This window comes from Diadema antillarum, unplaced genomic scaffold (assembly GCF_040938485.1).
Source record: "Diadema antillarum isolate AM-2024a unplaced genomic scaffold, OU_Dant_1.0 seq00000803_RagTag, whole genome shotgun sequence".
Taxonomy (NCBI): domain Eukaryota; kingdom Metazoa; phylum Echinodermata; class Echinoidea; order Diadematoida; family Diadematidae; genus Diadema; species Diadema antillarum.
In genome coordinates, this window is record NW_027271685.1 from 1 (window position 1) to 51792 (window position 51792).

Sequence of the window (51792 nt, forward strand, 5' to 3'; positions counted from 1 at the left end):
AAATTGATTAACAAAAAAAAATCAAGTAGTTATGAAGGATATCGGAATGAAGTGTGATCAGGAGTAAAATTATTTTCATACGTAGTCCACAATCACATGCTTGAAGAGATTTGCTGAATCTGAATCAATTTTGAGAGAAATTATTACATTCATATTTTTATTGTAGATGATGGGAATGTCCATATTTATTAATCTTATTAATTAATTTTTTTTTAAAGTACAGCATTCGAAAGAATCTCCCCCCCAAAAACAAAACAAAACAAACAAACAAACTTGTGATAGCTATTCAGTCTAAAGTTTTTGACAGCTGTCAAGATGAACATTGGTGTGTTGGACTTGTATTTAATGTATAGGGACTAATTAGTGCACAATCTGTAACCTCAGCTTCACCACAGGTATTATATGATATCTCCTTTGATATGATTAGGAAATACAGAGAAAGCTTACAACAGCTACAACATGTAGACTAATCACAAATGATGTGTATCATGTAGGCCCTGAATATCATATAGTAAAATCTATATGCCTACTGTATATCACACATACTGTAAAACCAGAAATTTTAGCATGCATGAAGCTTTTGCAAATTTTGCAAGGAGCCAAGATTTGCTAAAGTAAAGTGTGTTTTTTCAACACAAAGCATCGATTGCTATTGACAATTTGCGAAAGTTCCATGCCACAAATGTTTCTGGTTTTGCAGTATTAGTATATTGTCTATTTTGCATAAAGTAAACAATTGTTGTATCTATCAAATGTTTACAAACATGCATCTTTGGAGTATTACTTGGAAGAAGATGTATGCTGTGTAAGGAGTATCAAACAAAATGGGAGGAAAAATGTGAGAAAGGTTGGTCAAGAAGGTCTTCACACCGTGATGTGGTCTCTCAAGGAAGGCGGAATGTGTTGCAGGTGGCTGTAATTGGTGGTAAATCCTGAGCACTCAATCCTCGCCCTTCATCTCAGCCAGTCATCTGCCATTGGACCTGGCATCCATGCACACTGGAAATGCCCTCTGGCAGCAACCACATTCCTATTTCTGCATCGTCCCCATGATTTATGCTCGATTTTATGTCACGTATTAAATGCCAGTGGTGCATCGCCTCTGAATTATGGCGCTGCCCCCTAATTCTGCCTCTAGTCATCTTTAAGATGGGGTAAGGGACCCGTAACAATTTGGAGGCAAGGTGATCAATTAGGAGCGCGCTCTCAAGAGTATAAAACTTGCCTGTGAAATGATATGGATTTCATGCCACATAGTTACAATCTATGTTTATTGACCTAAAAAAAAAAAAAAAAAAAACAGAAAAACTCCGCCAAAACAAGCGAAGCATAAGATTAGAGCAGTTTACATGTTTTGAACAGCTCATCCATGGAGAAATCATGTTGTCAGGTGCAGATCTCACAACTTCCATCACACCATGTAGGTTGTGTTGACATCATGCTTTATTGCAATGCTCCATTAATGACAAGCCTGTCTGAAAAAAACAAACAAACAACGACAACAACAACGCACACACACAAACACACATACAAGTCTGCCGGTGTGTGTGAAATTTCAAAACCTTCTACTGGCATGTACTGTTCCGGGATGATTTAATTTTTATGAATTTTTGCCAGCCAACTAATAATGGCCAAAGGAGAAACACATAAGATTATTGCCACCTTCTGTAACACATCGCACTGTCCATTGTTTCCTAAGTGGGAAAATTGCAAAGTTTTCTCTTGAAAAGAGATATTACCTATTTCTTATGCCAATGGTGTATTTCTCGATTGTGTAGGGCCTACTCAAAACTTAATAGTATAAATCCATATTCACGAAATATTGCACTTGCAAAAGTATGTAGATACGTGTACATGTGTACATCACTTTCTGAACAGAAACTGGTACATGGAAGATAAGAGAAGCAGGATTTCAGTTTACAATAGTGTTTGTTTTCTAACCCTCTCCCAGCCTTCAATTGATGTTTCTAAACACATTTCAGATAGAATTCAGCAGTTGACAAAATATTCCCCCCCCCCCCCATTCGAGAATGTTTTCAGGAAAAGGATAAGAAATATTTACATGAAGGCCTCTGCTTCCAGGCCCCCCTTCTTCTGAATGTTTGGTTTTGAAATGTTCATAAATCTGCATGGTGTCCTGTTTCAAAGAAGTACCGAAGATGCTGATATGTGCACGTACGTTCTATATGATCTAGCCCAAAACCCTTCCATAGCCAAAGGCCAAACTCGCATTGTGTGCGTGAACAAGTAAATCTTAGAGCAGAACGTCATACTGGAAATGGATACTGTTCATTAGATTTAGTGTATCCGCTGCCATCATAATGGAGCATTTCCACAAATGTTGGTCCAGGCAATTGCCCAGAAAAATTCTGTTATTTGTCCAAAATTATATTGATTATAGAATAGATTTTTTTTTTCCAATAAGAAATTTCCTTATCACAGTTCCTCATAAGGTGAAAGCCATGTGTCTGCATGATGATTTCATCTAATTTGCTGAAGATGGCACAGGATATTGAAATGGTATGCTCCAGAGTTTCTCTCAGATTACCTACAAATTTAGCGGCAAGATGCAGAGGCATTGTGTAAATATCTGTTCATGTTATAATGAATAACAGCATGTCTCCCACAATGCCGTTGCCCCAAATTGAAGAGAAATGCAGTTTGATTTGTCAAGGAATGCCATGCATTTGGTAACATTACATCACTTGAACTACGAAGCCTTTATCAATCATCTGTAGCTTTGTAGGAGACTCTTGCCAAGTCATCTTCGTCTTCTCATTTCATAAAGACCGATGATAACTGCATGGGGACAAGAATCATCAAGTTCATAAAATACGAATGTCACCAGCAACATGTTTGTACATGTTGGAAGGTACTCCAAAATGGAAGTTTGATGTGATTCTACCCGACAAGTTTATAAACATAGCCATTGACATACATATTTTTTTTTTTTTACCAACTTGTCCTTTCCTCCACACACATGCAAGCATCTTTGGTAATGAAAGAATGTTGGTTGCCTCACTCCGTTCCTCACCTTGGCACCAAAGTGGTTGACCCTATCATAAATCTGTCTGTGTGCCCTGCCAGGAGAGAGAGGCAAATACTTGACCCTCTACTATCTCTAGATTTTCTCCCACATTCCTGCCAAACCCCTGCAGGGAAGAGGAAGAGAGAGGGACGGAGAGATCTATAGTATGGGGAAAGAAAGAGAGATTATAAAGGTATATATTTCATATGTTTCAGGTTGAGGAGTATTGGTTTTGTAGTTCTGCCTGGGAGTGCGTAGTAACCTTGAAATTGCAAGAGGGAATTCTTCCTCTAGAAGAAAATGGAAGTGGCCTTACTCTGTACTTGCAAAGATTGTAATGGAAGAGGAGGGGGGTAGCAGGGGGTAGTAAGGGTAGGGAAAAGAATGGGAATGATGGGGGAATGAATGAAACAACATACACAAAAAGCCTATCATGATTCCATGTTTGCTTGGTGGGTGATACGTTTGATCAAATTACAGATGTCATACACGTTTAGACTCATTTACTTTTGACAGGGGGGACAGATCTCCAGCAGAAGGATATTTTATTTAGACAGAGGCAGTGAAATAGAATCTATATAGATCTGTGAAAATATGAGATATTGTCAGGTCTGAAATATTTGGGGTTTATTTGATTTAACATGCTATGTATATATGATGGGCTATAATCAGGCATTGCCATCCAGCCCAGAATAGTGACTACACAACTGGTGTATGTACAGGAGCCAAGAGAAATGCCTGAACATCCGGGTTTCCAGGAATCGTTTTCAGTGTGCCAAAGTTACTATGGCCCATCAGTGTAGGATATAGGGCTTATACATTTACTTCTACTTATCGGTTTGTCATTTTATGTAGCAATCCTGTGTATTTATCTAGGCCTCTTTATGTTTAAAGGGATGGTACAGTATTGGTGGAGATGAGAATTGGACTTTTAATTTTTGCGAGATAGGAAGAAATCACTTATGATATACATAGTACAGAACATACCATTTTAAGAGGAATTCAAAGTTTATTTGAAGAAAATCGGGTTTGGAATGACTGAAACATCCAAAAACAAAGTAAAACAAAGCAATCGTAATAAAGTGTAGGTCCCACATTTTATTAGAATCGTCTTTTTTGGATATCTCCGCCATTTCAAAACCAATTTTCATCAAATAAATGTTGAATTCCTCATAGAATTACATGCTCTTTCATATTTCGTAAGAGGTTTCTCATTATCTCACAAAAAAAAAATGTTAGAAACTCGAAATTAGGTCTCAACCGAAACTATAGGATCCCTTTAAGTTTGCATTTTACATATTTTTCATGATATCTAAGTAGAAATGAAGGAAAGAGACAAGATTCTGAATGAATTGATGTGATTCCTGCAATATACAGTTTTGTTCATTAATTTCGATATGCCACCATGGGTCTTCCTTTTCTGGTATCTTTATATCACATCTTCAGATACACTTCTTGTTCTAATGTTATTAAAATTTATAATAGATTGGGTGATCAGGTACAGTGTAGGCCTACATGATGTGAGTCTGACATGTGTGTTTGATATTGCCATTCCTTTAGTTTAATTTAATTTTACTGAAGACTGTGTAGATTATGACAAGAAAATGAAAGTTTTAGATTTGAGCTCTTAAGTTTACATATTTTAGCCTTTTTTTCTCAGCATGTTACATCTTGTGTGTATTCCAGCAAAAAAAAAAAAAAAAAAAAGGAAAGAAAGAAAGAAAGAAAGAAAGAAATTGTCTGAAGCCTTAAACCTAGTGAAAGCATATGTTTTGGATATTAGGGCTATGCAGTACATATAGGCCTATAGTATGTATGTAGGGCCTACAGTTGTATATGTATGCAAATTGTATGCAAAATGTCCAAATTAGATTATGTGTTTGAACACCTTCACAGTCATTTACAGAATATGTTCAAATGCACCCATACAGAAAGCAGAGGAATACTGTAGGCCCTATATGTGTACCCATGAGAACTGATACCTTTCCACAGCATTGAATGTATAGCCTTAAAGGGATCGTATAGTTTTGGTTGAGACCTACAGTATATACCAAAAGAAACTTTGCGTTAATCAACATTAACGTTTCATTAACGCAAGCGGTTTCACCTGAATCGTTAGTAACGCAAAGTAACGATCGGGAAAATTAACGTTTGTAGTAACGATGAGTAACGATGAGTAACGATGAGTAACGATCCCTCACGCAAATTAACGATGTTTCGTTAAAATTAACGATAGGTAACGCAAGAACTCACACGAGATTTTGGTTTTGCAACGAGACCTGGTGAAAGGACGACGTAGCCCCTGCCGAGTGTAGCGATTTAGCGGAGTCTTTTCGCGAATCGAATCACGATTTCGCGAATGGTTTATTTGCGACCGGCGTCACCAAAAACGCACGCCGGGCCACCAAAAAAAGCCGGATGTTTGCCTTCAGTTTTGAAAATGAACAGCGGTAACTATAATCGGCTTCGTAAGCTCAGGCCTCGAATTAACCGACGGCCACCGACGGCCATGGCCGTCGGTGCCCCTCTCGTTGGCCGCAATGCCTTTTGTTTTTTGATCAAAGTTACGGCCAAAAAAAAAAATGTGCCCTTTTTCTTGGGGCCGTGGTGCCCTTTTAGAATGAAAGTTATTATTTATGACGTATGATATGCCCTTTCTCAAAGTCTCATTAATAAGCTTGAACAACTTTCCTGATCTCAAATATCATACCTTCAGTTCACTCGCGTCCCGATGTATCTGATTCAAACTCAAAGTATCTTTCCGAGATACGAGACGACGTGTACGTACATGTACGCCCGACCGGCTTTTACCGTCCTGACTGCCTCCGCAGCGCAGCGGCCGCGAGTATGTACTAGCTATATAGGCAGCGCATATTCAGATAGAGTAGAGTGAACTCCAAGTTCACCAAGAAAAAAGAAAAATCCCACGATGCCAAGGGGTGCCAGACTGGGGAATGGGGAGGGCCAGGGGTGGAGAGAGAGAGAGAGAGACCAATCAACAGAAGAAACCGCGCGTACTGGCGCATTCTTGGAGGTCATGAACTGTCTGTAACAGGCTAAATCATAGCAATCTACACGCGCACGCAAATTCCTTTGCATTGTGGTTTTGCCAGCCAGCTGTCGGAATGTGCTTTGAAGTTTCATGGCAGCCTGGCCTGGCTGGCCTGAAAGAGTGTCGAGTTTCAATCAATACCTACTGTTGTTTTATTCCTGTTTTAAAAAATGTTGTTTCACCTGATAGAAACGCGGAGATCGGGAATGTGTTACAGCTGTAGGGAAGAGGTTTTTGTTGTGTGTTGCACTTTGTGTGTGTGTGTGTGTGTGTGTTTGTTTTTCTCGGTTTGTTTTTCTTCTTTCTTTTTTCATAAACACCAAACATGCCCTTTCCAATGTGGCCTTGGTGCCCCTGGCCTCTTGGAAAAAGTGCCCTTTTCTAAATGGCCTTGCCCCTCCAAAATCCTATTTCGAGGCCTGTAAAAGCTGCTAGATTAAATGTCAGATGTTTGCTCTTAATTTTGGAAATGAATAACGGTAATATTCGACTCCGTATTATACAAAAATAAATGTCGGATGTTTGCTCATACTTTTGGAAATGAATAATGGTAAGATTCAGCTCCGTACGGTGCTGAAATTAATGTCAGATATTTGATTTTGCGTTCGGAAATGAATAGGGATAAAATACGGCTCCGGAAGATGCTGAAATAAATGTCGAATGTTTGCTTTGACGGTCGGATATAAATGATAATGAATTTCAACTCCGTATACGATGATAAAATAAATGCCGGAAGTTTACTTTTACGTTCGAAAGTACATAATAATAATATTTAGCTCTGGAATATGCTAAAGTAAATGTCGAATTATCCCTTTGGCGTTCGGAAATGAATAACAATAATAATAAACTTCGTACAACGATGAGATAAATGTTGGATGTTTGCTTTTACTTTCGAAAGTGAATAGCAATAACATTCGGCTCCAGAAGATGCTGAAATAAATGTCAGATGATTGTTTTTACGTTCGGAAGTGAATAACAGTAATATTTTGCTCCATACGATGCTAAATAAATGTCGGATGTTTGCTTTTAAGTTTCGAAATGAATAACAGTAACATTTAAATGTGTTTGATGGTGAAGTTAATGTTTGCTTTGACGTTCGGAAATGAATAACAATAGTATTCAACTCCGTCCGATGATAAATAAATGTCTGATGTTTACTTTTATGTTCGAAAGTAAATAGCAATAACAATCAGCTCCGGAAGATGCTAAAATAAATGTTGACTGTTTGCTTTGGCGTTCGGAAATGAATAACAATAGTATTCAACTCAGTACGATGATGAAATAATTGCTGGATCTTCGCTTTTACGTTCAAAAGTAAATGGCAATAACATTCAGCTCCGGAAGATACTAAAATATATGTCGAATGATCCCTTTGACGTTCGGAAATGAATAACAGTGATATTCAGCTCCGTACGACGATGAAATGCCGAATGTTCGCTTTTACGTTCGAAAGTAAATAGTGCTCAATAACATTCGGCTTCGGAAGATGCCAAAATAAATGTCAGATGATTGCTTGAACGTTCGGAAGTGACAAGCAGTAACATTCTGCTCCATAATTAAGATGCTAAAATAAATATCAGACATTTGCTATAAATTTAACATTTCGAAATGAATAACAATAACATTCAGTTGCGTTTGATGGTAAATGTAATGTCGGATGACGTTTGAATGTGAAAAACAGTATAACATTCGGCTCCGTACGATGCTGAAATATGTCAGATGATTCATTTCACTTTCGGAAGTGGACAGCAGTAACATTCGGCTCCTTCGATCATAAAGTAAATGTCGGGTGTTTGCTTTTGAATTTGGAAATGAATAACGGTAATATTCTGCTCCGTACTATGCTAAAATAAGTAACAGATTGTTGCTTGTATACATTTGGAAATTATAAACGGTATCAATCGGCTCAGTTAGATGATAAAATAAAGAGCGGATGTTTGCTTTCACGTTCGGAAATGAATAAGGATGATATTCAGGTCAGTAAGATGATAGAATGAATGTCGGTTGCTTGGTTTTACATTCCGGAAGGTGTTAAAATACTTGTAAATGTTGAATGATTGCTTGCATTTCCACCAGAAATAAATAACGGTAATTTTTTGGCTCTTTACGATGCTAAAACAAATGTCAGATGTTTAAAATGTCTGCAAATGCTCCCACTTTCTCATTTCACACGTAAATTTTGACCAATTTAATAGGCATCAACTTTTATAATAATCTATAAGCCTATTTGCGAAATCTTAGAACTCAGAATAACGGTATAAGATGATTAAATTTTCTCCTTATTTTAGACGTGGGTACCTGTATCACTTCAGTAATACTTGATATTTATTTTTCTCTGTTTAGTAGGACCGATAGTTTTGCTTGTTTTTCTTTTCGGGCCACCAAAAAATAAAAATAAATCATTTTGGTGGCCCGATCGGGCCACCGAAATAAAAGTTAGTGTGGAGCCCTGGCCTTTTGTGGATAAAGTGTCTTGCTTAAAAGGCAAATATCGGGCTTCGAGGGGATTGAAACCGCAAACCCGTACCATGGCTAATTGATTCAGATTTTACTTAAGTACATGTACTTGAAGGTCAACTTTAGATAGACTTTTTTTTTTTTTTTTTTTTTTTTTTGCGATACAGCTGGGGCTCCATGCGCATTTATTTACAACAACAGTATACTAGTAATCGGAAGACGAGCAGAAAGAATGTCAGCACCAGGAGTAATCGCACCGGGCCGAAAGGGGAAAAGGAAAAGTATATCCTGAATCTATACCCCCCACATCGACAAGAAGACAAATGAAAAAAAGAAAGAAAAGAAAATGAATGGACCCACATGACGCATAATTTTGGTAAATCTGCGGGATATTCGTTATTTCATTTTGCTGTGTTCAAACTATACACCAGTATAGCTTTTCGAGTGTGATCTTAATGCGTATGAATGTTCTATGGACTTTAAGTTTATAATGCGAAAGAGGGTAACTATATAACAATTAACGACATTGATAACGCCAAACAATAGGAAATTTCAGAGTGCAAGAAAAATAAGACGTCCCGGAAGTACGCCAGACATCATAATTGCTTTTTTTGTTCCTTTCTAGCTCCACAGCATCACCTAGGAAATCGATTTGCCCAAGAACAAAAGCGCGTCCCTCTTTTCTTCCTGGGCAATTACCCCGGACCCTTCCCCTGGCCCTAATCCTAACCATAACCCAAACTCCTCACCCTAAACCTAACCCTAATCTTTACTCTAACCTTACCATTAACCAGTATTTAGCGGGGGAGGGGGGGGGGGATTGCCCTCTGGGGTTAATTGCCCGGATTAGGTTGCAACACACAACAAAAACCTCTTCCCTGGCCCTACACCTTCCCGATCTCCGTGTGTTGTCAGGTGAAACGACATGTTCAAATACAAGAATAAAACAACAGTAGGTATTGATTGAAACTCGACACCCATTCATGCCAGCCAGGCCAGGCTGAAATGTAACTTCAAAGCACATTCCGACAGCTGGCTGGCAAAACCACATGGGAAAGGAATTTGCGCGCGCGTGTGGATTGCTCAATAAAATTGGAGGGCCTGGGAGCGGGAAAACAAGGGTGATTACTGAGTAGTCTGTGAGTTACCAAAAGCAGACCTTTCGAACAATTGCAAACGTCATGATACTATTTTGTCTTCCTTTTGGACTGAAGAAAAAAATCACAAAGACGAGTTGAGTACACGTTGTATCACAATTTTTTACATAGCCATGCAAAACGATTACTACACTCATGTTATGACAAGAAGAATCAATATTTCAAGACAAATACAAAGCAGCCTCGGGTACTGACGGTGACAAGAAACGCCACGCATTCACAATGCACGTTGGGGAGCAACAGGGAGGTGGGAAGAGACTCATTCCCGCCTCCCTGGGAGCAACATGGAGTTGGCAGGGAGGGGTGATCCTGGAGTTTGTGAGAACTTCCCGATACTCCGTGACAACAGGGAGGTGGAAGAGAGACACTCCACCTCCCTGGTGACAACACGATTGTGACGATCTCAACGCATGGACCCTACCACGCCCAGCAAATCTGCGTGCTACTTCTCAAAAATTTGAAGGAACTTTGTCTCTGATCTGTTGAGTTGTTTTTGCTGAATATCAGGAGCTTTTCATGCCTGACGTTCAAACGGATGGTTGCCAAAAATTTCATAATCTATAAATCTCTCAGTAATTTTTTAGGCTGTTGATGCTGCCGTAAAAACATTAGAAATTTCATAGGAACTAGTCAGGATAAAGACAAAAAAAAAATCTCCGCACAAAACAAATACAAGTATCTTTTATTGTCATTGGTAGTCAAATTTGTGTTATACAGATACATTGTATGATTAAAGCAATAGGTATAGTATTAACTATTGTATTACACGTAGTAACACTTTCATGGTAAGTTTGACGTTTTAAAAATCGCAGGAGAGTTTTTTTTTTTTTTTTTTTTTTTTTAAGGAGTGCAACCATTTCTAAACGTGAAGGCATGATAAATGAAAGGAGAAAAAAACAGAATCAACGTTTGTAATCCTGGGTCTTCGACTTGAGCTATCTTTAATTAAACATTCCTTCTCTGTTCATCTCCAAGACCCCAGACTGTTCATGACCTCCGAGAATGCGCCAGTACGCGCGGTTTCTTCTGTTGATTGGTATCTCTCTCTCTCCACCCCTCCCCATTCCCCACTCTGGCACCTTGGCATCGTGGGATTTTTCATGTTTCTGGGTAAACTTTCATGTGAAGCGTGCCTATCAAGTCACCACTTGACTCACCTGCTGGCAGTGTAATTATGCGAGCAGAAAGTGGTAGACATTTTCTTCTGCTGCAGCTACTTTTACTGCCGAAATACTCGGCTTTGTCACCACACACTACCACCAGTTATTCGGCGAGACACACGTTGTGTATTGGAATATAAATGGACTTTTGCACCTTCCTGAATTGAGTAAGTGTCTGACCGTTGTTGAAATCGTGACATCGCTAACGTTAGACAGTCGGCGTTAGTTTTAGGCTTGCGTATGCGTGATTTCATGGGTTCAATGTTCGATGGAATATGTTGGCTGTGGGGAAAAATGTGGCTTCGAAATTTTTGCTTGCCCGATTCCATTGACTGCGCCCATGAGTACAAATTTGACGACCATGACAATACGACATTGCCAGGGGAGTTCTGCTCAACTACAAAATCTTTTCGGTATTTGATATCGCTATTTAAATGCCTTCCGCCGGCAGGAAATTGTCCGTAGTAAATATTACGAACGACAGTTACTTAACCGAGGCATCTCCGAGTCTCGCAATTTCCGAGATTTCTTGCCAGTCCACATGACAAGTCCGCTAACGCAAGATCTAAAAATTAACGCACAGTAACGATCTGTAACGCACAGTAACGATCTGTAACGATCTGTAACGATCATTCACGCACGGTGATCGTTAATTTTGTAACGCAGAAAGATTAACGCAGTACCGATCGGCGCTTGCGTTACACGTAAATTTAACGCAAAGTTTATTTTGGTATATACTGTAATTTCAGGTTTCCAACACTTTTTTTTTTTTTTTGGTGAGATAATGAGAAACCTCTTAAGAAATATGAAAGAGCATGTAATTCTATGAGGAATTCAACGTTTATTTGATGAAAATTGGTTTTGAAATGGCTGAGATATTCAAAAAAAGAGCGATTCTAATAAAGTGTGGGACCCACACTTTATTACGATGTCTTTGTTTTACTTTGTTTTTGGATGTTTCAGTCATTCAAAACCCGATTTTTATCAAATAAACTTTGAATTCCTCTTAAAATGGTATGTTCTGTACTATATCATAAGTGTTTTCTTGGTATTTCACAAAAAGTTTAAAGCCCAATTCTCATCTCCACCAATACTGTACCATCCCTTTAACAGGGCATGATACTTACTATTCTCTTTGGTGGCCTATTCCTGCCACTGAGATCTGCTATCTGAAATGTTGGTGGCCTGATAAAGAAATGTAGTGGCCCGAAATTACGTGATTCAAGTGAATCTCAAGTGCCCAATCGTGCCACCAAAAGATAGTCTTCACGGAAATTTGGTGGCCAACATCAATTTTTAGTGGCCCAGGGCCACTGCTCATGTTGAGCCCTGGTATGTAGAATCTGCCTCCTCTGAGTGCAAGCTGTCCATACTGATGCTTTGCTATGGCAACAGAACTCCTCGAGATGTTGGAAAAGATCCCTCCCCCCCCCTCCCCATAAAAAAGGAGGGAGAGATACATGTGATCACTGTACCCCAAAAGAGATTATTATGTGTAGGCCTACATCCCTGTGCCACATTGCATTATGAAACCAGGACATATGGTGGGCCACAAAAATGTGAAACCTTGTGTTCTAATTTCATAATTTTCGATTGTAGGCCTACATGTAAGGAGGGTGGGGAGTGAAACTAATTTTGGTATGGCGGCACAGGGTTGCTTTAGAGGGGATCAGATTAAATGAAGTCTTCTTCGGGAGGAGGAGGTGGGCGAAATCTGCCAGGGTTTTGAAATAGTTTGATCTTTACTCTTCCTGTCGCCTCCGAGATTAAGAGATGCAGTCATTTTGGTATATATTTGAGAGTGGTTCAGAAAGAGAGCTTTCGACATATCGGGTCTAAAATAACCATAATCAGATCTGATTAGGCAGGTCATGGAGAAAAGACGGATCAAATCTCACCGAAGGTTAGTCAACCACATCGCTGGCAAGTGTTACGAATGACTCAAAGATGTATACTGGCAGCTCTTCAAAGCTATGGAATTAGTGATCAAGTAGTTATCAGTCTCTTGGACAGGGCTTAAAGCTGCCATTTTTTGGAGGGGGGGGGGGGGGGGAGGGAGTGGGAAAAGTATTGAGTCGTAGAATTATATTGTCGAGACAAATCCTGGCATTTGATCCATAGAAGCTGTGAAGATAGGAGTTTACCATCTCACTGCATCATCGATGCTCAAGTCAATCAAGTGGTTGTAAATTTATATCCTGCATTAGTGATAATAACAACAACAACAGAATAGATTGGAATTCGTTCCCTGTATACACTGGTGTCTGTAAATATGACCTAGTCCAGCTATGACCCTTATTGAAAATTATTAAATGAATTTGGTATAGCCCACTTCCCATTTCTCAGTTATGTGTTTTCATTTGCCAAACCCTGGTATTGGGGGGGGGGGGGGGGAGGGTGATATGTAATCTAATAAAAGGCTGGGAAGAAAATGGCCAGAGTATGCAACTTGGATTATTAGATTGTAAAAAAAGGAAATGGACATTTATCGTCGTGCGATGTATTTCTCTGTTTAGCTCTACCTGACATTGCAGAGTTTGTATTTTCTCTCTCTTCCCGGTGCTGACCAATTTTCTGCCATTACTGACCCAGCTTGACATTTCAGACTTTATCAAGGCCAAGTACAGATCCTTAGTTACAGAAGGAGAGGGCGAAAACGAAAGAAAAGAAAATGGTTTCCTTTTGTAAGGATGACATTCCTTTGCTCAATTGGTAATGCTGCTCAGTTGCCAAGGTTGAAGAGCTCAGTCGTGTGCCATATTGGCTGTATAATAAACAAAACATACATACTCATTAATTTGATTAGTTTAATCACTCGACTTTGTCTCTGTGGGTTTTTTTTTTGTGCTCTGTGTATTTTTTTTTAATCCTGGTTTTGCACATAGATCAAAAAGTCCCTAATGGGTTGAAGTCAGAACTTGAAAAGCCATGCTTGTATGTTGTTGTTTATTCATTAGCATTTCTTCACTCTTTGAGATGAATTTTTTATACTTTTATGTGTATCTTGTATGTGATGCCTTTTCTTGTATCTTGTTGAAGTGGTAAAACTGATGTTGAATTGCAAATGTTGCATTAAGTGGTCACATTACATGTTTAGATTACATGGAGCAACTGTACCATGTTGAAATTGAAATTATTTGATTCAAAAGAAATGAAAAGTCCTTTGAAATTCATGTTACAGTAGAATTTTCTATGTGAGGATTTATGGCAGGACTTTGTACTGATCTCTGAACACCATGGTATTGACCTATAAGTCCCCATTGTTTTGTAGATATGAATTTTACATTCCAAGCATTACAGTCAATAAAATATAATACTGTACCAAAGAACTAGAAGTAAAGCATATAAATATGAAACTCTGAAAAACTTTTGATAATAATGCTACAGCAAATGTTTCAGGAGGTGAACATTTATCTGTGACCAGATTTTGTTTTGAATAATCCCAAAAGACAGTAGTTTTAGAATAAACCATGTAGTAAGAAAATGGTTGATGAGCATGGTAGTATTTGGTCATAGAGCTTTTGATAAAGCATAATTTTAAACAAATATGTATGCTTGGACATTTTTCATGCATTTGAACATCATCATACAGTTCAAGTCAGCAAATTTGACAGTATATCTGAAACAAATGTCTTTAATTTGTTTGTGATTGTTTTGTTCAAAATGTACTTGTGATACCTGCATAGCATAGTACTAACTCTCTGATGTTTCATTGTCACGGGTTTCATGGAAATTTCACCAGAAATAATGTATACCAAAGTTCCTTGTTCTTTTCTTGGGTCTCTTTAAATTACAGGCAAAGGCAAAAGCGCAAGACTTGTACGACCAGGTGTGCTTTATGCTTTCAATAAAAGAGGCTCAGTTGTTTGGACTGACAATTTTACGAGGTGAGTGGAATTCCAGGAACTTTTATTGTTGGCCTGAATGGGCTGAAAAGAGGAATGTAACGACATGGAACTGGGTATCCCAGATTCTTGATAATAAGCCAGCTTCCCTGCATGTGTTTTATGCCTGTTCCAGTTTGCATTTTGACAGATTGTTCAAAGGGCCAGGGAGGATTTCATCAATGTCAGTATTTTCTAATGGCATCATTTTGAAGAAGATGTTGTAATGAAACATTGCCTCGCAGTTCTTTTTGTGACATATGTATACATTTATCATACATGTCAGCCTATCACTTACCAGTTGCTCCAACAAAACATTAAAAAAAATGCTTATATGAAATATATGAAATTGGTATAATTAGTGCAGTTGTTTGTTTGTTTTTTTAGGTGATCCACGTCCTACAAGTTCTCCATTTCTGTGGATCACTCTTTTCCATTACATTATGTATTTACTTTTGCTATAATTGCAAAGTGTGCTTTGTTCTTTTTTCATTACATTATCATTCCTATATATGTATACATATATATATATATATATATATATATATATATATATACATATATATATATATATATATATATATATATATATTGTATTAAAGTCCTACTTAATGATTTGTCCTTTCAAATTGTGTACGATAATGAAAATTAATTGTTTGATGAATGTATCACCTTGTATTATGTATTTCCTAGTAGTGATGGAAATAAAAGTGTAACTGAATTGGATTGAATTTAATTGAAATGTCTTTCTTGCATCCAAATTTGTCTCAAGGTAATTTTAAGCAATTTTCTTTCTACATTTTTTTTTCTTCAGAAAATGGAGAGTATGAGTTTCTAGACTTGAAGACCAAGCTTTCCAAGTATGCCCCCAAGGGATGGAAATCAGATTCCAGTGAGGTAAGAGCTGTTGGATTTCAGAGTTTTCAGACTGAGTTTTTGCTCCAACAACTGTAACTTAGTGTAGTTTCCAACTTTTCACACTTAGGAGTTCAAACTGTGCATTTTTTAGATTTTCATATGCGCACTAAAGTGCGTGTTCTAGTTTCTGGTAGGGTGAGGGGCGCTGCGCAGCTGAGGGTTTATGACGTAACAAAAGGGATCTATATTGGGAAATCAGGTGATTTTCAGCACGCATACATTTGGTTGGAAATCACTGATCTCTACAAAGAACAAGATCAAAGGTGGAAATGAGCTGCTTGGTGGAGGTCTGTGCTTGTCTAGTTAATTTTTTATAGCTTCTATTTATATACATCAATATGATCTGCCAATGACTGTAAAGGGGTACATGTGTTGATGATACAGTGTATGTAACAAACAAACTACACATACCCATTCCCCCAGTGGCTGTGATAGAGATATATGCCACCACCCCTCACCCCAGGGGGTAAAAAGGAGACAAGATTTTATGAATTGATTCTGTCATTTCCTTAGGCGATCACACTGATTACAAAGTCAGTGATGTTTCTAAATAGCCCTGAAGGATGTTTTTGAATTCCTGTCCATGATTGATGGTGTGCATTGTCATACACTCCGGGTTTTTGATGATCTACAACAATGAGGATAATAATTGGGACCGCTCTAGGGCCCCAGAAAGGGTAGCAGGACCAATGCAAATATTGTCATGTTTGACAACTTTTGACAAGTAGTGGCCAACCTTTTTTGCATTTGCAAGTAATGCTCATGTCAGTGACTGGCTAACAAAAAAAAAAAAAAGAAAGATAGAAAATAAATAAAAAACATATCAAAGGAGTTTGCTTGTCTAAGCTGTGATAAAATCCAGTCCCATTTGTTATTAGCACATGAAGCTATATCAATGTAGATTTGGCAGTTATCAACACACTGTCTATGGAACTTCTCAGTAGTCTTTACGTAGTTTAGTGCTCATGTGGTTCATAACAAGCAATGATTGTTTTGTTCAGCTTCATATTCAGTTGTGAGGATAAACCTTCAATGGACAATTCATTGATAGCTTGGCTGACCCATGTGTGAAATTGCATATTGCATTGGTTTTCCCAAATCATGAAAAACAGTGGAGATATCTTGTGTAGAGTGCCATGGAATCTTATTTCAATTCAGCTCTTTGTTAGTGCATTAGCATTGATTATAACTAATGAATTCTACCACGCGGAAACTGTTTAAATGCACAGCTCTTGAAAGTGCAAGTCATGTTTGTTCAAGGCCTAGACTCTCTGTTAAACAGATAGGGCTTTGTGGCGAATTGTTCGTCGTGCATTGTGCGACAATTGTTGACCGTGAAGGGGTTTATGGCATTGGCAAAATGGACAGTCTCTGTATGGTACAGTGATAAACTTAAAGGGTTAAAGAAAAAAGAAAAGATGAAATCTCTGTAGCTGTCATTAGCGCACACATGAGAAATAACTGGTTCAATGGCTGTAAAATCAGTGTGTCTGTAGAAGTGTTTACCTTTGATCAATAACTTCCCAGTATTACTCCTCCTCCTCCTCCTACTTTATTGTTGGCATGCCCAAGAGTTTTGACGGATGGGTGGAAAGCCAGAGGATTGTATTTTTCTTTTTTCTTTTTTTTAGGGGGATGGTGGATGGGGAATCGTGTTCTGGTTCCTTGCATGATGGCATGCTGGTAGTATCGTATTGTCTGTAACGTCAGGAACCAGTGAACTTTCCCACAAACGGACGCACGAGAGATCGACTGGTTCGTTGAACTGTCGACGGTATGCATGACAAACTTTTTGTGTTAAGTTGGTCCACCACCGCTGGGAGGATTCGGTTGATGCGATATCCCCAGTTGTGACAAAGCCTTGGCATTTGCAGCCAAGTCACACGTGCTCAGGTGACTGTTGGCGGTAGTTATTTATGATTCAGGAAAATAGTTGAATTCACAAGTTACAGGTGTAAAAAAAAAGGCTCCCAAAATGGCACAGAACAAAACCACTGCGTATATAAACTCACACACACATAGGCCTACATGGTAGATTTTCCTTGTTTATTCGGTAGCTTCACTTGGCTTCTTTTTTTTCTCTTGACATCTGAATGGACGTTGCAACATAGGACACTGTGATGGTTTTGTTGTGACTGTTGATATGGGCTCTTAGTCTTATGTAGCATCTATCAACTCACTTCTGGCACAGAATTAAGGTTTCTAAGCAACTTTCAGGGAGTTTTGGGCAGCTGATAATCGCAAAGCTGTTTTGATTATGGGGTTAGAAATAAATTTCCGAAACGCTGAAAAAAAGTGCAATCGCAAATGTGTTTGAGCCAGAAATGTGTTTCTGTAGATTTGATAAATGCAGAGTTGTTTTAAAATGCATTTATAGCACGGACCTGCCCACGCCAACCACTGCCAACTACACATCTCTGCACCTCATGTCAAACTGCGCAAAGAAGCTGCACAGTGACAAGGCCTCCCAGTCGACTCACAGAGTTGATGAATGCAGCAACTCCCGACTGATCCAAAAGGCGTTTGCAAACGTGTTGTGATTGTGGGTATTGAAACATGTTTGAAACATAGGGAAGTTGACAAACTCAGCCTTTATACAATGTAGTTTCCTTTTGCTAGGCATCTCACTCTCTTCTGTGAAAAAAAAAAAATGCTCAGGGGAGGAGTACTCAATCATTAATGTCATTTATGCAACCAGGTACAAGGAATTCTGATGTCTAAAACGAGATAGCAGAGGAGAAAAAGAAATTACCATTACTGATATTGAGATAAGGATTCCATGTGGTCCATATTTGCATCATACTCCGAGTATAGATTTAGGATGTCTGGATGTGGACAAAATAGGCATTGCAGCAGAAGAAATTACATGTACCTTTTATATGACCTTCAGCACCTCAGACAATTAAACATACTATAAAAGAAAATTTTAAAGTATATATATCAGGGGCCCTTTTGTGCTTCAAAATAAGTTTGCAGGTATTATATGACCAACACATTTGAACAAACAACATAAATAGATTAGCACAAAGAATTGCTGGATGTTTATTTTGTTTACATGAATTGACATCTAGGCATGTTGGCCTAACCTGTAAATGTATATATGATAGAAGAAAGGAAACAATATACAAAAGGTTTGAGAATTCTTTTGTTAATCCAGACATTCCTGACAGCTAACTCCTCCTTTCTCTTTGTGTATGAAATTGTTGTTTTTTCCGGTAAAATCAACAATGAGATACCTGTCTGATTGACAAGGGGGCATTGAATTGCATTTTTATGCAGACACCACATGATTTATTTTTTCACCACTGAATAGGAGATCTGTTAGAATGGAATGCAGCTACCTATACATGTACAATGTATGTTCACCAGAACAATAGAATGGAATGTCCAGCACCATCCAATTGACATAGTTTTGTGCTGAAAGTAAATAGTTGTGGAAGGCAGTTTTTGTAGTGGTCACATTGTTGATGAATGAACACCTCCCAAACCAGTAGATTTCATAAATTGTTGCTTCCTTAGGCCTCTGAACAAACAAACATCCAAAAGCTCGAAAATCTCTCTTGTAATGTTGTCGATGAATGAATGCCCCCAAACCAGTAGAATTTATAGATTGCTTCGTTTGTATAACTGTGAACAAATAAACATCTGAAAGATTGAAATCTGTGGTAAGTGGGGCATGTTTACCAAAGTATCTTTAAAATTCATGAGTTGAATTCGGTCTGCATTTTGCCTTATCCTGAACTATTGTAACCAGCTTGCAAAGGTGCAAACAATTTCTGAGTTCCGTAGACATGTGAAATCGACCAACTCACAATGTGTGTTCAGGATGCCATCACAGTTATTTTTTATTATTCCTTGACATGCAGGTACAAAATTTAAAGCCAAAACATAATTTTTGGAAGGGCTCAAAATTCATCTTTCACCAATTGGAATTTCCTTGCAATACGTTGAAACGGTCTACCATGAAACTTGCCTGGCTGATGCATTTTCCGGAGGTGATGAGTTGTTTTGGAGTGTTTCGAGATCAAAGTGTGAAATAATTTCAATTGTGGTACACAACTTCTATTCCAGAAGAGCCGCCCCGTTCTGCACTAGGGGAAGGTAAAACATTACGTGATGATCGATTGTACCAAGCTGCATACATATAATATGATTCGCTCTAGCGTGGAAGATTGATGGATATTGCTATGGCCAGATTTGTCGATTATCAATAATCAAGTATGAAAAATTACATACAGTGTAGAAACCACAATCGCGAAAGCTCTGAGATTGTGGACTTCCAACAAACCTTTTTGACTATTCCACATTTTCATTACCACCCAATTGAAATTGTGTATTACAGCTTTTTTCATACATTTCTTATGCATACGTGTACATTTTTGAGCAATAATCGACAGTTCTGCAGGCATACATGAAAGCTATGTTTTGGCTCATACCCTATTGCGAAGAGAGCAGGTCTCTGTGAAAGGGGATTGTGGATGTATCGAGAGGATCACATTATTGTCCTGCTTGCATGATGTGTCTTCTAGTAGATAGATTTAGAGCAAATACATCTGGCTGCTTGCTGACTAAACTATTGTAACCCCTAACTGCTCCTCCTCCTCCTCCCTAGAATTCATCTTCATTATCTATTCGACATTCCCCCTTTTTATTGACATGCTCCGATTTGTCAGATGAGATTAGGAGATCCTTTGTGTTCTAATGCAGCGTGGAATGTCAAAGTCTTGAGAAGCTGGGGGAAGGAGGTGGGTGGGTGGGGGGGGGGAGGCGTGTAGATAGTTAAGAATGGAAGATGGTCACTTATTGTCCAGTAGTTGTGGTCCCCCTTCCCTGAAAAGCTGAATTACCAGTTGGATGAGGTTAGATCCAATGCTTGTTTGTTTGGCATAGTATTATTGGAAGAATCCTCATGAGCTTGCGATGGAATAGTCTGACTCTACAGGACTTTTCACAAACCTAAATGCAATCGTCACAACCAAAGCAGTCCTGATTACATTCTTTGCAATTTCACATGTTATTTGATTTGCTCTGAAAAAAAAAGTAAACAAATGCATCTGCCATGATTTCGTTTGGTTTTTATGTCATTGTTAATGGAAAGCATTTGGCGTTAATACATTTTTATTTCACATTGTTTTCGGTAAAGTGGTGGCTGCTCTCAGAGCAAAGTACTGAGAAAATTCAATACAAATTTCTCAGTGTTTTTCATTTCCTCGTCATTATCATGATAAAATAGACTGATTAGGTCTCTTTAACTTAGATATAATTAAAGGTACTTATGCCATTTATGCATTCACTGTTGTGGTTAGTGTTCTGTTATCACGTTCACAACCATTGATTTTCTCCTCATTCATGAAAAAGAGTTAATTTAAAAGAGAAAACCTCTGAATATTTTCATACAATTCATTGGCTGGGAGTACAAACCACAACTTGTATTTACAGCCACTGCAAGGCTTGGTGGCAGGACCAATTTTCTATATTTATAGGGAGTATGCCTGTGAAAAGATAACACCACAAGTATGCCACAAGTGTTTGTGATAACTACAGATTGGGAATACAAACAAATATGGGGGTCTCCTCGTGACGATTAAAGGGGTAAACAAGAGGGATGGGCTGATTACGGAGGTTGGTTGGGTCAGTGGGATAATAGGAGAGCACCCCATCTCCCTGTCTCTCACCCCATTCACCCTTTGTCTCCTTTAGTTTGTGGTTGAGAAACAGATCAATGGGTAAGTGCTGAGAGTGGGAGAGAAGCAGCTGGTGTGAAGTGATAACAACCCCTCTTATGGCTGCGTTCACACTGGACCTAGAATACTGTATTCGCCATATTTTTTGCAGGGTTATCTTTGGGAATCTCGCAAGTCGGGTGCTGTTCACTATTCTAACAACATATGAACATTTAACTCTGATTCTCACATGATTGCAGTGTGTATGTTTAGATGTAGGCCTACATTTCTTAGTTCATTACCGTACTCCACGATTGCAAATCTTAACACTTTCGAAATTGTCAAAAAATCCTGATTTGCAAAAAAATTTGACTTGCTGAATATGCACCATTGCTGCACTTGTTTATGCACAAAAACTTTCCATGTCTTTGCTTAATGATGTATGTTTAATTTCTTGTGGTAATCAAGTGACACTGTATATGCAGGTATGTTCATGATGAGGCAGTATATCAAGCAGTGTGTTTATGACATCTCTCATTGATATGTCAATGCTCATCGTAAAATCCAAATCAATGGTTATTTCAAGACAGATTCTGTAAGAAGATAAGCTACAAAATTTTAATATGACAGGCAATTAGATGATTGCCTCAGCACTCAAGGATGTGGACAAATTTGAAAAATGTTGTGATTTTTCTCAAATACATCTTAGGATATTGATATGTGGTGCATGTATTTGGTGCATTCTATTTTGTGGCATTTGTAATTTCATGATAAAATTGCAAAATAAAATGACAGAGTTGGGAAAGGGTATGATTTTCCTTTCAGTCTTAGCAATGAGGTACTTGCACATTGCATAAATTATGTGATTGTTTCATGATGGGTTTCTGTGCAAAAGTGGGAATGAGTGTGATGAAACGTCTGTGATAAAACCATTTTCTTATGATATTTGTTTATTATTGTGGTACATGAGTCCGTAACAGCTTACCCTTAAATAGTGGTGGATAGTGTTAATTTCAAGGAGGTTGTTCTGGATCAGCAATGGCCACTGTGCTTTACTGTAAAAGTGGAAATTTTCACGGTGTTGAAATTTTCACGCATTTCTCGCAACCAGAAACTAGCGCGAAAATAAAAGCACGCGAATATTTTTGCATGCCATGTTGTTCCAGTGGTTGATGTCTTGATTCCGCGGAATTAAATACACGCGAAACTCTTCTCACCCGGCCAAGCGCGAAAAATTAGTCGCGCGAAAATATCCACTTTTACAGTATTGTACATAGGGACAACAGATTTGTGATAATGTAAAGGAGTGCATGTTCCACTGAATATTAACCCTTTGAACCCCGCATTATTTCAGATGGTCGTGACCCTCACCCTGCATTATTTGCATATATTGAGCATATTTTGCTAAATGACTGAATACATTGGTAATACATACAAAAAATACAACAAGAACAAATAACCACAGGTCTGTGAAGTGTGGTTATGATTACAGTTACTCCAATCTTATTTGAGCTGCAATAATAGCTCAGTATGACAATAGATCTAATGATTATAATCATAATGATAATCAACAATAGTAATGTTAGCTATAAAAACAATAACCTCACTCCCTGACTGTGCCACGCCCCCTTGACTTCGACGATCACCAATATGATCACCTCCAGCTCCAGCTCTAACGGCATCCCAGCTGCTAATTACCCCGCTGATACCCGGCTGAGATTGTACATTACCTTGTGCAGCATCTAGCTCATCATTTGTGTCCGTTTCGTCTTCAAAATCACTGCTTTGACTATAATATGACTTGTCAATAGCTTCCTCATAATCACCAGATGATTCACCTAAGATTATCGCACGAGCCTCCTCTGCAGAATAGCATCTTTTTGCCATTTTTATAGCTCAAAACTTGCAAATCCAAACCGTAATCAACGAAAGTATAGACCGAAGAATCTCTCCACATCGTTGTAGTGAGATGGCGTCATATTTAGGGGGTCACCTGACAGTTAAAACTCAAGTTATCAAAGTCACATGATTTCTGGCCGGTATACCGGCCTTTAGGGTATTTGCACGTTCTGCGCGTGGCCGGTATTCCGGCCTTTCAGGTTCAAAGGGTTAAGAGCAAATTTCAGGTAGTGTGTGGATGTAAACACACCTTGCTGCTAACGGTTAACTGTACACTTCAACTTCAAGAGTGATGATCTGCTTCTTCTGCAAGAGCTTTCCTCTTTTTTTTTAGGCGGGTGCCATCATAACAACTTGTTATTCAACATCTTCTCTTTTTTTAAGCTTAAGATAAACAATGCAAAGGGTTGTATTTCATGCCATGAAAGGTTTCCTCTAAAGGAGAGTAAGGGGTCCATTTTAGAGTCTCCAATTTTTCTTCAGTTTCAAACTTCTGTTTGATTATAAATTTATCAGAATTATTCTAAGTTGAATATATCTTGGCTTCATCTGTATGTGCCATTTCAATCTCTGGCTTTGTTAAGTGCAGTCAGATTTATTTACAAACTTGATCACCCATTATATAGTCTGTTCAGTGCCTTGCTTCTTTCATCCTTCAGTAAAGGGTTTTCTTTGGGGAATTTCTATCAGTCAGTGGAAAAACATGCTACTGTAATGAATGTTACAACTTTCAGGAAAACTATTCCTTATGTTGATTACTAGGACAGTAACAAGTTGAAAAGGAAATAAACAATGTGGAAAGTATAAGTTCCTGAAGTAATCAATTATCATTTACGACCAAATCTAATGCAATGACCACAAGACTTACAAGTGTAGATACCACAACTTCACTTGTAGAGCATCGATAAATCAAATGACAGGAGAAAGAATTTCTACATTGGAAACAGCATAATTGCCTTTGTTTCATATTATTTCTAAATGCTCAAAATTTTTTCTTAATGAGCCATCAAACTTGAAGCTTCATGTAGAGACTACTTGTGCTTCAAACTGTTATAAAATGTGGTATCGCTGACTTTTTTTTATGACTGACTAAAATCTTCTTGATTGATAGCATATCCTATCAAATTTTGTTTGGGTCAGCTGTGTCTTCTAGTCAAGTGCTAAGTGTTTTGCTAGTATTGAAGGGGTTAATTCTTTGCTTTGCATGTTTTGCTATATTCCTGTCTCAGGACGGAGTGTAGAGCGAGTCCTTGAGATTCGTAAATCCACTAGAAGGAGCTGGCATCAGATCTGCGGACATAATCTCTTCTGAGCAGCTTATAAGAGGATCCTCTCGATTTGACAAGCATTTTGATTTGAGTCTCTGGAAGTGATTCGGGATGGGCACAGATACTAGTAATAGGGTCCTAAACTGTAGTCAAGGTAGCTGAACCAACAGACCCACAAGAATCATCAAGACAGTGTATCTAGCACTTGTGATCAAAAGTGTATCAATCTCTTATCCATGCATTGTCATTTTTTGCAACAGTTAACATCTCTGCAAATCTGTAGTGAAAAGGATGATAAGTCTGTGGGCAAAATACTCAGCTTGTGAAGCATTAGATCAACAAGTTACACTCATTTTCATGACATTGTGAAGAGCGGTGTCTTTGGTTTGCACTCTCACTAGGCGTGTCTTCATCAGCCCGAAGTTTCAAAATAGCGCGCTATCTTGCGGTTACCAAACTAGTCCGATGTCCAAATAGCACGCTATCTGTGTAGTGAAGACGCAGATAGCGCGCTATTTGATCGGGAAAATTTCCCCAAAAATCTTGGTCTAGTTCATCAACTAGAGCGCTAATTCATGAAATAGCGCGCTATTTTGGGTGCATCTCCACCAGCCCGAAACTTTCTCGATTCCTCCACGCTTCTGGTTAGCCAGCTGGCAATGGAAAACACATGTACAAGCTAGTAATTTTGTATAGTACATTACCCCCACGCACGGTGTATTCATCCAGGATCACATAGGCCTACTGTTGTGGACATCATTAAAACCAGTGAGGTAATTTCTCTCACCTCCCTAATAAAACTCAGTGCCGTGCATGCTAGCTGTTTTTTTGTAAACTTCTTCCTTAGCTGAAGATTCTTGCAGATTGTGTGTATTTTTGATTAGTTTAAACATTGCAATTTGTTAACTTCATATAAGATGCCTCACTGGACAAAAGAGTAGCGTTATTAATATCCATTTGGAGAGAATTTGCTGTACCGCTCACTTACCTGGTTGTAGTATCGTACATACAGTGATATAGGAGATTTTGAGCGGGGAAATCCACTTTTGAACTGCGAGCTAGGCAGAGTAATATTGCAAAGTGCGCATGCGTTAATTTTCGGACTAATTTCCCGAAACGGGCTGTTCGAGCTGATGAAGACGCACAGTCGCTGTATCGGGCTATTTACTAAGACCGCAAAATGTCACGCTAGTTTGAACTTCGGGCTGATGAAGACACGCCTCTATAATGCACTGTGTGTGAAAGCAAAACAACAAAAACGAAAAAAAAAAACAAACACCATGGTGAAGCCCTGGTCACTAGGCCATTTTTGAAGATGTAAACAGGGATTGTCTGGTGGCCTTAGACGATAAACAGACAATGAGCCCAAATTGAAATCCATTCGTAATTTGAAATATTACTGTCAGCCTCAGTGTCTAACAAGATGATTTGCTTTCTACTACAAACAAATTAAAATTTATTCGGGTATCAAGCACTATTATTGGTATGTATATATACAGTATGTTTCTTACATTTACCAATAATAATTGTTGGGGGGGGGGGATTGGCAACAGAAGCCTGTTAAGTTGTAAAATAAATCGTCTTTCATAGCGTATTTTCAAAAGTCATATTTTGTCTTTATCAAATTATGAGGGAAATGCAAGAATCTGAAGGAGATGTGTGCTTGTATGTGACTTATGGGGCCTTCATAGATCCTAAGATTCAAAGCATCCTTTGCCTGTGTTGTACAGATGGGTGAAAACAAGAAAGCACGGGTCACACGTACATATTCGTCAATGAGTCAGCACAGCTGTACTCTCTCATTTTGAATGTGAGAGGTGAGAGGTACTTCAACAACACTTACTCCTTTCGGAGCACATTGCTCTACACATATCCTCAGCTGAGCCCACATGGGGAACGTGTCCCCGCCACCGCTGTAGAGGCACAGGCACCCTTCCCTGCGATCGGGGATGCAGACTCCCAGAGTGGTGGCCCTTTTCGTGCTGTTGAGTGGGTGGTCGCCAACCTGTACTTGTATGTATTCTGCATAATGAGTAACAAGAGAACCCCAGTCTCTCCCTGAGCTCATCCATGATTAAAATCCCCCAGCCTACCCCAGGGGATACCAAAAAAAGACGGGACATTGCTAGGCAAGTGGGATACCGTTAACGGCTCCTTTGTCTGGACATGAATTGTTTGTGTACTGCTGGTAAAAATGCAGACTGATTGAAGTGCTGTTGAAGGCCAAGATTGAGCGAGTTGAAAGTGAAAAATACAAATGAAAGTGCCGATCGTACCACGGGTTTGAAATTGACTCATTTTGCCTGTCAAACCATTGTGACAAATTTTAAATGGACAGTATTGCAATAGGTTTACAGGCTGTTAGCATTGCGCTGTAGGTGCATAGATGATTAGGTAAATTCTGTATATCTGTCAGCTGTTCCAGCCTAATCATTTCTTGCAAAACATATGAATAGCCAAGATATCAATTGTGGTATTGTGATAACACTCTGTGCACATTTGTGATAATTCACAGCTCATTTCCCTTCTCTAATATTTTCCATGTGTCAAGATAGTACACTTGCATGTGTACAAAATGATTGCACAAACATGCGGTAAATCATACCCTGATATTTTTTGCCATTACTCTGGATACATTTTGAGATGAGATGAAAGTAATAGAGAGCAAGTGCGATTAGCAGAGATGGAAAGAAATGAAGTGAAGACCAAAAATCTCAGTAGTGAATTAATGCAATTCTTTTTTCTTGATTCCATGCTATTGTTGAAATAACAAAGGACCCAGATATAGTTAAAAAAGTGTCTTGTCATGCACATCGCATATGGTATATATTATAATAATCAGAAATAAAAAAAAAGAAAAGATATGTGAAACTGGCTAGATGGGACTATTTATCATCAACTGGGTTATGTCTCATAAATGTCTGCTGTCTCCTGCTGTGTTGCACATGTGCAGGTTACATATTTTCTTCTTTTCCTTTGATCCATTTTCTTTCTTTTTTGGGGGTGGGGAAACAGGCATTGGGTTGGGACCAGCAGCATGGAAAAATCATTAACAATTCATCACCTCGTTATTCTACATGTTGATCCATACCCCTCCCCCCCCTCACATCAATAATGAATACAATGTGACGTTGTTATGTGATCAAAGTTCGCATCTCACAGATCATGAGATCATAGGGTGGGAAAGACATAAAGGTTTAAAGCCAGAATCGGCAACCTGGTAACCACCAGATGTTGAACTCCAATGTGAAAAACGGGGCAGCATCCATCCTGCGTCTGCTGCGAGGGGGGTAGCATTTATCATCCTGCCTTCAGCAGCGTCCCCCTTTGCCGAAAACACATCAAAACCTTCAACTGTAAATGTTCCATAAAGTCGGTGGCAGTGTGTGCTGTGGTCGTGCAGTTTTTACGACACCTATGAACCATCTGGGGCACATGTCACCTGTTAGTGTCATTTAGTCATGACCATACAATTGTACATAATGCACAGCTAGGAGGATGCATGATGTCGGTGCCAGAAAGGCGTAGATTGACAGAGAAAGAGTTCTGTCGGTATTTATGGAATATCAGTTTATGGTAATGCAATGAATAAAAAATGGTGATTTACCTGATAATGCAAGCCAAGATATGTCAGAAGTTCTATAGATTATCTCGCACTTGCAAGCACTTAGTGAAATGAAACATAAATAGTGTATGATTGAAATGGTATGGATAGAGGCATAAATGAAATATGTTATGGGTTTTTTGAGAAAAGTGTAAAATCTGTCAAAAATTAGACATCATCTCCCACTGAGCCAATACCTCGTCACTTTCAAGTTTTTAACACCAATCTAGAAGTTTTCTCATTGTATTCCACATTTATGGTTTGACACGAGGAATCAGGAAATTGTAGAATTTTTCAACAGGGCCAGGGATCATTTTTTTAAATGTCTGATGAAGTGCTGGCATACAGTATGTAAGATTTCATCTTTGGCTGTTCATCCTGGTCTTTTCATTTCTGTCAATATATATATTTTTCTTTGTGTCTGTTTGTCATAAGTTGCCGTGTAGATGGTCTTCTGCATGATGTCCAGTTTTCTACTTGCTGTCAGTTTTTCTACATGTTGTTGGTTTTGTAATTCATGACTTTTCATGCATTTTGTAAATCATGTATAATGTGAGATACAAGATTGATAGTGTTTGTATATTTGCTATTCTGCTACTGGTAGTGTGTCGTGATTGTCTGACACTGGACCCTGGCTGAGGAGGCATTAGATAGACACTTCAAGAATTGATCATGACCTAAATTTTATCTGTCCATCTGTGAATTGATGGATCCCATTGTTGTATACAGCAATGTTTCTGAATGCCATGCCTTTCAGTTGACATACTGGTACTGTGCAGTCAATGCAGACATTTTGTATATGTTTTTGATTTTTCTTCCTTCTCCTTTAGGTGTAATATCGCATCAGGGAGGTTCTCTTTCCTAACCTCCTTGTCACATTCAGCTAATTATCTGAAATGATATTCATTGACAATAATACGACAAATATCATGGGCGTCTTCTCTTTATCTTCCCTGTTTGTCCCCCTTACAGAACCATCTCACCGTTTACCTCAAAGTGCAATTATACGTGGAACACGTGTCCTTGCTAAAGTGAGTATGATTTCCTTTCGTTCGCAAAGTAGCGAGATTTATCATAGCTGATTTTCAGACGGCAATGATCCTGATGCTCTCACCTAGAGGAGCAGCAGAAGGGTGGATAGAACATGCCCTTCTCATTGGCTGAATTGATTTGCTGTCAAAAGTAGCACAGATGCTTCATTTGTGTGTGGGTGTGTGTATTTGTTTGTTTGTGTTTGTGTGCATGATAAAAGTAACACAAGTTGGTCACCCCCCCCCTCCCCCCCCCCCCCCCCCCCCCGGAACATTCACACATCTAAAGGTGGTTTTCTATGGAAATTTGGTTAAAATGTACACAAACACATACGTGTTCATGTATACACATCTACTACGTGAATAATGATTTGTTGTGCATGTACATACATGTATGTATGACAGAAGTAGTTGAGTTTCTTACATATGAAAAGGTAATCTCTCATTCGTCAGATATAATAAAACATTCATGAATGATAGTGATACAAGCTCAGTGTGATCAAGGACAATGAAAGGCACATCAATAAGTGCCCGCTGTATCTGGATTTTGTTGTTATCTCACTATATGTCAAAAGTAGAGCAAAAGTTCTGTAAGAATAGTGATTCTCTACTTTATAAAGTCGAGTAAGGGCAGAGGTCCCCCAACAATAGTGTACTCATCATCATGACGCAAATGTTGGGCCTTACAACAAATTGGGGGTAAAAAAAAAAAAGAGAAGAAGAGAGAGAGAAAAAAAAAGGCATGAATTGGGAACCGAACATCAACATTTTTGTGCATCTGAAGCCTTTGTGACAGGATACACTGGTAGAGACCTCAAACCTGCAAACTTTGACCTCCCCCCCTTCCCAGTCTGCAATATATCTGTCACGATTTGGTCGATGCCATTGTTGGAATTGGTCCCAAATGGAATTCAACCCTCGCTAATCTCCTTATTTCTGCCGAAACGCACGGAGTCAAAAGTGGGGGAAAATTCTGACTTCCCGCGTTCATCCGCTATGATGCAGAGAAAATGGGGCCAGCAGTATCCATGTGTCTAAAAATTGTTGGGGGATGAAAGTTTGGACCTACAAGTAGGCTAGCCTTTGCACACACAGTCAACCATGTTTTCCCACTCACAGAATTATTTCTTGTAAATGGCAGTGGGTATCAAAATGAACATGCATAAGTAAGCTACGACCATACAAACTGTATGCCATCTTGACAGTTATCGCAAATTTCTTATGCATGTCCTACAAGTCATTATTTATGTTGACACACGCACACAAATAAAATAATTTTGTTTACATATATGCTTGTCTGATCAACCCCACTGTATTCTACTTGTATATGATGAGGTATATGGGCATGATCTGATCGGCCAATCAGGATTGTCTGGAGACAAGATTTCTGTTAAAAAAAAAAAGAGAGAGATATAGAAAAGAATAAACTTGTCATTGCCTGAACTGGAGTAGCACTTTCGATGCGTCTTCGATGTTGCATCTTTGCAGGGACGACGTGACACGACACCACTACTATCTTCAGCTGAAACAGAACGTCCTGCAGGCCCCTGTCCAGTGCCGCGAGGAGGCCTGCTTCGTCCTCGCATCCTACGCCCTCCAGGCCGACCTCGGCAACTATTCGGAGGAGGAGCACTCAGGCCGCTACTTCGAACCGGCCGATTACTTCCCAGAGTGGGTGAGTGCGATATGGTTTTATACATGTTCTTTGCTATATTTCTTGTTTGCTGGTTTACTCACTCAAGAAGTTGTGAACATATCTTTTATGTATATATTCAATATCTTACTGACCACCCACCACTCCATTTCCTGACTAGCCTTTTGACAAGGCCCTCTCGGGCGAGCAAGTGAACGGAGCCCAGTCGAGTACGACATCTGCTTCACCATTATTATTCATGAGCACAGGAACCCTACTGAATAATCATACATGTGTATTGATGGATTCCGGTCGACCAATGGAATGACGCGCTGCCCACATCCTCCATCTTGGCATCATCCAACCTGTTCGCATGCATCACTGATCTCCGCAGGTGGTCAGTGGCATGCATTCACCGTATGCAAATCGGGCTTGGGCAGACGGATACGCAGATTGGTCAAATTTTGCTACCCAATTCAGGCAGCAAAAATCGGTAATTCAAAGAGCTAACATAAAGATGCGAATCAGATCTCAAAAGGCCCTCACGCTGTCACACTCGGCTGTGCTCTTCCCCATTGGCTCACCACCAATCAGCGAGAGGGCCTTGCCACAAGGCTATTTCCTGACATCCTTGGCACCATGATTAAGGATCTCATCTTGACAGTGATCTTGGGCCATCTGCTTACCATTTACCAAAGTTGTATTTATTGATTACATCTCCACCTCTATAGACCTATTCATTTTTTAAACACTGTAACTTATTTTGGCCATAACTTGGAGGGGGGGGGGGGGGCATCCAAAGTGAAATGAAAAGATGATTCAGTGGGTTATACAATGAGCAAGGTACATTGCTACAAGTGTATGTCAGTGCATAAATTTACTATTGTTAAGCATACTATAGCCCCCCTCCCCCAGTCATACCTCTCGCAAAATTGTAGAAAAGTTCCAATTCGTGAAAAATTAGACTCACTAGATATATGGTGTAGTGCCTATACGGTATACTGGTCTCTTGCTATGCTCATTCTACCAAGGAGCAAGCTCCTTGATTCTGCTAAGAGTTTAAGATATCTTAGCCTTTTACAAGACTGTTCTATCAGTAATTTCTTTCTTGGACAAACAACAAAAGAAAACAACCACAAAACATGCAGTTCCCAGAAATGAGCGCAGCCTTTCAGTTGTGCACTTCTATCTCTGCGGTCAGCACGAGAAGCTTTTTTGCGAAGCTATGTGCACCAGCTCCATCCTCCCCTCTGCAGAGTGTTCTTACCCCTGCTCCAGTGGGCCAGGGCTAAAACCATTCTCTCTGTAGGGCTTCCTTCTCTTGTCCGTGGTACCCCAGGGGTCAGAGAGGCGCCGCTGATGAAAGTCTGGCGTCAAATGGCAGCTGGGGTCACAGACAGGGCTTGAACCAGGAACTGGGCGGTCAAGCGTGCAAGCAACCAGACCACAACACCTTAAATTCTTTGAACATTCAGTGTGGTTGTTGTGTTTTAGTTTTTTTTTCAGTGTACTTTGAGAAAAAAAAAAGACACAAATGTCCTTGCCTTGTCTTTCAAGAAGAAGCATGATGCAAGCGTAGTTTTTGTTTACGTTTGTGTATACTGCAGCGTAGGTAACAGATGAATATTTCCATCTCGTGCATCCTGTTTCCATTTTCTGGATTATGGATGCCAGCTGGTACTTTTTAGGCAGGAATACAAAGACAGAAGAATTTTGCGTACACACAATATCATGTTAACATGCTTTCATATAAAACGTCAAGCATACGTCACATTTTACAAAGGCAGTCATGTGTATATATCATTGTTTTTTGTAGACAGACAGCTGCCAGGAATGAATTTGCTGAGAATACCTGTCTGATCGAGCCATTCATTCATTGCTCCCCCACCCCCGCACACACACACCAATTTAGGGCCAATGCACTTTTGCAGCTTTGAATCAAACGTTGTCGGGAGAATGGCAGGAATGTTCGTTGCACTCCATTGCTTGCTCGTGGTTTATCCTTCTCAATGTGTTACCATGAATAGACCCAAGAACAAAAGCATGTTTTATTTGCAGAAACTATGTTCCTTTTACTAGAACGACAAGAATGTCTTTTCAAGGTTATCCCTGATCAGAGAGAGAGAAACAGAGAGAGAGTGGCACGAGCCTTGCGTTGCAAGGATTCAACACACACTTTCTCGTTCATTTTGGACAGCATTTGTTTTTTTGCTTGAGATGAACACTCCTGTCTGAAACCAGGTTGTAACAGAAATCCAACTACTGTCATTCCCCAGGCAAAGGCAGCCTTGCAATACTGTCATCTATGAAGTGTACAAGTAACAGTCTGGTATATGCAGCAGTTAGAAGGGATCCCAAGTACAATGTAACAATTTTACCCAGAGATCAAAATTGACTTTCATCACCTGCCTGAGAGTTAAATAAATTGATTTTTGTAAAGTCTACAATAATTCTAATGGGGTAGCACTCAGCTCAGGAGAGTTTCTAACCAGGAAACTGCAGGTGGAACTTCTAATCACTGATAAGGGTAGTAATCCTGGTGTATAAAATTTTAAGGGACATTGAAGAAGAGAGTCGCTCAGTGTGCTTTAGATTTAGGGCAGATTCAGTGGATCAATTACCAGTATATGACTATAAGTCATATCCTTCTGAGTGAATCTGACTTGATCTTGGGCATGACGATTTGAAGATTTGCAAAGCATTTTGATGAAAATATGAAAAAATAGTGTAGTTCATACACCATTCATACACATTCTCCACTACAAATAATTGCAATCATTCAGAAAAATCAACACTTTCGAAACGTGAATGCTTTTAGTGGTGCCCAGATTGCAATTCAAGTCTCATGAATAGTTTGGTTTATACATTCACACACATCCAGGAATGTTTGTTTTGTTTTGTTTTTCATCATGAGTGCTGTAAAACCGGAAATTTTCACATGCATTTTAATTTTGCAAATTTCATGAGAGCCAGGATTAGCAAAATTGAAATGCACTCAGAAAATATTGTCTACACTATACGTGTTGAATGTCAGTGGCAATTCGCGAAATTTTCATGCCACAAAACTTTCTTGCTTTAGAGTAATGGCTACCATTGGTTGCTGTGTGACTGGATCTAGAATGTCATCTCAGGAACCTATGCTTGCATCGATAGACTATTGCATCTTTAACCCCTTGGACACCATGTTTTTGTTTCCATATGTATCAGGTTATCAAGAGGAGAGGGGAGACGTACATCATCAAACACATGCCCTCGATGCACCGGGACCAGAGGGGGACGACGCCCGCCTACGCCCAGAAGGCTTTCATCCGAGAGGCGTCCACCACTGCAGAACACCAGATGCACTTCTACAGGCTCAAGAAGGTACCTTGAATATTTTATGGGGGTCAACTACTACTGAGGGCAAGGCACTCTTTTTCTTTTTTAACACCCTCTACCACCAAAGAGTTTGCAGATTTTGCCATTATTACCATTCCCCAGTAATTGATGATTATTCTATCAAGGAGAATGGAAGAACCAGTAAGGCTTGAATGAAAAAAAAACCAAAAAACAGACAAATGTTATTTTCAAAGTCTTTCTCTAGTGAGGTCATCTTATTAAACAGAGAAAGATTAATTAAAAAAAAAGAATATTTGTAAACCTATTATTGAAATTATCGCATATTATATATTTTTTCCTTTTTTTCAGCAGCTTCAATCCCAAATATCTCAGGTTGATAAAATTGGATATATCATCATTGGCATTAAAGGTCTTCATATGAAATATATATTTTGGGGGGTAGGTGAGGATGTGCAGGGAGGTTTAGGATGAGAGATAAAAAATGTTGGGCTGTTGCCTGATCTCTTAGTATCCATTGCATGGTATGTCACAATATGCACTTTCATTTTTCACAGAGAAAGGGTTACCAATCACTGGCACATTAGTAAAAGTTCTCTCATCTTCTTTGCTCAGTCAAAAAAAAGAAAAAAAAGAAGCAATGTGACGATGAAGATCTATAAGCCTACGGTATGATAAGTATATCATGTGTTTGGAGTGATATTATTTTAGCAGGTGATACACACTGTATTGTAATGGAATTGATGCTGTCTAGAAAATGGGAATATTTTCTTTTCCCTCAAATGGTTGTCTGGTGTTTGTCTCATTTTTAAATAAAATTGTTATGAAATCCTGATTGATAAGGACTACACTTACATAGTTGTGACATATAATGACAGTAAATGCACAGGTTTTGTTTTTCATCAAAAGTATGATTTCTGTTGATTAGTTAGTGCAAAGACATCTTAGCAGTGTTACGGGCTCGATGAGGGTATTGACACTTCATGGGTACAATCACCTCTGCATCTTCATTGTAAAAGAAAGGGTGAAAAAAATAGTGCTTTCAACTTGTTGCCAAGGTTAGTCTTTAATTGATGTCAATTTATGGCAATTACGCTAATTCTGATGAATTATGGCAGTAGCTCCTCCTTGTGTAGGCCAATTAACTTTTTCTTCGTCTCGCTCCTAGAATATTGAAAGCGGATCCAGGGAAGTGTGATGATGTAGACTGGTGGTTAGGTAGGAATGGCTGAGGCTATGAAACGCAGTTTCATTTGAGTGATGCTGGAGTGACGTCTTCTTTGGACCCACCTGCATTGTGCGGGAGAGAATGGAGCGTGGTTATATGCCCCGTTACCCCAATTTAGCATAACGGTGCTTGTCAGCGTACCATGAATTTTGTGGCGTGGTAAAAAGATTTGGCCCAGGATGGATGGGTTTCAATATTGATGCCTTTGGACACATTGTGTGTGTTTGCTAATGCACGACTGGACATACTCTAAAGGAAAATTTATGTAATTTGCTCTCCAGATTTCCCCATGCTGCATTAACCTTTGATAATTTGTGTAGAGAGATTGTTTATTGAATGATTACAAAGTTTGCTGGAAATCAAGTGTGCTCCCTGTCCAGAAAATGCAGGGGTACTGTTTATCCAGACACGTGGGTAGGTCAGCATTCATTATCACCATCTGAGCAGGTGCAGAAATTCACGCTGTTATTTTGTGTCAAGTAGAATATTCTAATTATGGATTTTTTTTTTTTTGGGGGGGGGGGGAGGGGGAGGGGGAGGGGGATATTAATCTGTAGTGGCGGTATATGTGTGTATGTACAAAAGTGTGTGTGTGTGCGTATTTGAATGTGCATGAGTGCATATGGCTTTGTCTGGAAAATTATTGGTCAGACAGGCACAGTGTGGTTTGCACAAGTATTTTAAGTATGCAACCAGGGACTCCGCTGATAATAGCAGTGTGCTTGTGCAGTGACCTTCGACCTTGTGATTTGTGTGCAGCAAAACCAAATGACCAGAATCATAAATTACGGGGGGGGGGGGGGGGGGGGGGGGGGGGGGGGGGGGGGGGGGCCTCTTAGTAAAAGAAATGCTGGACTGGTCGCCAGCATTCATTTCAGTTTGAGGTCACATGACCCCAGTTGCTCATTCAGATCATCCTTTTTATATGATGCCAAAGTTCTTGAAGTTCTTTCCATTACTAAACAAAGGCTCTGCTTCTCCAGCCTTTATGTAACCAGCTTTAAAGATAATATAAAGTTTTGGTACCTCAAAAGTTTCCCTGAATTTTTGTGTTTCAGGTTAAAGTACCTTTCATATAACTGACACTGTGAGACTTACTCGCCCCAAAGTGCTCTCATGTCTTAGTAATCATGCAATTAACTGCGACCAGCAGCCCCATACGCATAGCGTAATGGGGTTTCGCATTGTAGCATTCAGGATCATGACAGATTTAGTATCGCGGGTAAATATCAAAAAATTTCTTCAATTTGAAGACTTACCAATTAAGTTGAAGTATTGAAAACAGACTTCGGGCAACGTTTGGTTCTGCCAATAGTCCCTTTCTGTTCAAATTGATGACTGAATGTGACTCGGTCAAGAGGACCTTGGGAGAGCTACATACACTGAATACTATGGCCAGCGCATGCGCACACATCACATGCTCACAAATTTCAAATCCATGAACGGATAAGATGTTTGTGTGCGCATGTTACGATGACACAAGTACCGCAGAGCTGTGCTTTCTTAGCAAACTTTCATTGAGATGGCTCTATATTTGAGTTCAGAATGGAAGGGGGGTGGGTGGGTGTATGGAATGAGGAATTCATGCAACTTGTTTACGAACATGTTTGGATCATTACTGGAGCGCACAATGGCCTCCACAAAAAAATAATTGACTCTCTTCAGGCTTTGCATTTTTACTCATGAGCTGGGAAGTGATCGATGTGGAAGAATCCATTCAGGTTGTTATGTGCTTCAGGCTGTTACGGCTTAACTACCGCCGAGTGCTAACTGAATAACTGCTTGGCATTAAAAAGAAAAGCTTTTGCTGTAGTAGTGTGAGTATCTAATGGTGGAGGCCAGATTCAGTGCAGGCTAGAGAGATGGAGCGATGTCAACCTGTAATGAGGCCAAAAACCATGACATGTGATGAGCAGGTGGATTACAGCATGGGTGTCTGTCTGTAAGGTCACGATTTACCCCTGTCACCAATGATGAAGTTGTGGGATACATTGTCAATAGCAGTTTTAATAAGTGCTCCCTGAGAGGGGTGAACAGCAGCACCCCTGCTCCCTCCCCCAGCCCCCCTCCCCTTTACCCCTGCGACAGTTAATCTCATCTGTTAGGATTCCATGTGTTGCTTGACATGATGACTCATTTGCTGAGCATTTATATGGCCTACATGGGTATGCATTGCGTGCGTAATGGCGTTCTCTGCGGTCTTCCAAGTTTAATGGCATTCTTCTGGAATCATGCTCCCAACTGTGGCAGAATTCAACCAGCAGATAACAATGGGCATCAGAGTGGAGTACGTGCATGGGGGTGCATCAGTATTTGACAGTGAGGGAAAAAATGGTTACCAGTGGCTGTGTGATGAAGATGTCCTGTGTATGATATTTTCATTTTGGTGTATCCATTAATGGTGTGGTATACTATGATAATCAGATGATTTTGTGGTTTTTGTTAAAAGGAACCATTTTTTAAGGTCATACTTCCTTCAATCTTTTGCAAATGAGGAAGGGCTACCACAGGTTTCTATGAACTGTCATGAGCCTGATGGGCTACTAAATCGGCTATCTGCTGGTCCTGGCTACCAAGTAAAGTGCAGCAGTCCCGAGTGGCCTGCCTCATAGGCTCATTCTGCTGCTGCACACACCACGTGGTGCTTGGGCCAGCTAGTAAGCTTCTGTGTACCGGCAGGTAGACTCTATGTATGGGGTGTGCTGCAACAGAGCCAATATGCAACGCTGCATACTGGCACTGGTCTGATGGTCCCTGACCAGTAAAAATCACTGGTCGGAACAGTAACTTTTTTTCAGGAATGGACAAGTAAAAGATGAAAAAACTGGGTAACTACTGGTCTGACCTATCTGTCGGACGAGTAGAAAAAATGGGTTAGTGTGCAGCCTGCAATATGGGTGGCCCGAGTTCTCAAGTATCAATACTCCTTTCTCATTTGAGTGGAGGGAATGCTCAGATGAGATACACTGTATGTGTGCAGAAGAGAAATGTGCCAAAACATTACTTACACCCCCAATCTGGCCCCCCTCCACCTGCCCCAGTATCGAGGTAGAAATAACCCCTACCTTGGAGCGACAGTAGAGCAGTTGTTTGGTAGTACCCTTGTAGACCATATCTTCAAAGAGCATTCCGTCAACTGAAAAGGTACTCTGGAACATGACTGCTATTGTTTGGATGGGAACAAAAAAAAAGCTCTGGGGGTGGAACAAACATACATGTAAACAAACAAACAAGCGGAAGGAGGATATTGTTAAGAAAATATTTCAATTTGCCGGAGAAACTTTTGCAATGGAGTTAGAGAATAGTTCATCCATCCAGGCTACAGTGTGTGAATAGAGAATGGGGGAGGTTCCCCACACACCCTTTCCTTCTACTCATTTCATACCAATCCAAAGCAGAGATAGATAGATAGATAGATAGATAGGTAGGTAGATAGATAGATAGATAGATAGATAGATAGATAGATAGATAGGTAGGTTGGTTGATTGATTGATTGATTGATGGATGGATGGATGGATGGATGGATGGATGGATGGATGGATGGATGGATGGATCGATTGATAGGTAGGTAGATACATAGAGAGAGAGAGTCACTTGATTGCAGAAAACAGCCACTGATTTGCTGGCCACTAGTCGTGGTACCATGCTTCTTTTGGAGTGCATACTTTTGGAGAATGTATGACATTGTTTTTATTGTTGTTTAGGTTTATGCTGTGTTCCATTCATTCTAAATATATGCACCAAAAATGTTGAAGTTGTTTGCTTTGCAGCTGACTCTCAGGCTGTGAACTGCTTTTTAAAAAAAAAAAAAAAAAAAAAAATAGATTGTTTGTTTTTCATCTAAGTAGGCCAATTTATTTCTCTCCAGTCCCGAAAATTACAGAGGGGTAGACTCAAACTATTCATAGGTTCTTGAAGAAAGACTACAGTTCCATCACTCAGTAGTAATTAAAGGACAAGTTCACCTTCATAAACATAAGGATTGAGAGAATGCAACAATGTTAGTAGAACACATCAGTGAAAGTTTGAGGAAAATTGGACAATCGATGCAAAAGTTATGAATTTTTAAAATTTTTATGTCGGAACCGCTGGATGAGGAGACTACTACAGCTTGTGAGTCATATGCGTACAACAGTATAAAGAAAATATAAAGAAAATTCAACATATTTTCACTTTTTTCACATAATAAAAGAGCACTTGACTTGGCTCTTTCTAGAGGCAGGGGGAATAATATTACCCATAACATTTGTCGGTAACAAGTCGGGGGAATGTGAACTTTTTTCATAAGATGAAATTTTGTGAAATTCTCTTTATATTTTCCTTATATTGTTGTACGCATGTGACATCTAAGTTATTCACACACTGCAGTAGTCTTCTCATCCAGCGGTTACTGCACAAAAACTTCAAAAATTCATAACTTTTGAACGGATTGTCCGATTTTCCTCAAACTTTCAATAATGTGTTCTACTAATATTGCTACATTCTCTCAATCCTTATGTTTATGAAGGTGAACTTGTCCTTTAATAACAAGTAGTAGTATAACAATAATAGTAAGACATGTGATCACTGTGAGGGTGAAAGAAAATGTGTTCAGCCTCCAAGTGGGATGCATTTTGTCTCAGAATTCTTTCTAATTAATCACAGCTAATTAGTTCCTATCAAGCTGGTATTGTGTATGTTTCTGTTTCACCCCAATTTATCTATTTTTGTGTGTGTGTCTGTGGTACAAGAAATTGGGCTCGGGTTTGTCCACTTTATATTCAGGGACGAGATTTTTTTTTTTTTTCCAAAGAGTTGAGCAACAGGATGGATTTTTGCATGTTTAGTCTTTTTTTAGACATTACATACAATTAGAAAAGAGGTGATGAAGAAAAGATGATAAGAGGCTCAGCCTGGAAGTGAGGCTCAGCCTGGAAGTAAGGCTACTTCAATATTTTGAGGAAGTCACAAATTGTTTGCTTACATTTTCTCATTCTTGTCCCTTCTCATATCCAGACGAAGACGAGCAGACACCATCAATTTGGCTGGGCATCTGCACAAAGGGAGTGCATCTTTATGAGGTAAAGGACAAAGTGACCCCCTGTTTGCTCTTTATAGAACTATGCATCAGTTTGTAAGGGATTCGAATTAACCTCAATCACAATTTATGTCATTCTGGGCTGATGTGTACGAATTATCTGCACAAAAGGGATTGAATCATCTTTGTTGGGTAAATGACAATGTAACCCCCTGTTTACTACGGAAGAGCTATGCAGTAGTTTGTAAAGGCTTTGATTTTTTGACCTCAATTGCAGTTAATGTTATTCTGGACTGATGTTTACTAAGCGTGATGTATTGGTAGTTAGACCAGACTTTGTACAGTGATACATACTCATGTTAATCCTGCTGGGATTGCTTGGAGTTCTTGTTCTTTCTTTCTCCCCCCCCCCCCTCCATTTTTAGCTCATTCCAAAAAATTAACTTGCTAGTTAAGTATGCAGAATTACAGTTTCATGATTGGCAAAGTGAGAGAGAGAGAGAGAGAGACTGCATAGTAGACTATCTTTGTTCCAGTTTTTGGAGTCGAGAACAATACTGTGATGTTGTCGCATATCAACGACCCTCATTATAGAACCTGCTGCCGGAAATTGCAAGCCGCAAAAATGGAATTAATGTTTGCGACTTTTAACAGGCATTGTTAGGGAAGGAAGTGATTAGCGCTATATGCTACATCTATTCAGTTATTAGTCAAGTTATTTTTCTTTTTCTTTTTCTGAGGTGTAAATAACAGGGAAAAATGAGGAACTAAGGTGTGGGGGTAAATGAGACAGAAAATTCCCTGCATTATTTTCTTCGACCTTTTGGTAGTGTCATGGCCAGCTAGCAATTTCCGAAACCAAACAAGGGAAGGGTGTTTTTTGAGGGTGATCTTTGATGCTGCTCGACCGTTTCTACTCCCCTGTGTTCACTCTCTGTTCAGTTTAGGTCATCACTGTCTGCTCTTCAAAGATTCTGAGACAGAATTAGTTTACCTGTCTTTGCAGTAAAGAGAAGAATGGGGGGGGGGGGGGGGAGTTGAGGGTAGTGTATTTGTTGTCACAGGTAAACCGAATATGTAGGCATATAAAAGATAATATATTTTAATTTATATATATATATTTTTTTGTGTGTGTGCAAAAAAAAAAAAAAAATCTCGGAATCCAATTTCCATTAAGTATCTCCAATTCAGTAATGTATTTGCAATTTATGGAAGGATGAATGAAACTGATGGAAGTGTAATGTTAGGTTTATCAATGCTTGTGGTACATATTGTAATTCATTTTGTTTCTCCCCCCTCCCCTCCCCCCCCCCCCCTCCCCAATTGTGTAATATTCAAGGTATGATACTTGACCTGGTACTGCTTTATCTGAGGAGATAAAAGTAAGAGTTGAAAAAAAGATACATTGCCAGTTTCGAAGAGTGCATGAGCACACAATACCCTGTACTGTAGGCATTCTTTATTACTTACTCTGAAGCAAGACTTCACTACAACTTTACTTAAATCTTGATGAACAAAGACAGAGTAAATTTGAAGAATTTTTCACGTGTTGGTGTGGGTGCATTTGTGGTCTTGTTTGTTAAAATGCCTAACTTTGTGTGCATTTTGTAACCAGGATTGTTCAGATGGGAAATATCTTCTGTGTGAGTATGCCTGGGGTGTCATCAAGAGACTCATATTCCAGGTGAGTACGATGAAAGCAATCAGATTTGGCATCTTGATATCCTTAGTGTAGGTTAGAATGTAAAAGAAAAGGGAAATGTCTTCAATATCTGGAATGCCACAGGTTAGAAAGTGACTTCAATGGAAGATCACAATTCAATGTTGAAAGAACCTTGTTTCTGATTGGAAGAGGTGAGTTTCAAGTGTACCTGTAGTCATAAGTGATACAGATTTTGTATTAAAAAAAAAAGTGTTTGTGTTCATGGGTGCCATAAGGGTACTGTGTCATTAAAGACCTGTGTAAAACATTGCTATCGTATCACCATACCACCATTCAGTCAAGTGTGAGCTTTTGATCAGCTTCCCTGGAACCATTACATCTTTTAGAAATTGAAATTCAACTTGAATATTGCATTTTGGTATGTATTACTTTTTTAGTTCATACCTTGTCTTTTGTATGTGCTGAATAAGTAGCAATGGTGATAAAAGAGGAAATACCCAACACCTCATAGAGATGTCCACTGTTTCATAGCATCTGTGAATTTCAAAGAAAAAGTATCATATTTTTCCCCTTCCAGAAAAAGAAGTTTGAACTGCTGGTGGAGGGTGTATCAGACGGGAGGAAAATCACCTACTACACATGCACGGAAGCAAAGTAAGTCTGAAAGTGGAGTGTAAGGCTTCTCTTTTACTGACGTCATGTTAATCACCGGCATCATTTTTCTTCCCCCCCCCCCCCCAAAAAAAAAGAAAAAAAAAAGAAGAAAAAGTGAGGAGGAAGACCTATGACTAGCACACATAATGTTCGTCTACTCTAATCCTCTGCCAGGGTGAGTTGTAGAGCTTCGTCCATCTTCTTTGGCTTCCAGTGGCACTTAGAAATGTGTGTGTATGTATGCATATGTATATGTATGTGTGTGTGTGTATCTGTGTGCATGTGTGTGTGTGTGTGTGTGTGTGTGTGTGTGTGTGTGTGTGTGTGTGTGTGTGTATGTACCTTCATAGATTCATTCATGGGATGTACTGTATAAAACAAAAGTGTGCAATGTCAGATCGTGGAAATATCTAAAATGTGGCATCTCTCTGTGAAGGATTGTAGCTCTCAATTCAAGGCAGACATTCTCCTATTTCCACTGAATTTTTTTACTGAATTTGAAATAAAAACAAAAACAAAAACAGTAAAGCATTTACGATGTAGTTAGGTAAATGAAAAGAACAAAAAATGATGAATTTCGTATGAAGAGGTATAGGTAGGTTCTCAATAAAGAGAACTCTGTTTGTGTACCATGGATTAGCATTTACCAATAGATGCTATCTGGGTGTGTATCACAGACCAGCATTTACCAGTAACTGTTGTTAATCTGTGTATAATCGATCAGCATTTGCGAATAAATATTGTCTGCTTGTGTATTACAGATCGGCATTTACCAATAACTACTGTCAGTTTGTTTATCTCAGATCAGCATTTAACAACACTGCACTTTACTCGTATTGTTATCATTCATTGTCTTTGTAGTTTGTTTTGTTTTTAATTGTCCTGTCTTGTCCACATAACTGATAATTTACATGCTGTTAAAGACATGCAAATACACTAAACTATAACTCTTCTCTATTTGCATATGATCACAGATCGAAACACCTCCTGAGGCTGTGCAAGGTAACTCATACATTCCAGATGCAGACCCAACCCCAGGTGGAGCGAGCCAGGAAGAGGGAGTCTGCATCAGGTAGCCACATTGTTGGTCTCTCTTCTTTATCCCTCGGGAATTCTTGCTATCGCATTTAAAATGTAAAAACTCAAACAGTGGCGGCACTATTTAATTTCTGTAATAATGTGTTGACAGCGCTGTGCTGGTGCACGGCGCACACTCTATTTGGGAGTACTTGGAAAAGCATCGTGCACGATCTCTATCTCCAAATTACCATAGTTTTGTAGATTTTGTCAAGTGTTACGTGATTGGAAAAGCAGTGTCAACTGTAAGCTCTGAAAATATGTTTCTTTTGTGATGTGACAACATTTCAGTTATGATAAAAAAGGAAAAATTAAATGTGATTACAGCATAAACATTCTGTGCATGCCTTGTACAGTAACTCTGCATTAGCAAAAGTGTATAAGTAAACACCTTAAAATGTGACCCTGCTCGTCCTCTGCTTGTTGCGTGTGGGTTCATGAGAGCACCTCATTCATTTGCATGTAGTCTATGGGCAGCGTATCAACTTGACTACTAGCGAAGAAATATGTACATTTATATGTGATAGGGAGAATTGATTTTTATATTTCACTGATTGGACACAAAGGCGTGTATTTAGGATTTTTTTTTTTTTTTGGGGGGGGGGGGGAGTTGGGGGAGAGAGAAAGAGGAAGGAGTGGGAGGGTCATTCACATCCTATGCACCCCTCCTGAGGAGGAGATGTCTTAGATTACTAAAAACGTGATATATTTATTTATTTTTTTTGGGGGGGGGGAGGGGAGAGAGGAGGATATGGAGGAGAATTCACACCCGATGCACCCCTCTTGCAGGTGAGGTGTCTTAGATTACTCAAAACATGACAAACTTATTTGTGTTTTTGGAATTGACTTCTGTGAAGAAAAAAAAAATGAAAACAAAGCCGGGCTCTTCCTTGACCTCATAAATTATCCAAGTCTTTGGCTTTGAGCTGGAAGGGCATTCAAGACATGAAGTATGTTAGAGAATGAGAGCCTTGGTGCTTTAATATGTTAGAGTTGCCAGCTTGGATTTCTCTCCCTGGTCGTTAATGGAATCTTTAGTGAGAAGCAAAAAATATGTGCTTTGAGGCATTCTTTTACCTTTATGCAGGGAGAAAAATGTCGGGTTTTCCTGTTCTCTTCCTCGCTTTCAGGCATAAATCTTTATTCCTCATTCTTGAGAGGCTACATACCCAGTACTTTATTTTTACCTGTAGTTATATGCTGAATTGTGACAAAGAGCTGCCCATATGTTTGTTTTGACAATATTTAGTGGATTCTTTGTATAACAAAATGACAAAAATATGTTTGTAAATGCAAACTATGCTCTCTGCGATATTTGATTCAGCATGCATAGCATATGAAACTTCCCCATTTTAGACCAATTTTTGCGTTTGAAATATACATATTTATTTTTCTTAACTGCGTAACAGTGCGTTTCCAGATATGCAGAAGTTAGCAGCCTTGACTGTAAGTCATGTGATAATGTAACTCTCTCTCTCAGACATTCGTTAGCTGTTTACAGATGTCTGTACTACAGTTTATTTACTTCATCTCAAGGATGTATACTTTTATGTGATGTGTATTGACCGATGCCGTGAGAGTAAGATTTGCACTGCTTTCTTTGAAAATATCCATGCAGAGAAGAAACGCTACAGGGAATCGTACATCAGTGGCGACATCTCGTGGTCGGATCTGGACAGCTCCATGACGACGACGTCGTACAGCGAGATGTCGGCGACGAAGGTGGAGCAGCGGCTCTCCGTCATCAGCAATGTCAGCTCGGTGGCAACCTCCGGCATCGTGTCGGACGAGAGGCCGCCAATGGAGAAAACTCTGAGTGAAGGTACATGCAATGTGTGGCGCATGCAGCAGCATCATTTTCTTTATTTTAATCGAGTCTTGTTGTTTGCCGGGGAAGGTTGAAGTTACCGAAGGAATGGAATGCTTGACGTTATCATGTTGTCATTTTTCCGTTGTCTAACATGATAAGGAAAGCGAGAGTCTTCTCATTTCATTTCTGTCAAACCATTTCAGAGTACAGGATATAAGAACTACTGTCAGTACAACTAAAATATACAAACTACAAAATATAGCAAAATATTGAATGCATAAGATATGTTGTATGACATAAAAGCCATCAAACAGTGGGTGGTATAAAATATTTACAGTAGTGCTTGGATAAACATGTAATACTCAGACACTCCGTAGAATACTGTAAATATCCACCAGAGGTTGTTAACCCGTTGAGGACAGACTGAAACACCATTTCCCATAGACACCTGCCTGAGTAGTCTTGGGATTCGTCTTCAGTGGGTTAAACAATGACACTAAACAGACTTATTATATAGTGTTTTAAAGTTTGGCTGCTGCCAATCTCTTTAGTGTGAGGTTTATTTGATTTCAGATCAAAAATCTTAGAAACGTCAGTATGAAGTGCCATATAAATGCAATTATTATTATTATTATTATCAAAAATCATGATGATTACACTCCCAGTGTTCATTTGAAAGTATCAGTTTATTTATTGAAAGGTATTTCAGGAAGCATCTGATACTAAAACAATTCTGTTAAAGCATAACTGGCAAAAAAAAAAGTTAATAAAGTGATTGACACCAGTTTTCAGCTGTGGATTCTGCCAAAAGGTTATTTATACTATGGGAAAAAGTTTATATGATGAGATAGTATGATTGACAGTTGTGGGCATTAAAAATTTTCCCTTTGTCTTTTTGCTAAAGTGAGCAGGAAACTACAGATGATCTGAGACATTTTAGCTCTCAAGGTGGCAGGATATTTGCACACTTATGATAAATCTAAATCACAAAGATATTGTTTGGGTGTTCCCATGTCTTCCACTGAGCCCAGAATCTATATATCACATGGTTCATGTAGAAGTTTGTACATGTCGAAATTGGATGCCAACAGTACCTAATAGATAAGATTCAGTAATCATTGGAAGTGTGTATATTAAAGGAGGAAGACAGCCCCTCTTGGCTTCAGTGTTACCATTTTTTTTTTTTTTTGATCTTAACACCATCCATTGCAGCCGAGAATGACGACCTGTCTTCCACGTCCAAAGCTCTGGAGTCCTCCACTTCCGGCATGCTCTGCAGTCCAGGCGTGCAGCTAGAACCCCAGCTGTCTGTACTGCCCTCTTTGTCCAGAGAAGATATACTTCAAGCTGGTAAGCAGTTTGGGCACAAGATGGGTCGCACTTGTGTAAGGTTTTCTCCAAGACTTTGAATCAAGCTAACAATCAAGAGCAACAGAGCTGCCTAGCCTCCCTGATTCTGCTGGAGGCTCCCTGAAAAAAACAAAAACAAAAAACAAGCAAACAAGCAAAAATTGGGACAGCTCTACACATATTTTGACAAGAGAAATGTTTTTTAAAACAGCCTCCATAATTGGGGAAATTATCTTTACCTCTTGAGATACTTGAACACACTTTGTATCTTCCTGACTGCCCTTTGAAATCTCCCCGAGTTTAATGTCTGAATATTTGCAGCCTTGGAGGTACTACTTACATGTATTTATTCACTGCGAAAATTATTGTCCCAATGCTGGAAAAACATGCACATGCACGTCCTTGTGTGAGAGATATTCCCTGACATGATTTCCTTGAAGCGGAAATTCAAGATTTGAAGAAGAGCATTGACAAATGTTATCATGATTATCATCAGAATTGTGATAGTAATGGAGTGGTAGGGATATTTATGATAATGACGATGGTGATGACGATGGTGATGGTGATGATGATGGTGATGATGATGGTGATGGTGATGGGGATGGGGATGGGGATGGTGATGGTGATGGTGATGGTGATGGTGATGGTGATGGTGATGGTGATGGTGATGGTGATGGTGATGGTGATGGTGATGGTGATGGTGATGGTGATGGTGATGGTGATGGTGATGGTGATGGTGATGGTGATGGTGATGGTGATGGGAATGGGAATGGGAATGGGAATGGGAATGGGGATGGTGATGGTGATGGTGTAGTGATGGGGATGGGGATGGTGATGGGGATGGTGATGGTGATGGTGGTGGTGGTGATAATAGTGATGGTGATGTTGATGGTGGTGGTGGTGGTGATGAATTTGATGATGGTGATGATGGTGATGATGATGGTGGTGATGGTGTGATGGTGGTGGTAGTGATAATGGTGATGCTGATAATGGTGATGATGGTGGTGATGGTAATGGTGATGATTGTTTTAGTGGTGATAGTTGTGATATTGATGGTGATGATGGTGGTGATAGTGGTGATGGTTGTGATAATGGTGATGATAGTAATGATGATAATGATGATGATGATGATGGTAGTGAAAGTGGTGATGGTTGTGATAATGATGATGGTGATAGTGGTGATGGTTGTGATAATGGTGATGATGATGATGATAGTGATAGTGGTGATGGTTGTGATCATTTTCATTACTGTCATCATTCTGGTCTCCTATACTTGTTTCCGATGGTCTGCATCCACAGACTGTGCATCCAACCGCCACTCTGCAGCCATGTCCGATGCCTCCAGCCACAGGGAGCACCATGCAACTCACTCTTCTTCCTCCAGTGAGCTGGGGAGGATGCCTGCTCACCAGCTGCACTCGGAGATCATCGCAGTCCCCAGCGAATCGGAGTGGGCCTCCGATGATGAGGTCGGTGTAGAGTCCTCTTGCGAAGTCAGTGAGAGGAAAAATTGCCGGACAGTTATAGCTTTCAGTGTCAGTTTTGCCTCTGAGATGGTTTTTATCTAAAGATAGAGGGGGCAAAACTGTTATCTTGATTGTTTGATAACAGATAATTCCTTCTTTTGGCTGCTGTGCTGAAATGGATTTAAAAAAAAAAAAGGAAAGAAAAAAAAAGGAATGCTAAATGTTATCTTTTTAATAAAAAGCGACCATTATAGTCATAAGTACAATTTGTATGTTTAAATGTCTTTAATGTTCTTTATAATTTGATTAATTCAGTGTATAAATATGATAATGTAAGTGATGCGCAGTAAGAAAATTTCAATAAGAATTTTGTCCCAAAGCAAGTTTCCTTTCTGTGTAAAGCTTACAAATACATGCATTACATAACAAATCTCTGTATTGTGATGTATGGAAAAAAAAGAAAATTTTTTTTTCTTCTCTCTGCTTACCAATCACCTTTGGTTGTAAGATGTATATCTTTCTCCTGTTGTGTCAGATTTCAAACACTTCACTTTTTTATTTGCTTTTTTAAACCAATCATTCATAGGCTGAAGATGAAGACGATGATGAAGACGAGCAGCGGTATCACAGAAAACTCAGTTCATCCTCAAACCCTCATCTCATAGACACGCGAAAGATACGTGCCGAGATTGCCGATAAGGACGTGACAGCGCCATTGCTCAGCGCTCTGTGCAACGACCCCTCCCTTCTCATAATGCAACAGCAGCAGCAGAAGGAACAGCTGAGCAATGCGAATCAGGAGGACCATTCACTGGACAGCAACGACCTCAGCCGCACGTCCAGCAGCCGCGGCTCAGGCTCCGTGCACGAAAAGAGCTACCATGAGGACCTCAACAACTCCCTGACGACTCTCGTCAGCCACAGCTCGATAGACTCCGACATGCACAGCTCGGTGGTGGACCGCCTCAACGCCAACTCGTGCTCCATGCTGAACGCCCCTAGCGTGTACTCGATTGGTCTCTCGCACGGGCAACTCTCGAAGCACCAGACGCTCTCGACCCTGAACGACCTTGGGGACGTGGTCGACAATGCCCCGTTCGACGCGCGGTTGAGCTTTGACGCGGCCAGCGACGGGAGGGTCAAGTGCCAGACGCTGCCATCCAAAATGAACGCTAGCGAGCAGATGCTCTTGCTCGGCGCGAGTGTCAGTACGGTGTCCCGTGAGGAGTCCGTCTCGTACTCTGCCCCAAATCTTTCACCGGGTGCTAAAGTTCCAATCGCTAGCCACTGAGAGTGGGCGACTGACCACGCACCTGACAGAATAGTGGTAGCAACAACAATAACAAGACAAGATGTGTTGACCACCTCTTGATGTCCACACTTTGCTGCATGGAGATTCGGATAATCAAAGAATGAGGCTGTTTCGACAAGCAATGCAATAATAAGTTTTGTGTATCTACTGCAAGATATGCTGAAAGAACATTTTCAGATATTGTAAAAAGCAGTCTGAACGAAGTATTATCTTAAATTTTTTTTTTTTTAAAGACAGGGTCTGTCAACTAAGCAAGTCATCTTTGTGTTTATTTTAACTCACATTTCATGTGCTTTGAATGCCAATCAATGTACAACCTCAACTCTATGTATGAACTCGTCGAAAATTAAATGTCAAGTATTCATTTGCAAGCTCGAGAAACAGTGTTGGTAGGAAGATGCAAAGTTTGGACAATAATGAGAGTAATTAGGTAAACAGCATGTTACAAAATTCTGTACATGGGTAGATAGTGCATATGTGATATGAGTGTATGTTATTGTTATATGTTTCTGTGCTAATTATTATGAAAACACAAATTAATGATAACAAATATGAATACCTTCTTGAACAGCACAACTGAATCAAAATGACTCAAAAAGAAGACAATTTTGATCGAACATGGCTTGCTTGGGGGCATTTTATATTCATTTGTTGTTTTGACTGAACTTTTTTTTTTTTGTTGGTACAATTTGTGAATTGTCAGTGTGGACGTTGTATATGACAATGCGATTTCACTTTTGTACCTGTATGATATACTGTATATGCCATATATTCGCAGGTTGTTTATTTTTGTGAATTTCGTGAGTCAGGTGCTATTCGCAAATTTAGCAACGCGTGAAAATATGAACTCTGATCCCGACATGAATGCAATGTGAGCATGTACATTTCTCCATCTATTGCTGCACTCCACGATCGTGAATTTTACCACTCGCGAAATTGTCGGGAAGTTCGGATTCCCGAAAATTAGCCTCGCTAAATATATGGCATATACAGTAGGTACAGTATCATCATGTCAATGTTCAGACAATGTGGTTACACCAACCATGGTGATACATTGTCCATTTAAAATGCTTTCATATATAGTCTTACATGCACAATATGTGGGGCCTTGCCACTCTCAAGATATTTCAAATGTCAAAGACCAAAGATTGTAATGTAAAAATATACAAATACTTACAATGAGCTGGTACCTCAAGGACTTCACTCTGTGAATTCTGTTAAAAGGTGATTTTATACTAAAATGAGGTAGCATACTGTATGTTCTACATGTTCAGTAATCCTTTGTAGTATGTTTTGTTGGTCTGTGTTCATGACCACAAATTCATAGTGTGAGAGCATATTCAAAGTGCTACGAGAATGGGAGAAATTAGAATATCGAAAGAGTGGAACTTGTTTCACTTTCGTAAAGATGCCTTTATGTTGTGAGTTGTGAAAAGCCGATGGCTTATGGCTGAGAAATTTATGTGAATTCAGGTATTCAATCTAATTAGTATCATGAGGATCAGTAAAACAAAATCTGGGCGTGGGTTCTTAATATCAGAAGAGACATGATGTTGGCATATCCTGCACTAGTGTGGAGATGTGGCAAAATTCATTCAGAAATATATCAGGATTTTACCATGTACGTGACAGTGAAATATAATTGGTATGGTTGCTGTTAATGTCAGTATTCAAGTGTGACTGGTTTCATTTGAAGATCCAATGTCAAGTTACAAGCCATAAAGTGCAGCCGGGTGCATCAGGTGCAGGTTTGAATTTGCTCTAGCTTCTCTAAAGATTGCATCCACGCACATCAAATTTAATTTTTCAGATTATCAAACTGGTCAGTCACAAAGTTTACAGTGAAAAGCAAGAGAAGACATGTTTATGCAGAGAATACACCAAGAAAACAAACAATCAAAGGGCACACTTTGTAGGTATGCCCTGTTTGTTTTCCATAACTGTAGTTTTCATGTTCTCCTTTCCTTTGTATGGATTTGTCCCTTTTTTTTTTATTCTCGGCAATAAACGAGGGGAGCTTATATTAAACATGAATCATGCAATTCAAGTTAGTCTTCCAAAGGAATGCCCTTGATATCACAGACAAAAGAATAATCAAAACTGATTCCTTTGCCTTCATACTTTG

The 51792-nt window shown here is 39.4% G+C and overlaps 1 protein-coding gene across 1 annotated transcript; it reads left to right on the forward strand.

The window, feature by feature from the left end:
- Window positions 1-14650: 14650 nt before the first annotated feature.
- Window positions 14651-51268, forward strand: LOC139739525 (uncharacterized; the record flags this gene model as incomplete). The annotated part of the gene is made up of 15 exons (XM_071650124.1): window positions 14651-14741; window positions 15553-15635; window positions 29063-29121; window positions 30610-30796; window positions 33962-34117; window positions 34602-34614; window positions 37569-37685; window positions 40314-40378; window positions 41951-42019; window positions 42576-42652; window positions 43627-43724; window positions 45348-45545; window positions 46752-46889; window positions 48189-48358; window positions 48942-51268. Coding segments are annotated over 15 exons (2226 nt in total), but the record flags the coding sequence as incomplete, so codon positions are not given.
- Between the last annotated feature and the right edge of the window lie 524 nt (window positions 51269-51792).